At 45.5% G+C, this 72,089-nt stretch overlaps 1 protein-coding gene across 1 annotated transcript; it reads right to left on the bottom strand.

Annotated features, from left to right (window-relative positions):
• Positions 1 to 12,942: 12,942 nt before the first annotated feature.
• On the bottom strand, positions 12,943 to 47,758 carry LOC144148682 (xaa-Arg dipeptidase-like). The gene is made up of 6 exons (XM_077680197.1): positions 47,268 to 47,758; positions 36,731 to 36,876; positions 35,069 to 35,218; positions 25,144 to 25,285; positions 19,050 to 19,292; positions 12,943 to 13,326 (listed from the first exon to the last, which is right to left on the bottom strand). The coding sequence occupies exons 1-6, from the start codon at positions 47,497 to 47,499 to the stop codon at positions 13,034 to 13,036; spliced, it is 1,206 nt and encodes a 401-aa protein (XP_077536323.1). The 5' UTR covers positions 47,500 to 47,758; the 3' UTR covers positions 12,943 to 13,033.
• Between the last annotated feature and the right edge of the window lie 24,331 nt (positions 47,759 to 72,089).

Genomic DNA, 72,089 nt, shown 5'->3' with positions numbered 1-72,089 from the left:
TATAATTTGCTAGGGAGAGTGTTCCAGCCTAACGTCAGTAGCCTAGAATAATCTTCTTTGATATACAGTGCTCTCGATGTAATTCGAAGGCTCAAGAAATACCCGCACAGCTGACACCACGGCATTCGATTTACCGACACTCGCCTGCGCACGTCACTTTATTGACTGCCGCTACGCCGCCTGGCCATTTTTCAGTTGTTAAGGGAGCCCAAGTTCGCTCCAATAAACTTGTTTTTCCTTCAAGCTAACTGCGTGATCTTTGGCTTCGTGACAATATTTCTTAAACAAGTTGTGTAGCTAAATAAAAATACAGCAGGCACGGTGTTACTTAAACTTTGCTGTTAGGATTATTTCTTTGCGAATAGACTTTTCCCGCTCAGTGGACCTGAATAAAAACGGGACGGATGTTTATCGAATATCATGAGCGTGCGGTGGTCGAAAGAATTATGAACCAATCCGACACCGGGACGATTCGTACCTGTTTTTAATAAATATTACCGACTTATAAACACGGAACGGGGCAGTAGGGTGCACAGTGGGCGACTTACGCGATTGTGTGTTCGCAGAGAAGGCCTAAAGCTAAAGCGCCAAAGCTCATGTGTATATGTATGGAGAACTTCGGAGGCGCTGTAGCAACATTTTTACGACGCTTTGTTACGTATCTTCCGAAAAATATTTTCTACGTATAGAATATTTCACATCCAATTTCAACTGTTACACCATTTGAAGTACATTAAACTGCAGTATTCTTTACGCATTCGTAATAATATTAAAATCTGGTCCCCGTGTATTAGAAAATTAGTATGTATACGGACATGGTCCTCAATTTTAATAGGTTCATTTACATACGCTGCTTAAACAGCTCCACATGTCATGCACGTTTGCTGGCAAAAAAAATTTGAAGCAATCAATCCCGCACCTAAAGCTATAGGAGCCTTGGCCATTGAAATGTATGCTACCATCAGTGGCACGCCTACGTTCCTCCCACGACTGGGCTGCACCAACCCCATGGATGACACCCACGATATGAAAGATTTACAGTTTTTAAAGTACAGCGCATTTCCAAAGAAGATTTCTCATTTTACCAGCTGTTTCAATAAAAGCAAGCACGTGTGGCGTTAGCATATTAGGGACTAGGATGACTTTCGACCGCCTTTTCCAAAATCTGGGTTATAGCGATATTGGTGTGTATATGCCGAAATGACCATAAATGGTCCACGAGGATACTCCGAATACCCGACTGGCCAAAGGAATAATATGATAAAGTAAAGCTGGATAGCCACACGCACCACCCGAAGTTGGTTGCAGAGTGTAATTGAATATCGGCACTGATTCAAAATATATTTCAGTGATGCGCGTGAGATAGTTTAAACGGCGGCTGTATCGTGAGGTACCACTTCTAACGGCGGAATTGGATTAGCTTAAAACGGTGGCTTCATCGTAATAGCTGCAGTAACATAGGAATGTGGTCAGGATGACGAAGGAAACTAAAAACAGCACTTCGGTTCCAAGTTGCGGTTAGTGTTCGGTGCTTGGTGCAATCACTGATTTCAGGATGGTCTGTGAGGCTCCAGCTACGCAGACAAGCCCCGTGAAACACAGCTCCTCTGTAGAAAAACGTTTTTAAGGGCGAAGCCCTTTAGGACCTCGCAATGTCGGTGCCGTTGTCTGGATTTGTTCGCGCGCAGAGCACTCTAAGCCACCTATTGAGACTACCGCACACTCTAGTACCATCCGCGTGCCATCTGGAGAGAGTGCCGCAAACTGCAGTAGCAAAGAGGCGCGAATTTCAAAGGGTGCCAAACGCAAAACCAAAAGCAAAAACCATAAACTGCCAACGATAATTCGCCGAAAAAGAGCAGTTGGAATTACAGTTGAAACTACACTGACTACAGTGAGCTACACGAGGGGGCATTGCGCTGCCATGCGTATATAGGCGCATTCCCGAATAAAGCGATGACCATCAGGGGAACGTGCATGGACCTCGTCTTTGCCAACTGCAATCTAGACCCTCTCGAAGAACCACTGTCTCTGCACTTCACCGACCACAAGACGGTGATCGTGAAGGGGAAGCGCCACACGGAACGCATCACAACGTGCCAGCAATACCGTCAATAAAACACCGCATATATACACTGCACAAGTTCGCCCATTCATTAATTCTTTTATTGCGCGATAATTCTTGTGAATTCAGAACAAACTCGGCCAATAAAATCACTTATCTCTACGAACTGAACGATGCTTAGGGTGCGAAGTACTGGGACGCGAAATGCCTTTCGCGTGGTGCTGGTCATTTACAGTGCATTTACGGCACCTCAAAATAATTTAAAACTCAGAGTGTATCAGCACGCACGGACACCGACAATACACAACTTGCGTCCCAGTGCTTCGCACCCTCGACATCGTTCACGGCGTGGAGATGTGTGATATTTTTCTCCTCTGCATAGTACCAGAATATAGCAAACAGCGTTTTCAAAGAATAACGAGGGTCCGCTGAAGCGCAAAATGAGTGGTTTAAGGCTGCATATAATGTTACAACTTTGTACTCTTTTCGTCCTTGTACACGTGTTTACAGCAGACGCTTCACCCGCACAGGATTCCAAAATAGGCAATACCACTGGTGCAACTATCGCAGCGTTGTGATGACTGAAGTAACCACTAGCAGTCTCACGACAAAGAGGATGAGCAAAGCTTTTAGGTATGGAGCACTTTGCAGACCTGGTTTCTTCACGTAGCTTGTCCAGAGTCACTCCATCTAGCCTCCGCAGTCACCCTGCGCCTTTCAACCAAGCAGAGACTTCAAAAAGGCACTCGGTTGGCCCACGATGGAACCTACCGGACGAACGTGTCGTGTATACTTAACCAAGAGGTTTATCTAGGTAGAACCTTTGGGAACTCTCGGAAGCGCTTGAACAGGATTGAACGGAAAGAAAACTGCCGGTAAATTACGGGAAAATAAATTCACTCAACCAGCCATCCCTGCGTTCATTTAGCTAGGAATGTTCCTGTTGCTGGTTTTCACGACAGTAAGAGAAAAACGTGGTTGCCGCAAAAAAGAGGGAAAGCAACTTCACTCAACGTTAAAGCTGTCACACGCGGAGCAGTAATACACCAGAGGATCTGTAGCTCTGTCCCCTGTTCTTGCTACCACCTTTCAGGCTCTTCAGCTACCTGTCTCACTCCTCTCGTGATGAACTGTAGAGAGGTTCTTCAATGCAAATCAATTTTTCTGCCTTTGCTTTGATGGCACACTTTCTCCTAGGTCAGCTCGCGTCATTTCTTGTTCTGCCGGAAACTGCACGAGCAAGAATTCTGTTCTTTTTGTGCTCGCTCTCATCTCGCACGTGCTTGAGCCTTTCTGTGCCCTTTTGAACACGTCGTTAGTTCACCGGCCACTAACTAACAGCAGAGCTGTTGCAGTTTTGAGTTCCGCCGTAGAGCGTTAAGAGAAAAAAAAACACCCAGAAATTACCGGTAGCACACCAGCGTGTGCCTCATGAGGAGGGCCCGGTATTGTCAAGGCTTGGACGAGGGCTCCCTGTTGAAAATTTTATCAACCAACCATCAAGATTTATTTCTGGCAAGGTTGATGGTTGCCTCGGAAAGATTGATGTACGTAAGAAACTGTAATGGAAGCTGCTGGAAGGGGACGCTGGAAGGTGCTGGCAAAGTTGCGGCGCAATGGCGGCACATGTTGGCGTGGCGACATGCTTGACTGCTGAATTGATGATGGAAAGGCATTTTCTAAATTAATGATGGCAGAACGCCAAAATTCATACGAGAGCGAAGCGCTTGTAATAACAGAAACATAGCGGTGGCATTGACCGTTTCGAGAAAATTACAAAAGCTACCTTTTCGAAAAGGTGTTGCCGAAAACTCGGCAGGCACGCTGCGCAATGACGGCAGATGTTGGAGTGACGGCAAGCTTGACTGCTGTATTGATGATGGAAAGGCATTTTCCGAACGAATGCTGGCAGTCAGCCAAAATTCATTCGATAGCCAAGGGCTGATATAATAATAGAAACATAGCGGTGGCATTGGGCATGTCGAGAAAAAGAAAACAATAACTGCCTTTGTGATAAGGTGTACTAAAAACTTGTCATATTAGTGAAAAGCTACTTTGATTAGCGCTTCTTGTTTTTAATCCAGAACTTGGAGGGCTGGTATCAAATTGTACGCCCTTTATTCGCCCTTTTTGGTGTGAAGGGGGCAGTGCCGACCCTTACGTTGAAAACATGGGCAGCTTTTTTCACTGCGACAGGGTCAAACAGTGTTCATTTTCTCTGTGCTTCCATATAAGCGGGCTGATCCCTCAGACAGAACCATCCGTGGCATGGCTTAAACTGAACGCGGCAGAGTACGGGTCTAGCGCTTCGCCGATCCTCTTACTTGTAATCAGTTGCCTTGTAATGAGTATTATTACACAACATAATTTTCATTCCGGGTGCGCATGCCATTTCATTCATAGCTACGTTGGCTTTCGTCGGTGAGGACGCGGATGTGCGATATCTCTTTTAGGTTGAGATAGCTGGATACACGGCTCATGATGAGCCTCGTTTTGGACACCGGTGCGTGCCAAAGAAGCGGTATGACGGTAGGAATAGGTTATATTCGAGAAGCAGCAAACATATCTCACAATATCTGTGTAATAATTGACGGTTCAGGTTGAGAAGGCAAGTAAATGCCGCTTCTTCTTGCATCGCCTCCGTTTGTGGTGGTGGTGCAGTGGTAACACACTCGCTTTTGTTGCAAAGGTTGGTGGTTCGATCCTCACTGGGTTAATTTTTTTTGCGCCGTCCGCACGATTTGATTTTCCTTTAAACGAAAATGTGCCAATTGTCGGTAGTTTTTACCCAAAAGTGATTTCCCTAAGTGATATTGGAGGTTTATTCCACAACTTGCTCATAGACAGGATAGCCCAACAAACTCAACTTTTTGCTGGGTGTGGCAACCTGATCTTTCTATTTCCATTGCTTTAGGTGTTTACGTTCAAGCCAAAATTTGTACCTAGTGACTTCTTGTATGAACTGCGTTACGAAAAAATAAACACACCGCCGAAACCGAAACCCCGGCACAAGTACTCCACTGCTCCATCCAGTACCATCGCCACGCCATGACGCCATGGCCTTCCCTTCCTCCTGGCCGCCGAGTCGGGGAGTTAGCCTAGTGGAGTTGTACACGCTTGTCGCGTCGCTTTGTTGTGGTTGTTATGAAGACATTGTATTATTGTTTCGACGAAGATATGCCGCCTGTGATTTAAGATAAGTGACAAGTCAGCTTTTCGCACTTTACTTGTGTATTGAACAGGGCAGGGCTGTACCGTTCCGTGTTAGACGTTTGCGTCGCCGGTTAGCCCTAATGTTTTTGACAGCGATTAATTTTGAGGGTAACGTAGATCTGCCCTTCTACCGCGGATATTGCGTGCGGGAGTAGCAACGGAAGGGCTGTTCGATTTACAGTCCCGGACTCACCGCAGATTCCCTGAAAGCAGTCAGGCATTCGATTTTTTTGTGTATCCGTATGGCTTCGGGGAATCCTCGGACTCCCGCGGAATATCCGCGGTGAATTCGAGTCTGTACATTGAAGAGCCCTAGGGTGTGTGCCGTTTGTAGGCTTGCTATTGAGCGAAGTAGGATCATACTGCTACGTTGGCTAAACGGTTTGTTGCTCGCAACCGATCGTCACTACGCGTGGTCGACCGCTCCAGGTTTAGTTCGCAACAGTTATGTTTTCTTTTTTTCTAGGTAAATCGTTCGAAGGAATTGCGATATTGTACTTCTTCGCATCATTTGTCGTACCTTGACTGGAGTGGTACGCTTTAGGTAACTTTTAGCAGAGGCACATAGCAGTCTACACTACACTGCAGGTATTGTCATTTTTCAAAGCGATCACTCAGTAAAGTGCACTGGTACAAACACGGCTTTCTGCGTTTAGCTTGACGGTACGATGGCTGAAATCGGCGTCCCACTCGCAAGCACCGCACGTGCAGTGAATGTTTGAGTGTTCCAGTCGTTCGATAATCGCATAAATGTTTGTGAATGTGTATCAGTAGCACCAAAACCAAACATTCAACCCGAATTCGCTACCACCTCGAACCTACATGCGTATCGTGCGTCAGGTGCAGAGGTATAAGCAAAGCTTTCCATGCATGGGGAGCGTTTAAGCACCACAACATTCACTACCGTCTCCGAATAATCCACGGCCACGCGTGTAGCTCAGTTAAATTTTGTATTGGGCTTTAATTCTGTGGATGAGTGCACCCCGCACAAGAGCAAATGCTTCAAAAAAAAAAGGTGGGTCTCCTCTGGACTGGTTAACACCCGAACGTTTTTTATAGTAGCTTGTGTACATCATTGCACAGCAAAGAGTACACTCTTTGTCAAAACAAATTAATTGATGTAAATAAATATACCTCGAGAAAATATACCGTTAGAGAATATATGCGAGAACAGCCAAAAAAAAGTTTTTTTTTATTTTTCAGAAGAGGATTACCTCTTCCTTATCGCAATAATTTTTTTAAGCACTGGCTATGGTCATTATTGTCTTGCAATATTGCAATAAGGTATTATTGTCATGTTTCAATTTTGGCGGCCTATACCAAAGTGTGTCCTTTTTGAAGATCGTTTGAATGGGTTTAATGTGAATGTGAGCACAACCTTAAATCTGGTGCCCTGTGCTTCCCTAACACATCAAGGCCCTTATTGAGGCCTGATTAGATGCATCTTTTGAAGAAAAAATTGTTGCTTTGATATTGACGGTACGCGTTGAAAACATGCACCGACACATCATTTGGGCTTCAAGCACTGCGTGGGAAGAAGAATTGAACCTGGTTTAAGCTACAATCACCTAGAAGAGACTTCAGGAACAAAAAAAGTGTTTCACGTATATTTTTCAGAAGTTCATCATCTGGCCTTTCCAGTCCTTTTCAGCAAAATTGTTAAGGCAACGTTATCACCATTTAGGTCTGCGCTTTGTCACAGAATCGTGGAGGCAATAATTTGCCGTAGTAGCAATGAGAGAGCTCATCTCGGCACCTTTTTACGCATACATGAACTGGTCATAATGAACGGCATCTACTTCCAAAGAGAGAATTGAGATGGAAACTTGATCGTTGACATTGTCACTAGGTTGGGATAGTCACTTCGGCCATCCTTACATCCAGGTTAATGGGGTATTTTTACGTTCTCATATTCTCGCTTGGAGTGTGAAGAACACGTTGTTCGACACCCTAACATCGCATTTAGAACTTCAAAGAGTTAAGGCTAATGCAACTCGCTTGTTGTTTGCCACTCACTTCCGTCTTGCAGGCTACTGACTGTTACACCCTGCAGTGGAGATCAGCTGGCATGCCCTACTTTGATGATCTGGATGGACCTCTCATCAGATGTCACTGGCTGTTTTTCAGTTTGGTTACAATTGTGCAATAGGGGAGCACCTAGTTCTATACAATTATAGTGCAATGCTATGACGTTCACTGCGAAACTCAGTTACCAGATCGTGCCTAATTTGACCGCGAGTGGGGTGCTTTGGTCTTCTAATAGCACAGTATATATATGCATGTCGGCCTCTTCATTTCAGCAATTCACTTCTCTCCGAGTTTATAATCAGAGAATTTGGATTTATTGTATTTAACGTATTTATGTAATGTTAAACCTGAAACCTGCCTGCCATTGTACATTGGACTGCTGAAGCAAAAAGCACGAAGGTTATTAATAAAAAGGAAAGAACTAGTATGCACAAGATGCGATATTTAGAAGTGACACGGCCGATTGATGTCCCCCTTTGGTGCAGCCCGCGGAATGCTCCTCTCCACCAGTGAGAACGATAGTTCTCTTCCCCTCCGCCGCGTCGCCGGTGGCGCACGCTACCGGTGATGCGGCGGCGTCCGTTCGGAAAGCGGCCGCACAATCAGCCATCCGCGCTAGCAGTTCTTGGTTCGGCTGTAGTGTTACCGCGCTTTGTCCCGCTTCACTTCAGGCACCTTGCTGAACAGGCTGCAGTCACATATTTACGTGCAGTAGCTGCATGGTCCTTAACATGGGATTGCACTATTCAGCTTATTGTACTGGAATTTTTTATTTTGATGCCTGTTTGTGAGCATTGGGCTTTTCCTGAAGGAACTTCGGGCTGCTGATGACGACAGGTGGAAATATCAAGATCGCGCGGGACAGCTTCATTTTTTCCATGTTCGGCTCAATGTGCGATCAGCTTAGGAGTCGAATTGGGTTCGCAATTGACAACTATTGTTGGATCTTAAAGGGTGCCTTGAGAACAAAACATTCCCTGACTTTCTGCATTCCATGAAACATCCCCCTCTCTCTCTAGAAGATTTGTTGTGATGTTATTAATGAGCGGGTTTGGTCAAATAACAGGAACGATGGGTCGTTCCCCCCCCTGAATGTAGCACATGCTGTGGTGTGTTGTCAACCGACATGCCTAGAAACATGGCGTTGTTTTTCTTGGGGCTGTCTGTGGCAATACGGATAACGAGGAACCCCACCTCTTTCACAGAGTTCAGCACACTAAAATTTAGGTTACGGAGCGGGTCATGCTTCTGGTTCCCGGTAAAAAAATGCCCTAATGGGATAACGTCAGCCTTGGAAAGCCCCCGCAGGACAAACCAAAGGAGCCTGCAGGCTATTTCAGTGGAACCGCAGGTTCTAGCTTAACAGGCGATATCAAGGCCGCGAAAATTGTCGACTTGACAGCCATCAATAACTTTTTGCTATATTGACATTTCGCCAGTTATCAGGCTGCAGTATGGCTCTTTTAGGGACCGCAAGCTTTGTCCCTCTACTTGAAGCCGTTCCTTTAATAGGTTTCTTAATCGAGTCTCTCCTGCAGAAGGTCCGGCGAGATTTTTAGTGTGTTTTGACACGGCAGCTTCAGCAGTTTTCTGCCCCTCACATGTTCGTAACCTCTACAAGAAGTCGCCTTCCACAACACTTCCCGCAACGTGGGTTCCTGCCTAGTCAGCGCGCCTTACCACTATTGATAATCAGTTCCATGACAAATTCGGCACACCTGTCTCCTCCTTGTGCGTGCGGCTAACGAAAGGGCCTTTAGTGTTTCCACAGCTCAGTTGCCCTCATAGTGTTGAACTATCTCTAAATTATTCTCAGGTTTTCTGAAGTTTTTGCAAGCGTATGTTCAGTCTGCACTTTCACCTCAAGACAGTGAGCGTTTTTTTCGTCGCTTCAAAGCATCCAATCAGTTTAAGTGTCATCTGGCATTCTTCACCTTTCGATTTACTGTGTTCCTAACCTTCAACACCTTCAACACACTCTCCTGAAGCTGCATTTTCTTGCGTCTGGTATTCACAGGCTCCGCTTTGAGCGTAGAATTGTTCTAGGCGAGGGTGTTTTGCTTTTTTCCCACCTGCTGCAAACGCATGTTCTTTTCAAATGCTCGGTTGCATGCATGCACGCTTTCCTCTTACTAAAATCCTTTCCGTGGAAAGGCATTGCCACCATTCGATGCCTTTTAGAGTAGTGCAGGTCAAGAGCACTGTTCCATGACCTGAAGGGAGTCCTAGCAGGATGGTTTCCACATAATTTGTTGAAATTGTTCTTCTGCAGATTTTCGATTTTTATGGCGAAGAGGATTGCCAGAAGCAAGGTAAAACATCGGAGTGACCATCTCAGAATGTTTAAGAAGTCATGTGAAATGTGAGTATACATTTGTTTTGTGTTTATCTGGATTGTATAAGCTTTAGTGTGTTACTCAGTTTTTTTTTTCTTTTTAGCTGCCCACCTGTTCGAAGATAGTCACCATATTTGATATTTAATGATAATATATTCAACGTTAAAACCAAATTTGTTTTCTGTATATTTTTAAGCACCCCAGCACACACCTTTAAGCTCTCATCAATTGCTTCATAAGTTTTCAGAGCATTGTACCAGGATAGCAGAAAAATGCTCACGACATGAATGCACAGAGCAAAACACAAGTCACGCAAGCTTACTTTTCTTTTTTTATAAATTTGTTGGCAAGAAATGACATCAGTTTTTAATTAGCATGGCGTGGCACTTTTCCATTTCATGTCGTCATCATTTTTGTGTAATTTCGCATATCTGCAGTCACACCGTCACCCAACCTGTCACCATCGACGTCTAGCTGTATGTCGACATCCATCACCCTGCCATCATGCAGTCATCTGCCGTCTTGCCATCATTAATGCCATTACCGTAACACACCATATTGGTGTTGATGGATTCCATCAACTCCACATTTTCAATTGGGCTTGAGCCCCATGAGGAGCTCATCAATACGCCAAGAAAAAATACCGAGGGCTCGTGAGCTTGCACCTCATGACGCCGAGTTCTTGGAGTCTACACGGTTGCCGCGGGTTGTAGCGCGTGCTAGTGCAGTCTAATCGGGAGCAATGTCAATGGCTGCGGACAACATGATCCCGGCCTTCCAGTATAGGAGAACTTCCAGGGGCACGTTCGGAAATGCATGTGAGGGAGAACAGCGGGTTCTCCCACAAAGTGAGAGGGGATGCCAGCCCTGCGGTGGACATTATATATGCGTGGACATTTACGCTTATATAAATACATTTTGCTTCAACTCTACCAGCAGTTTGTTTGCACTAGATATGTGGGACATATATGGCCAGTTGCAGCGGTTCCACGCGTTTCGAATGATTGTGACTCTCTAAATGCCTTGTGGAAGTATATTCTTACCTCTTCGCCTGATTGCCAAATCGAAGGAAAAGCGAGTATCTTTCGGAAGATTCTGTGGGGGTGTGTGACGCCGTGTGACTCTGGGTGCATGATGCCACGTGACTGCCGTGGCTAGATACCGTGACCATGGATGAGCTACCACAATAAGCAGGGCTCCTCAAGGGCTCCGCACCCGCAAAAAATAACGCGTCCAAAATGGCGCAGAAAGGCTGCGGCATGTCTAAGATGAAAGCAACCACAGAAGGAACACACCTCCCTCTCCCGCTGTCGCAGGCAGAACATAACACAAGCGATAAAGAAAAGGATGCAAGTTGCCGCAGGATAAGGCACACCAGCACTGCGAAGGCGGGAAAACTGAAATGCATTGAACAAACTTTGGTTCCGTCCATCAAGAGATGAGTGAAACGTAGTGAAAGGCCCACTCGCGTGGCAGCAAATACCTCAGAACGGCACCACAGCCCTTCTGGGGAATACCTGCGCCGCACTTGCCAGGTTTCACGTTGAGTGAAACTGCTTTAACTTTTTGTTCTACTCTTTATTGCCGCAGGACCGCTATTCCAGGCTACTGTCTCTTGTGAGCACGCGAATTGTGGATATTTCTCTATAGTGTTCCTCCTGAGCCACACGCGCACCCTGAGTATGACAATAATCATTTATCGTGACCCACCTCTGCATTCATGCTTATTAGCGCGGGCGAGTAATAAGCCGCAGCTGTTCCCTGTATGGGTCGGCGGTTAGGTCCTACAGCGGAAATGGTTGCTATGTTGGCGACAAGGAAAGCCCATTTTTCCGCTTGAGAGAAAACGTTATCCTTGTAGAGGCCATTATACTCTACAGGCGCGCTTCTTTATTTAACGTGGATCATACAGAAACCAGGAAGGGACTCGTGCGAAGTTTCGGCCGTGCAGCAAGTGGGGTCACAGATTTGGTAATTGGCGCAAGAAAGGCCATTGTGTTAATTAGTAGAGATCACATAATCCTCCGAAGGTAGAAGAAATGAAATACAATTGAACACCGCGAGTTCTTGTTATGCAAGGGCTAAAGAAATCCGCCTTTTTATGAACCCGTACACTGTCTCAATAAGTGTGATTCGATAGAGAGAGGATGAAACGAGAAACCCCGCTGAGTTCAGTGATTCCCCGTTTTAGATTTAACTAAGCCGGTTAATGGGGGGATGGAAGAACTTCATGATGTGCGTAAAGCCTGATGCATTTCATAGCCACCAGCCGTGCATACAAATTCACAGTAAAAGATCATTCAGAAGTGCTGTTATCCTTCATGGCAGCTTGCTTTGCAGGAAGCGCCTAAAACTTTAACAAGGTGTCGCTCTGGCAACCTTCGACTGGTGCCTGAGAAACCTACTGGCCTGACCTGCGTGAATATTTGCTGTAATCGAGGCGTCCATATGGTCATTCCGTCAAAAGAACTGGGCCATGTGCACTAAAGTGAAACATTTAGAGGAGCGCAGCACGCTTGGGCATAAGTATATAATTGGCGCCTTGGCATTTTTGCCCACGGAGGAGGTACCCGTCGGGGTGTAGAGGTACACAGCGTTGAGGGGAAAGTCTCGTGTCTTTGCAGCCCGAACCACTGTAGCGCGAGACGTTGGAAAACGAGTGCCCCTGTGTATTCTTTTAGCACGCCGTGCATTCTAGCAAGAGGCGTTGGAAGACAAGTGTTCCAGTGTTTTTGTACAGTGACTACATGAAAAAAGAAACGGTAACGACGACGAAAACGCCGACAGCCCCAGAGCCTAAGGAGCTTCGCCCCTAAAAACGAATTGAACACCTGTGTATGTCCAGGAGGAGGAGAAAAGGAGCTGCGGCTGGAAATACCAAGTTTTTTGGTATAGAAAGTCATTTCTGTAAGTATTTTACGCAATAGTCTTGTATAACCATGACGCAGGATTAGAAATTTTAGTCCCTTGGTGCACGTGAATGAATAGCCAAGAGAGAGGACGAGGCAAGATTAAAGTGATACCTGTGGCTGCAAGCCACCGAGTTTAATGCTCACTTTTGGTGAATTATACAGCTCGGAGAGCCTTTACTGCTTAGTCTTAGGTACTTTTTGCAGTCGTAGTCCACACTTCCGAAAAATTTATAAACGGCCACATTTTTGAACAGATCTTTACCACGCAATTATATCTTTCAGGCCATGCTATCTTCTTTACCAGGCAATTCCAGGCATGAACGTATTTTTAACAGGCATTGCGTGATTGAGGTGCATTTCGAAAAAAAAATGACCAAAGTGCCATTAGTCCAGGGAATAACAACATTTATTGATTTAATTCTAATAACGTTATAAGGTGAGTACAGCTGTCAAACCTATACTTATTTGCTCCAGTATGTTTAACCAGAAAGTGCAAGTTGCTCGGCAAACTCTTTACGCGCTTCGCTTAAGAGCTCTGAATCAGTGAACAGGTCGAGCGCCGTCAGTGCCAGGACCTTTGATGTCCTGAGAGTGGGTGCCTGGGCACTTGTAGAGTTTGCTTCCTCCGCGAACTCCCGCGTGTGGTTCCGGGCTCCGGTGCCCAGTGAGTAGACGGCGTGCAGCGTGGGCACGCAGACAGAAAAGTTCCCGCAGTCCGTCGAGGCTCCCGTGGTGGATACCTCCTTCATGTCGCCGTCTTGGAAGGCAATGCCTGCGCGCAAGATCGACAAAAGGAAGGAAATGGTCTTATAAGCGACCATATCGACCATTTACCAAGTATGGAAGGAAGGGACGAAGGAAGGAAAGAAGAATGGAAGGAAGGAAGGAAGGAAGGAAGGAAGGAAGGAAGGAAGGAAGGAAGGAAGGAAGGGAGGAAGGGAACGTGGGAGGAAAAGCTCACAAGAAAAACAATGGAGTAAGTCGAATGAATTCGTCAACGAAAAACAATGTGCGCTCACAATGTCCATCAAGTCACTGGCCTTAAAAGTTGCAGTTTTCCAAAGACTGGTAAAAGTGCTTTGGAATGTTACGAATCACTGAATAGTACATTATTGCGTGCTCGAAAGAGATTTATTCTGAGACAACTCGATACAACATCGTTCCAACTTTCCTCTGGAACAAGCGCTAATCACGGGCGCGGGATACAGAAACAGACACACGCGACTGTTTGATGCGCCTTTTGAAGACTACCTAGATTATATCTACGAGGTTTCAAAGTTACAGCTTTCGGTGACGTTGTAACAGAGGCTTAAAGTCTTGTTTACAGTCGAAGTTGGTTACGTAATACAAAAAGCAGCCATATGTGCACGCCGCAGTGATGAGGTTTAAGAGTGTTGACATTATACGAGTAGAAGTCGTTTATTTTTTTGGGGTGTGGGCATATCTATTTTTGACAACATCGCCACTAAGAAACACAGCTAAGCAATTGTATTGTACCTCTATTCTTGTTTGTTTGACTTGAAAGCTATTGTGGAGCTAACTCGCTGATAAATATATTTGTTAGGTTTCATCTACTGCGTCAGGGATGACGTCTTGCTGTGTGAAACCGGAAACGTGTGCAAGATGCCTTAGCTTTTTTAGGCCCGAAAAACGCATTTCTGTGGTTGTAGGGAGCGGATTGTTTACGAAAGGCTAGTGATTTGAAATGGCGCAAGGATGATTTTTCCCGTGATGAAGCCTGTAAAAAACGTTAAAAATAGGTACGTTGTCCGACATGACAAAAACCCCTTCGAAACACCTTTCGAAATAACCATTAGAAACACGAAGGTTGACGTAATGAGGATATTCACCAGATGTGTTGTCTTTTTGCGTCTGCGTAAGCTTCAGAAGCAGCCGATCAAAAGCTTGAATGCTTGATTTTTCAAAAGTAAGGAAAGAAATAATATTTTTGTGAACCACATGGAATTGAAGAATCATTATTAAACGGAACTTTCGTTTTGACGTGTTTTCTTCCGTCAGTTTCATTCACTGTGTAGCGCGTATATTAATTAAGCCAATAAGGGTGGAAGATTGTGAGACACGGAATGGAGGAACTTAAAGCATAGGAAAAACACATTTGGCGATGTGAAGGCGAATGGTGATTTGAAGAGATTTATGGCCCTTAAGTGAAAAGATTACGATCGCAGCATTGTGGACACTGCTTGTGTTTTTGTGAATGATCTTCTGAGTTAGTGAACAAGAAAAAAAAATCTTGGTCTGACGTCAACTTTGCGGATCTGGGTTATAAAGCCTGTAGTACTTTACTGACATTACCCCACCGTTTGCCTTTTCTTTGTGATAAAATAATTAAAAGTGGTCTCTAAAGTGACACCTGTCTCGCGATTCGCTGAACTGCAGTGCATTCACGGCTATTTTTCAATATCCCGCAGCAGAAACGAAAATCTCCCCAAATGTCTTGCATAATAGTAGGGTCCCCTGTGAGGAGAGCAAGTACAATCCCAGGCCTCTTGGGGAATGAGGAGGTTATGGCGGGTAGACCGTGCATTTGCACAAGTTCATAACTGGGGAACGCCGCCCTCGATTAGTCATGGCATGAAGAGACTCTCGCACGTCCAGAAAGAAGCTAAGTATGCGAACGGCCTACTGTGGCTTGCGTCGTGACACGAATTATCGGAATACACAGCAGCATGCCGCAAGGGCGGTTGACCTGAGCCCGTCCAAAGCGGCCTGGTGCAGATAATTGAGCAGCAACTCCCGGGCCAACCATTATCGTTGGCGGCATTGTCAGAAGGAAGATATTCCCTTTCGCCAATGCCGGCAGTGTCGGGAACCATCATGTCCCAAAAATGTCTCCAAAAGTAATAAAATCAGTTATTGCATCTAGTTTGTTATTGTTTTGTGTTAGAGTTTCTTCCTTTCTACTTCATTGTGTTCCCAATTTTGATATTTGAAAGCTGTTTACGATAGTGGTCTCTGCGCAGCGCAGGTTGCTACAGACGCTGCCGCCTCGCCTTTGCCGGTGAAACGTCGCCCGCTTGCATATCGGTGAAATAAATATGTAACGCCAGCGGGGAATGTGGCCTGATATGCCTAACCAAAAAATTCACAACGTCTAATCCGTTACGGCAAATAACACACATCCACAAGAAAATGAACAACCTGATACGTAAAATATTATAATTAAGCCACATCTCTGCTCTAAGTAACGCAGGCTGGGACCTTCCTGTTTCCCCTGGCGCAGTCTACTTAACCTTTAACACTGCCGCAATATCGTTCATGAGCTCCTAAAACCTGCTTTCTTTTCGGCCTCCGTATCCTAGCGGGAGCAGGATGAGGAAAAAAAAGGCTTTTTAAAGCGCAACATTAAGCGCCGAAAATGTCCCGGCTAGGTTCATTAAAGCCAACTATAGCCCGTAAACTCGTCCGAGGCTCGCCAAATTCTCCTTTTTGAAGGAGGGTGTGGAGAATGTGGGGACTGAATTTAAATGGAGAAAGAGAAAATAGATCAAATCTTTTAACGCTAACGTCCTCAGGTAGAGGCTGAGCAGTACTATCTCTCATATTCCGGAATTTTAGTTACTGAAAAAATGCACCCTTGGATCAGTCGTACATATTTTTGTCGTAATTAAGGGTTGTACATCACACTATGTATGCTTACATTTATATGCTTTAGAGTGGACGGAAGCGAGTTCCTCCTTTAATGCCAATCGCTGTTCCAAGACGAGTTTCAAACGCAGAATGGAACTCGCTGCCTGCTCACATCCAAGAACTGTCCGATTCAGCATCCTTTTAACATGCCTCAAAACATTTCTGGAAGTCTTTGGTGACATATAAATCCTTCTTTTGGTACTGTTCCGTAAATGTATATTTTTTGCTCCAGTTAAGTGTACTGATAGCGCTTTTTTTTGTTTCTTAAGTGTGTTTTGCGTGAAATCTTGTTCCCTTCACTGTAATGTAATGTTGTTTGGCCTTTTTCTGAATTACACTTTCAGTTTCTCGATGCTATAGTCATGTAGAACATCCCGGCCTTCATTATGTTCTGCTGAAAAAATGTACTCTAATTTCGATCAGAACCCCACACTATACCCCATATGTAATGCCCATTGGGGCTTTAAGGAATGCAAATAAATAAATAAATAAATAAATAAATAAATAAATAAATAAATAAATAAATAAATAAATAAATAAATAAATAAATAAATAAATAAAGAAATAAATAAATAAATAAAGAAATAAATAAATAAATAAATAAATAAAATAAATAAATAAATAAATAAATAAAAAATAAATAAATAAATAAATAAATTTTGCCGCACCGAAGGTGGGAGGTTTGGATTGACGTGGAAAGGCAATGTAGTCTGCGCCTAGGCACACGCACTTGTACGCACAAGTGGTACATGCCCACCCTCAAATGACATCTCGAAAAGACATTCCGTTTCCAAGTCAGTACAGGCTTGACAGTTCCGGTGGGGTGCAGAGCATGAAATAAACATAGTGAAAGGCTCCTCTTTGCACCTGAAATGAGCTAAAGGTACTGAAGTAAAATTGTTTAAGAAAACTACAGGCAGAACTGATCGATGGGGGCATTTTCCAAATTAAAAACCAGGAAACGTAAACAGAGTATACATTTTTAGGATCGAAGCCAGTATGCAAGCGTCACAAGCATAGGCGCTAGACCAAAAGCCACAGAAGCCGAACATCTAGATTGTTTTAGCAGTGGATCAAGGAGGGTGCCAGCGTTCAAAACTAGCCAGTATTCTGCGACACGTTCGAAACTAAATGCCCGGCCTGCACGGACTTTTAAGCGGGAGGACTCAATTGCGTCTGCAACCTAATACTTATCAAGCTTTCAAACAGCCGCCTTGCAAAGTTTAACTTGGTAGCAAAAAACAGCTACTTTACCAAAAAAAAATCTTCTCACGGGGGATATGCCATGCGTGAGGCAGCCAAGCCGTCAACCATTTTTCAAACTTAGATTAGCGCAGGCAAGGTCAGGAAAGCAAATACGTAGGGGTGCAGTTAACGGCACCATATACTTCTCCTGTGACCCAAGGGGAGACCCCGTGGAGTGTAATGCTGCTGCTTCTCGTAACTTTAAAATGAGCGTGCGTATTTCTCGCTCGCAAATCACGCGAAAATTGGAATACGTAGGGTGCAGTTCCGCACAGTGTTGTGCATTTATGCATGTACGCGTAGAACCAGCGCTAAAGGTACTTTCTTTTCGAGGAACGGGGTTTCTCGCTGTTTGGACAATGTAGCACAGCACTCGTACAAAACGGGGGCCACCAAGTGACAGTAGTCTCGTATGAGGCGAATAGCAAAAAAGCCCGTGTGTACGAGATTTTGGCGCATGTTAAAGATCCCAAGTTGGTAAAAATTAATCAGGAGCCCTCCACTACGGCGCGCCTCAGCGTATGCGTTGCGTCGGCGCGTTAAACCTCACAATTAATCAATCAATAAGCAGTCACGTATCACGTGGAGCTTGTCTATAACAGTTTCACTATACCGGTGTCACAGGCATGTGGGGGCACGACTCCATTCACCCTATAGTATCCCTCGTTAAATTCAACAGCGGCTTCTCGTGAAGCGTTCCAAAGTGTTCAAAGCAACTTTGTGCGGAGTTGGCCTCTTTGGTAGAACATTTATGTCGTACGCCAAACATTTTCCCATAAATAACCGTCACTCAATTGAGCGTGTTACCAGAAAAACTTACGGCAGTGGCGCCGAAAAACTCGGCTACGCTACCAACGAAAACGTGGCACTTTACTGAGTCGCAGTGAAACAGCATAGGCCGAGCAAATAAAGTAGTCAGAAGCTTCTCCGCGGGCAGATGCTTGAGTGGGTGTCGAGGCTGAATCTGGTATCAATTTCTTAGCGTCGGTGGTGAGGGGGTAGCCATAGTAGAGGAAGCAGGAAGGTCCGATTGCGCTGCTGACAGCGAGAGCAAATCGAATTCCGCACAGGCGGCGGTAGCTTAGTACGAGTGGTCCGCCCTGCTGCGCGTCCCCGTATGGCGATTGCTTTTACCCTGATTTCCTTTTTAAAGAAATTGACAAATTGAACCGTTTAACCTAGTTTTAACGCATATATGTGACAAGTTTAGCGTTGTCTTGATACATTTACTGTCCGCTTAGCTCTACCGTTAGCGAACGAAGGAAATTAGCAGCTTGGTGAGATTTATGTAGCGTTTATACGATGTCACCTGTTCGTTGAATTTTCCCGAGCAATTTTCACGAACTTTCCTTCCTTGCGGGCACTTATTTAGCTTTCTTTTAGCCGCATGTGTGTGTAGGGGTGTGTGTACACACATATATATATATATATATATATATATATATATATATATAGTATAAGTAAAGAGTCGGATATATATATATAGAAAGGCCTTTTGCTGCCTCCTATAAGTGAGTTCTCGGTTATACTGTCGGCGGCGAACTTGCAATGTTCTGGAGGAAAACAGCTGTTTAATGACGACAAGGAACCGAAGTCACTTACCCAGATCCTGGCCATGCTTTCGGTAGGACCTGGCTATTGCCGAGTTCTGGATGACGTGCTTGTACAGCGTTCCCCGTTCAATCTCCACTGAGCAACCGGTTGATTGAGCGGCACCGTGGAAACAGTTTTCAACCCTCGTAACGAGCTCGGTCAGCTCACCGGTGGTTGGGGCGCGAACGTGGTACTTCATCTCACTCTCCTCTGGAATGATGTTGGGGTAGGTGCCAGCGTGTACGATGATGCCTGTAGCAAAATAATAAAAATATATTTAGTTATTATACTATTATCATTTTTATTGTATTGCTCATCGTCATTGTCCCAATCAATGTGCTGGTGTACTGAAAACGTGAAGACATGTACTGTGCCATGTTTCACCTCTCTACTGTGTTCTTTGTCAGAACCTCTCCTTCAGACCGGCGGTTACGTTCCTTGTTCTGGGATACATTAGCGTTGCTGCAACTCCGTACTTATTCCGAGGACTGAAGAATTTTCTCTCTCTGACAGCTCTTGCATGTTTTAGGGTTTATACGAAGGGGCAGATAACCGAAAACCCATCGGCTTGCTATAGACGCCGACAAGCGACACTCTTTCAGGTGGCTGGCGGTATTGTTTTTATATAACTCGAAGGGTCCTTTTTTTCTGTCGTAGTTCTTCTCTCGGTTCATTAACACTCCGGACAGTTGGTTCTAGCAATATTTCTACGAGGTACATTGTTATGAATAATTTAATTAGGCAAATTGTACAAGCAATTTGCCCTAATAAAACAAAACATTTCCGCGTATTTTAACGAATTCATAGGTAGAGAGCAAAACACTAGCACAATAATGAGCTATGTGATGCACATCATGAAATCAAACACCACTACGCCGAGCAGTTCACTCCTATTCACAGCTGAAGGAAGTAAAACAGGGCGCTGCGCAACACAAGCACTGCTGGGCTAAAAAGCGCAGGATGTTGGAAGAAGACATGGGTATCTCACATACTGGACACTAGTGTTACCTTGAACTTATTATTTTTCCTGACTCTACAAAGCAGCCAATAGCACAGAGGAATAGAAGTCAGTCAATCCCCATGAGTGACAAGCTTACAAACAAAATGCGGTGTTTGCAATATATTGTTATTGAGGCCATGTTGAAAACCGCAATCATTATAGAGGATTTTATTGTTCATGGCCACTACGCTTGCTAATCATATAACCATTATTTTAGATAGTGGCAGTTCCCTCCACTACGAGAATTGCGGAGCAGGTTTTGGGACTATCAGTTAACAAATGCGCATGAAAACAGTGGGAAAATTTTTCTAGACTGGCCTAAATTAACATTTACTGTCATAAACTGAGCGATATTTGCTTCAAGCCGCGGATAATTGTTGATTTCAGGTATTCGATTGCTATTCGCATTATAGCAACTTAATCCCAGAAGCATGAGGTTTCAGTTCCAAGTTAGTTTATATCAGCATTCTTGGCATACTGAAATGCAAGGAAAAAGGACGAAAAGTTTGTCACAGGACACTTGTAGGGGTTCTGCACTGATTGCTCAGAAATAATGGCACATATTTTGATGAGTAAATAAAAATATTGGCGTATTCAACGCATAGGTGCGAATCGACGCAAGGCGCAACATTCATGAAGGCATACCCGGGTTGTAACGAACAGGTGTGGGAAATTTTTTTCAGAGCGCCATTTTTGTCAGAGTTCCGTCGTTGCAGATTTGTTAGAACTATGCATCGAGGAAACACCGCGGAGGAAACATAGGCGAAGCCTCATTCACCCCGGCGAAGACGTCACCAGCGCCATGTGCGGAGACGTGATACACGGTGAAACTGGGCCTTACCTAAATGCCCCCACCTTATCATCCCACAAGTCCTGCCGGCCGAACCCTCGAACGAGCTCCTAGGAGGCCACCGTTATCTCGCGTAACTTCGTCAGGTATCGTAAGGCATCCGCCTCTGAAGCACGTGGGTGGATTTCAGTGCGCCATGTTTCTTGCTTGTTTGCGTAATTACAAGGTATGATTAGTGCTAGTTTCCTGCATGTGTACTCAGCACATTATTATGAAGCTATGACGTGTAACGTGCAAACGCCCTTACTGCGAAATTCGCGTGAGCGACAGGCTGGGTGTTAATAAAATAATAAATACATAAATGAAAATAAAACAAATAAATAAATAAATAAATAAATACATAAATAAATAAATAAATAAATAAATAAATAAATAAATAGAAAAGGAACGTCTGACGATTAGAATTCCCCTAATCCGAAATGTTAGCGCTGCGCTAACTGCAGTCTTCCCCGTCAGAGCGCCTAGCCGCTCTAGCTCATGAAGTAATCAGGTGATCAGCGAAAGCACCACAGCGCTCTACTAATCCCTTATCTAGCAGCGCGTCTCCGGCGCTAATGTCACGTGGGTCGTGTGAGCCACGCAAACAAGAGGACGACGACGATCAGATGTGCTTCAGGTATCGCGTGCTGGGCAACTGTGCTTTTTGTGAACTTGAAGGAAAAAAAAAGAAGACGCATGCTTTCACGGATGCATGGTTTAGCGTCTCCTTTCTCAGACGCCATTAAAAGCGACGGCGCCATTTTCCCACACGTATTGCATGGCCTCGGCTACTGCCCTCCGCCTGACGCTTTCGCCATGCTTACCTCCTCGGTTTTCCTGCCCCTCATTCACGTCTGCTTTCGCTGTCTTCTTCGTTCGCTCCATTACACTGAGAGGCGCCCCCAACACGAAGTCACAGGAGCTAGCGCTTAATAGTTGCGCTCTAAAACATGTCTTCTCTTCGTATATAGATGGCTAAGATTGTCTTACAGAGCGATGCCTTCCGGCAATCATCAGTGGACTCCGCGCCTGTTCCGCCCGTCACATGCTAGATTATTACTCGCGTCCACTGGTTGTATTTTGAATCGTGGACCGTTGTAGCATCAACGACGTCCCTCTACTCTTGCCGCATAGCTCATCAGGAAAGCCGAGCACCGGCATATACCCAAACACACGCGCAGCGAAGTACGCGCAGCAACTACACCGACTCTCCCCTGCACAGACGCGAAACTGCTAACATCACTTCTCCGCTTTGTTCTCGTTTCAATATATTTTTCACTCGCCTTTGTTCGATTTTTCTTCACATCAATCCTCGAATATTTATTATTCGGATTTCTTGGATATGCACTCCAATTTCCTACGCTCTCCTGGATTGTGCGCAGTAGAATTTCAGCGACGACCACAACGCTAGCCTGCCGTGAGCTGTAATTTCTCGCTGAAACTGATCTTGAACAAAATTATTCTGTTAAACATTGGACTCTCCCTCTCTCTCTTACAAAAATGCATAGTTTATTTGTATCTTTTGGAACAGGTCGTAGGATAGCCCTTGGAAGGATTGGACACCGTGTTACTACGAAAGACTTCGCCCGTACATTTTTTTTTTCACTTATGCTCCCGCTGCGCGCGCACTAATGAGAAATAAATGAATTAAGAAATAGTAACAAAACAATGTGTGTGAATAGAGCCGATTATTGTGGCACCTATTTGTGCTCTTATGGTTTGAATCAAAAGGCGTGATGGCAATGAGAATCGGTGGATACGTCGCGCGCCTCTGTGAGATGCAGTCGTTTTCGCTTGAGATTTCCCATAAGCTGATATGTGACCACTCCGAGGACCAAGCAGAACTTCATGGAACTTCAAAGAACTTCATGGAACCATAGCACAAGTAAGATGCAGCAAACACGTCTTCGACCTTAAGTGCACCTGGAAAGCCATGTTTCGGGTGCCGTACACGTGGAGTAAAAGTTCCGCCATGTGTCACTGCACGTAGGTGGATTCGGTACCCGTTCCTTCCAAAGAAGGTAGCTCTCATCTTCGTACCCAATATCCTTGACTGGGTGTGATACAAGTTCGTAAACCATTCTTAATCGCGTACTGAAATGCTAGGAGGTACTTTTATGGTTTCTTTAAGAAACCAATATGCACACACGCGATGTAGCGGCAACCTATTCTCATAATAAACTATAACCATTGTGCAAATCAAGCGCGCAGGCAGGCTGAAGTGTACATCGAAAGTTGTGGTTCGTGTGGCACTGGTATGAACACGTGTTTGAGACAGTTCCCTTCCTCTACGTGCGTGCGCTTCGTCTTGTTTTTGTGCTTTTATTCGTCCTGAATTCGATTCCCTTTCCTGTCATGTTTTCATATATCGTTTGTTTAGGAACGTGAAATTTCGGGCCATCCGCTGCTCACAACACTGGTGTTTCATCATCATTGGGCCCATCTAGTCATCGCAAAATAACTAACAAACTAACTAACTGACTGACTGACTGAGTGAGTGACAGACAGAGTGACTGAATAACTGACTGACTAATTGTCTAACTAACTTACTGACTGACTGACTGTCTACATGTCTAACAAACGAACTAACCAACTAGCAAGCTAGCTAGCTAGCTAACTAACTGACTAAGTAACTAGCTGGCTAGCTAACTAACTGACTGACTTAGTGACTATCTGACCGACTGACTGACTGACTGACCAACCGATTTACTGACTAACTAACCACGCAAATAAATAAATAAATAAATAAATAAATAAATAAATAAATAAATAAATAAATAAATAAATAAATAAATAAATAAATAAATAAATACGTATATCAATAAAAATAAAAATAAATATATAAAAAATAAATACAGGCGTGCATATAAAGATAAACACATTGGCAAACGCAGTGGGGCTGAGGTAGCGAAGGAATACGGTGGACGCCTTATAAAATAGTAAACTCAAGCCGAGAAAGCACAATAGTCGGTTTAGTGAACGGATGGTCGTTTATTTGGAAGAAGATTTCGCAATATTTTCGACCTTCAGCTGTAAAGCAGTGGCAGAAGCATAATAGGGTATGTGCTCACTAGCGCCGTGCAGGGCGGAGACGCCACAGACAGGGCTCTTTATGTTGTAGATGAGGTACCGACTTGCTTCGTTAAACCCATCCTTGGATAGGGGGACGCAGAAAAAAAATGGGCCTGAGCAAGGAAAACGATGTGATGTTTACAAGTGGAGAATTGGTGGAAGACATGGTGAGTGTTTTAGCCATCTACGAAAGAAACACGTAACCTTAACCAGTTACATACTTGAGCGCTCATTTTACTGATGGATGCAACGACCAGGCCGCCCACAATCGGTAGAGCACCACTTAAAAAGCGATGGGTATATATGTAACCAGCTGTCGTAGGGTTTCCTTCGTGTTAAATTATTACTAGAGCGCCTGTTGAACTGATGGTGCCTCTTCGCTTATACGGCGCTGAAATCTTAGAAGGAGATGACAACGAGATCATCGCTCTGCTACCAACGTTAGCGCGTACCAGGGTGACTCGCTGCCGTCTGTCATCAACCAAAATGAAAATCGTTTGTCTCAAACATTGTCCCCGCATCGCCTTACTTCACCGCAGATGTTGTCAAAAAACGACAGTCTTCTGCCGTCTCTCCCCTCCTACCGCTCGTGCTCATCCCATCGCTTTGGATCCTTCCAGAATAAACACCAAAGAGGTTTGCTAAGTCAATTCAATTTTCCCGCATTCCACTGCTGACGCCATTTCCTGGGACTTCTTGTAACTGTTGAACTTGCAACACTACTACAAAATCTAAACTTGCTTGAGATCTTTTTGTAGTTTTAGGTCAAGGTATTCTTAATGCGTTGTTTTATTTTTTCCGGTAGCAATCAAGCTAACACATTTATGTACAATTCTAGGAGCACGGCGAAAACCAGTTCCTAATTTATGTTCTGCTTCAAACACGCCCAATGCTTCCTGTTTGCTAAAACAATTGACAAGTATGAAGTATGTTTGTATGTTAATGGTTTGTAGAGGTTTTGCCCATATGATCTCCTGGTTCACGAATCCTCCTAACTTTTGGCAGTGAATCTTAACCATGGGACAGTCAGACAAACATACCTGCATGAAGACCAAAATTTTCACCTGGAATTATCCCAAGTAATATCGTCGTTAGAAGTAGATAAAATGATGTTCCCGACACATTTATTTGTTTTTAATTGCCAACCTAATCTTCACACGATGCATCGTTTTCACAGCTGATGACAACAGTTCCTCGCTTACCTTGAATCTTACAAGTAGGCCGGACCTGCTGCCGAAGAAGGCCAATGTTCAGGTAAGCGGAGACAGCTGCGTCCAGGGCGTTGACTCCTTCCCAGGGTGAGGCGGCAGCGTGCGCTGCCTTGCCGCGGAAGCGAATGATCAACTGAGAAAGAACACAAGTTCAGATGACTGTTACGTACAGTTGCATCAAGAGGAGTGACAACCTTTTTTTTTGAAGCAACCAGAACAAAGCCAAGGACACGCCGACATGAACAAAATGGCTTTTCCTAAGCTCAGCTAACCTCGGACATTCAAGAAAAAAGTTGGACTTAGTCTAGTTAAGCCATGGTTCTGCTTGGTTAAGCTTTCATGTAGCTGTATTTCCGACCACGGCTCAAAGTCATTTTGTGCAGCACAACGCACACAGGAGGAGGCGCGCCTCGTTTTCATAGACTGCGAACGCTGCGTTCCTTCTCGCCGGGCGCAATACGAGTCATGTACCCCGAGATGACCTAGCGGAGCATGCATAGGAGTATGCGAGGTTTGTCGGCTGCCGAGCACCTGAGCGGCCGCAACAGTGGAGGCCACCGCCGCTAGCTGACCAGAACGACTGAAACGACTTGTGCTCAACGCCCAAAGCGGGCCCATCGGATAACGTGATGCGTTTTGAGTGGTGTCTACGGTGAAAAGCTGAACTTCCGCATCCGAACCGCAACCCCTGGACGAAAGTAGTAAAGCTTTGCATTAATAATGTTATAGTTTAGGTGATAACGAACAAAGAGAATATTTCTTACGGGCCAGTAAAAGGTAGAGCCCGTTTTGCAACATAAAGTGTAATGAGGCCCAGACATGAAAAGCAGCGCGTCGGTGTAATGGTAGTCATAAAATGGACGTCCTCGCGCATGTAAATAACATTTTAAAAAGTTTACTACAGCAAGTATTATCGTTTATCTCTTCCTTCTATTTCTCGACCTCCTGCATCTGCTGCAGTTCCTCTTGTTATTTTAAAGTATAAAATTATTTCAATGTAGTGTATTTTTATTCTCTGCGTGCGCAGGTTTAGGTTCTCCTTTTATTTTCTCTAGCTTCTTTTGTTCTTTTGGGAGCCAGCACGATTTCATTAGCCTGAGAATTCTTTCGGGCAGGTCAGGCACGTTACAATAGGTTGCAGATTTATTGGAACGGCTAACTTGTTTTGGTTGTTCTTGCGGCGCCTTAAGTTGATAGTGTCAAATATATTACCTAATAATGCTTCAGAATATATGTTTCGCAGTGGTAGCAGGTTTTATTATTCTGTTCACCGCAATTTCTTATAATGGCTCTCATGGTGATAAATTAAATGGTACGTCCTCCTAAACATTATACACATTATAAGAGTATTTTTTTATTTCTGGCATGTGCTGCCATTTGTCGGAGAGAAATACGAGAAATACTAGTCACATGTTGGTTACGACGTCCATGAAATATGCAGAAAAAACATTATCCCAGTCTTTACAATCAGAAAATAATTTCAACAACAGAAGAAGTCAGGTATCGTGGTTTCTCTGTGGCAAAGGCGTTGTATGCTGACCCGATGGACGCCGGTCAACTTCTGGCCGCGGCAGCCATTTTTGCGACGGAAGCCACAACCGAAAACATCCGTGTGTTCGAGATCTGGGAGCACTTTAAAGATCCCCAGGAGGCCAAAGTGAATTCGAAGCCATCCCCTACGGTCCACCTCATCACGTGTGTAGCGTCGGCGCGTTAAAAGTCATGATCGATCAGTGGATATTGCGGTTTACCTAGGCTCAACGCGGGGCCTTCAAATAAAACAATTTGGGTACGTTTTTGGAAACCAAGTGTTCGGTAATTGTCTGCGCCGGAACACTCTTCCTATCTTCGTTCTCGTTTCCATAGTACATGGTACGCACTCTGCTAACTACAGGTTAGAGCCACTGGAACCCTGAAAAGCAACCAGTATATTTCGATGCAGCTTCAACGGTTGCACTTCAGAAATCAACGCATTTCAAGCTTATTCGCCCGAGCGGCTTCCACCCATTGAAATGCGCGAGGACGATAGCCACCACTGCTAGAGGGTGGCGTAATAATCGCCACTGCAAGGTTAGGTCTACCCTGCGGAACTGCATCGCGAACCATAGCATATAAAAAACATGAATAGCGAAGAACAAAAACTACATGACAGCGTTCTCTAATGAACTGTTCCTTATTGAAAAACGGGTAAACACGCACACATGCCATGAATACGAAGAGCAAAGAAGCGGTCAATGGCAGAATGACAAAGATTTGATAACCACAACACATGTCAAGTGCTCGTTCCCTTGACAGGGCGGCAATCAACTGTCCATGTAGATAGTGAAAGCGAAGGGCAGCTGATGCACTTGTAACTCATTTGGTGATAAGGGACACTTGAGAGATTTCACGAGTCTTCCTATCTCTGAGCGAAAGAAAAATGAAAGTTCATTACTAACACTGACGACGTGCTGGTGGATCGAATGCTCGGCAGTGCTCAATTCCCTTTTACGATTGCGCAGGCGTATATTTACACATTCCCCAGTTTGACCGATGCGCACATGCTGTCTTGTTTTCCATATCGCAAAAAATACTGCAAGTTTGAAGTGGTAAGATATATTACCTTTTTATTTGACCCGTCTTTTTATCAGCACGTTCTGGTTGTATACGAGATATTTATAGCACAGCAGTTTGTGCAAAGAGATATCCGTGCGGGGTAGAGAAAGTGTAGGAATGCCAAGCAAAAAAACGTTGTTAAGGAGGCCCTGGGATACCAACTTGCGAACTTTCCGCCATGAAACCGGGAACCGAACCACTGAACCACCACAAACACCCAAGGGGTACGGGTTAGTAGGGGTGAGGAACAATAACATTGGCTGCGAACGGGCAAGCAAAACAACCTTGCCGTGGTCGGAGTAGAACCTAAATCCCCCGCTTTCTGAAACCGATGTCTATCCGATTGAGCTGTCATAGCATTCGGGACGCACGCATTTACTTTGCGGTCGTTGCGCGGGCGGTGGCTTTCAACTTGGCAGGGGGCCTATGTGCGTGCTGACGCGCTCCACTTTTGGAGAGATTTGAACTCGTGCTGACTCAACGATCCGGGCATGCCAGTCATAAAGAACTTTCAGCAGCGAGTTGAGAAATAAATGGTAGGAGATGAGATATTGAGCGGAAGTTTGGTACCCTACTAAACAACTTCAAAGCAAACTTAGCTAGTCTCAATGGGCAGTAAAGTAAATAATGATCGGGGAAACGCTTAAAGGCAAGTAACGAGGTTTCTGTATAAGAGAACAAACTAGAGTAGCAGACAACATAGTTCAAATAAATGGAAAGAAATGTTGTTGGGTTGATTGATTGATGGTAGGGTTTAACGCGCCAACGCAACGCAGGCGATGAGGCATGCCGTTGTGGAGGGCTCCGGATTAATTTTGACCACCTGGGGATCTTTAACGTGCGCTGAATGCTCGTACACACGGGCGTTTTTGCGTTTCGCCTCCATCAGAAAAGCGGCTGCCGCGGCCGGAAATCGAACCCGCGACCTCGTGCTCACAAGCGCAAAATGTGCTTGGGTTGCCCACGTAGTTAAGTCCCTGGACTGCAAATGGGACATAGTGTACTCCGAGAGACGTGTCTAGAAACAGAGCACAAGCATCACTCGATGGAGGGACAAATTACGGTAATTCGGGGGCAAAGGATTGACTCGAGCGGGGAGGGACAGGAGCAGTTGGAGGTCGATGGGAGAGGCATTCTTCCTGCAGTGGACCTAGTGGGCTGCTGCGGCTGATGATGATGCAACAGCCGGGTTTACAACAAGGGGGAGGGGGGCGGTGAAGTCAGCTCAACAGTTTCTCCTGCCTTGCTTTACTAGTGCGAGTTGCCACAATTTTCGCCTGAATATTTTCCAGGGCAGGGTAGTAAACAAATATATGAGAAAAAGTAGGTGAAATGGCATCGACCTATCGTTTTATTTTTCGTGTATTCGTCTACTACGTTTCCCTCCTAGATGTTCAGCTATTAAAAACTTGCCGAATTTTCGACCTTTTTGAAGTAAGATATTAACAACTTGGAAACGTGTCCATCGGCCAAACCTTGGGATACGTCAATACGCGTCCGCGGAACCCTGAAGAGTATCGAGCAGTGAAAAAGCTTTCGGTCAGTCTGCAGACTGCCTGTAGTAAGGGGGCCAGTCATTGTTTAAGCAACCTGGTATGTTGTTTTCGAGAAGTCCCAACACTTGTCGCGTCATTGAGGCTGCCGTTGTCCTAATAATGGCTGACAAGTGGATCAGCTCCTTTCGGCATCGCTATCACACAAGAACGCTGATAACCTCGGTGTTATGTACACATTGTCTTCACACGTGTGTTGGTTTTCAGTAATGTTATCTCAGTTTGGAGTGCGTGGCGTTTTGTTCGTTATTTTTTCAGAGTGCATGTGCGGATAATACTGTTGTTTTCTATCAATATTATTTACTGGCAGCACGTACTCACGTCTTTTTTGTTCCAACTCATTTTCACTTTCTAGCGCTTTTTGTTGGGGTATGTATGACTGGCTGCTGGCGTGAGCGTTTTTTTCTTAATAACTCCATTCATTCTAATTTGCCCGCCTTTCCTTTAAGCTCTGTTAACCGGCCAGTGCGAAGCAGACAACTGCGGCCGCATGGCTGGTTTAATGTTGACAAAGCGCTGAGCCTGTAACCACCTAGGCGATGCAAACTTGCCTTCAACATTCAGTGTTTTATCTTTTGTAGACATGTTTTACAACATTTCCAATGCTCCTTGAAAAGTTCGACATTTTGAATGCTTATGCTGTGGAGGGATCTAACCTGCACTTTTCTCTCTGTTCTTGTGTATCTGCACCAAAAGCACCGCCATGCTAATGCTTGTAACGATCATACTCTACACACGACCTCCGAGATATTGTTGTTCAGAAAATTTCGTTGCCTTCTTTGATCAGACTACTTATTTGTAGATATATGTGCTTTTATTGTTACTCATATTTATTGAGTTCTCTCCCTGTATCTTTTTTTTCTGTAGGCCATATATTCACGTAGAAAGTGCATCCCTCCTAGAAGGCCCTCCGCAGTTGGGGGTGGTAAAAATTAATCAGGAGCCGTTCACTACGGTGCCCCTCATCGCCTCTGCAGCGTCGGTGGATTGAGCCACACAAACAATCACATGCAATACTCGTGAGCACCTTTAAATAAATAAATAAATAAATAAATAAATAAATAAATAAATAAATAAATAAATAAACGCTAACAAACTTTCCTTGTAGCTTTCAGAAGTTCTAACTTTCAGCACTCTTCTTCATAGCCGAATTTTCTCCGCCCACTGGCATGCTTGTGAGTGCTGACGGAAAGTAGGCAAAAGTTCTTTAGCCTCTCACCAGAAGTACCAGAAGCGGAGTTTTTATTCCTGTGTAAGATACTACCGCCATTGCTGGTCTTAGTGCGAAGTGTATCTATTCAGAAGAGCATCAATAACTTCGCTGGACATGCCAGGTAGGCCGAAAAAACAATGCTTGGAACAAGTAATTGCAAAACGATGTAAGCAGCTTAGAACTTGCGCTATTTCGGAGAGTAAGTTTAGATAAGATGTTGATGTCGCGTGTATCGCAGAAGCTCGCTGCGCATGCCTTCGCCTCAACGGGTTAGATTGTGCCATGCAACAACCTGGATTATAAAAACTTCTCGTCAGCGTCATAACATCTGTGATTGACGCTTTCTGGTGAGAGCAACAAAAAGCCGTCATGAGCCTTGCAAAGAAGAGTCACGGCACTGTTACTGCTGCATTTCTCGCCCTGAAGGAAGAATACAAGCGCTCGGTGGCGGCGACGGTAAAAAAAGCAATCGCGATGGTTTGGGGTGTCTGGAGGCGTCTGCTCCTTGACGTCTTTAACTGATCATCCTGCGTCGGCATAGGGAAACCAATTTTAATGCTTTGCTCGCTCAGGTTTTTTCTCCAATATCCGCTACCATGGTAGACCGACCGCGTCCCGGATCGGAGGTAAACAGGAGGCGTCCTCTGTGGAATATCCCGCTAAGACGATAGTCGTATGCCTCCACTTACACGCAAACGCCTCTCTTGCCGCCTTAATGCACGTCTGACGCTCTTCCCCTGCCGTATATCTTCTCCAACGATAAACACGGTGGAGTTTGGTTAAATTCAATAAAATTACCTCCTTTCCCAACGCTCGCGCGCAATCTTGGAGCCTTAATGTATTGTTCAACGTAGAAGGCGGTCATGGGGTCTAACCTAGAGGTGTGCACGGGCTTGGGCTTCCCAGAAAGACTGGGCCCGGCGTGGCCCACGGGCCGGGCTGGGGCCACTCTACTTACATTTCACAGGGGCCCGGGCCAGACTCGGGCTGAAATGTATATGCTTCGTACGGGCCGGGCCATTCTGACGGCCCGGTCTGGCCCGGCACAGTGAAGCAATACTTAGTTTTTCTATGATATCACAGAAACTGCATGTTGCTGACGCGGTAAAAGCACGGGTCAGGTTTCTTTTTTATATTCCACGGGACTTATCGCTAAGCCCTGAGGCACATGTGGGCGTATGGCCAGCCGGTAAGTGTGAGAGATCTGCAATTGCATGCCTTAGGATGAACTGAGCAACACACGTGCCTCAGCGACACACCGCCTAGGAAAGTACAACGAAGGACAATTCAGCGTGGCTAGTGTCCACCTCGAAGTTTGCCCGAAAAAAATTTTCCAGATGGAACACTTTTAACTGCAAACACTGCTAGAGAAACCTGCGTCTCCATCTTTTTCCTGTAGGAGTTCCCTATTCAGAGTTGCGTTTCCTTCCCTGAGCCAACAAAAGTGAAGCTGTCAAAGACTGAGGTGACAACTCAACTTTAGTTTCGCTCTTTGTTTAGGCGGGAAAATATCGTGGCGAGCGTAGCTGGTGGTAGGAGGTGGCCTGTGCCCTCGGGCGTCGTGGCCGGCAGACAGGATAGTAGGGTGGTGTAAATGCGCCAACAGCCGCCTAAACAGTAACACTTAATATGATTGAAACTTTATAGATGAGCGTTATGAGTTGGTATAGAACGTAGTGAAGCGGCAATGATAAAATGTGCTTAAATGCACGCGTGTACTCTGCATCTCGATAAAAGGAAGGGACCGAGTCCGACAGCCCTATATACTCTTGAGAAAAGGAAACGTATACTGACGAAGCAACAAAGCAAGTACAAAGTACGAAACAACAAAGCACCCTGTTTAAACAAACGTGAACGGGCTGGACCCTGGCATACAGGTTCCATTGCTGGATAGCAATCGCAAGAATCAGGTTCAAATGCCCAAGGGGCCATTCTATTTTAATTGCTTCTTTTCATTTGTGCAACATTATGAAATTCTACAGAAAATGTCGGCTGGTTTTGTTCCCGTTAGGTGAACTCCAGCTCTTTTTTTTTTACTTTTTCGTTGTTTGTGTAGTTTGGTTTCGGCCACTTTTCTGGAATATTTTTCAATATCACCATGAATTTCTCCGTGGTGGGGGGTTTTTGGTTCATCTTTCTTTTAGGTTGGGCGGTTCGGTCACCTTTATGTCGGTTTCAATTCCTTCGTATGTAGCTGAGCGAAAAAAAAGCAGCGGTAGGGATATGTCCATGATTGTTAAGCCTAATGGGGTTATTTTGGCAGTTTAATGCTAGATTTGCCTGTTATCATTTCCCTTAAGATGCAATTTACGACCTTTAGGTAGTTTTCGCTTCCAAACGTGGCCCAATCAAGCGCGGGCCCCTACGGTATTTGGGTTGGAAAGACGCAGCCGGGCCGGGCCGGGCCCGGGCCATAAGGTTAAGGCCGATGGGCCGGCCCGTGCCGGCCCGTCGGCCTTCTTGACCGTATCGGGCCGGGCTTTCTGCGATAAGGGCTGGCCTGGGCTGGGTTTGTGCCCAAAGTTTTGTCCAATGCAGAGCTCTAGTGTAGCCTGGAAAGGGAGCAAAATTTGTATTTGTACCAAAACACTGATTTGGTATCATTTTTTATAATTTGTAAGGCCGATAAATTACTCTCATTATTTCAAATAAAAGAACGGTGTTAGTAGCAATTCTGCATTGTATTATCGCCTCAAATATGCGCATCACTAGCTTCCTGCTCCACAATAGACACAAGTATGAGGTACTGTGCCGGATTTGGTACTTTGCAAAGGTTGTGCCGGAACAAACAATTTAATCAAGCGTTTTTTCATCCTTTATCTGTGGTGGATGAAGACACGTTCAGACAGATATACCGACAGACAGAGAAAGAGACCATAATTATCAGGATTAACAAGAGGAAGGACAGTCGTGCTAAACCAATTAGCGCCATCAAACTCTCTGAATATGACCAGCGAAACTGGGAGTAGTCTCACGAATGAACGAACAAATAAAATCACTTCGTAAGTTGCGTCGTAACATATTTCTAGCAAATTATGTGAATAAATGTAGGAATGGACCATAAATTATTCTAGCGGATAAGCACTCGGTTGCCCGGTTCCCTTCAGCGCCTTAGGCATCTTGCACTGCGTTCAACCCAACAGGACAGCAGTCATGTTGCGTCTCTCAGTGAGACTTCGACACCAGACTCTCCCAATGGCACAGTAGGGCACGTCATCGGCGTTGTTGTAAATAGCTTTAAAAAGAATCGTCGAAGTAACGATGTGGTGCGAATCACATTGTACCCACCACGGTAACGGCGCAAATAGTGTTGCAGCATGGCGGCCGTGGTAGCAGTAAAACATGCTTTTACCCAACAGGCCACACTCTTTTACTAGCGGGGGTCACTGTTAATTTTTGATAGTGACTTTGGCTAACCAATTTAGCGGAAGCGATTGCGCGGGTAGGGTAAAATTAGTACAGAATGATCACGTCCAGATGCGGAACGGCACCAGCAGGATTTCCGTACGGGATGAGAACAGTATATCTTGACTTTTACCCAACCGGCCAACACGCTTCCGCGCTAACTGACCAGCCGGGGTCACTATCAACAATTAACAGTATCTCTGGCTGGTCAGTGAACGAAAGGGATTCTTCCTTTTGGAAAAATGTACTATGACTGCCCCCATGGATCCCTTGATGCAACACCATTTACACCGTTGCCGTTATTCACATGTTACACTTGCATACAACCCAGTGCGAGGGAGGGAAATCTTGGGGGATACGATCATGCCGGCGGGAAGGCTTGAGCAAGGCCGTCGCGGCGACATCACTTTCAGGCTAGAGAGCACAACTCACAAGACGAAGCCCATAACACCTTAGATGCACAGAACACAACGACGGCCCGCACGTGCACCGCCCCCTCCCCCCACACAATTCTGTGCTCGCATGATCGGGCAACCAGGGATCCGCCCGCGCTCTAATGTGAAAGATACCGGCGAAAATGTCGCTCAGAATTTTCTTCGTGTTGCACCTGGAGGGAACGTGCTAAAACGCTACGGCAGAAGCCATTCAAACAGCATTCGCAAAACGCTCGCTATTGCGTACACTTACGCTAATTAGGTTCGCGCATATTCGGGTATATATTGCAAGACGCAAGAAGGATTTTTCCCGGAGCACAGCCGCGTTAAGCCTCAGTGTGAAAAGGCAATAGCGTCATCACTCCTCTGACTTACGGCATTTGTGATGCCCGGGACGAAAATAACCACAACTGTCATCTTCAAGAGAAGGAATGTCATATTAACCGCACTCTAATAACAATAGGAGCGAGGGGAGACAGTTTCGCTATCATCATGCGCTCGGCGGTTCTACTCTCAAGCAAAGCAGTACTTCCTCTCTAACAAACCCAAACGACACCTGTGACCGTTTTCTCCCCGACGCCAGGAGCCGATTGGATTGCAGGGTTATTGGGTTTGTTTCCTGCGTACATGAACTGAGGGAGCGACGATACAGTAATGAAAGATTCCAACGCGCGTACCACAGCCACCTCATTCTTTGTACAAAAAAGAAACGTTACCTGCTGAGTAGCGGTGAAGCCCATTCTGAGGACATCTCTTCGCCCTGGGTGTGACATGATTGCTGCGTCGACGCCGGCCAGGGCGCCTTTTTGTACTAGCAGCTCTTTTCCGCCACAGTTCTCTTCTGCTGGCGTCCCCAAGACGACAACCTGTTTCAATAAAGCGTTGATATCGTTATCGTGAATACAACTGGAGGCAATCGTGATGTACTGGAAGCTCAGAATGTCACTATCGCTCTATATTAATTGCGGAGAGCCTTCTCGTCAAAAATGGGGATCCTGTGGGGCATGTCCCGTTTGGAGGCAAGGTGGCGGTTGCGGCGTATGACAATACGAGAAATTTACAAAGTTTAACTAGTACGTTTTTACGAATTTTCGGCCCGGTTTCGCTAGAACATGCGGCAAATCCTGAGTCACGAAAAAGGAAGGACGAGAGCATGCCTTGTTGGGTTACCAGACACGGAAAAATCGATATACATATACCTTTAGCCATCTAACTGTCTCTAACATTCCAACGTTCGACAGTTCCTGTGACGTACTAGTGCAGTCGCTCAAAATAACAGCCTTTCCGAAGGCGCGTGCGCATTCCGATGTCGGTAACCTGTACCAATTTTTTCCGTATTTCTTGCTACGTGACAAGTTGACTTTGAGGCGTGACATTTACTGGACGTGCATTCACGGAAAGCAATAAAGCAAAATTGTTTGCAGGCTATGCCTTTTTATATATCAAAAACTTAGAATATATTTTGTGACCATTCATTATCCCGCGCCCGTTATTTAGCACAGATAGTTAGCGTCCACTTAAATATACACTGTTTAGTAAAAAAACAAGGTGACCTTCTCTGATATCTTCTTTAAGGTTCTTCCTTTGTTTCTTTTCCTGTCATGCGTGCGTGCAAGCTTTCGTTGATGTCAAAAGCTTAGTTACGTCATTCGGATAGAAGGTGGGAGGATTAAGCAAATAATGGTTTCTATGTGGCGTAGGATAACATGCTATTCAAAATAAAACTGCAACTCAGACCGGCCGCATTACCTCAGAGGCTAAGGCGTTATGCTGCTGACACTAAGGACGGGCATTCGATTGCCCACTACAGTGGCCGCTTTTCATATGGAGGCCAAAAGCGAAAACACCCCTGTGCTCTACATTACGGCGGACATAAAGATCCATATGTAATCAAACAATACAATCCCTCGGCCTCAACTACGACACGCCTCATCGCCTGTGTAGCATCGGCCCATAAAACATCATAATTCATCTTTCAAACTGCAAGAAATTTGGGAGCATTGGTTAGGAAAACCGAGGCCCATGACCATAAATATGAAGCAGCCCGTATATTGGGAGAGAGATCTATTCCTGTAAACTCTGAACGGGTATGAAAAGTTGGTGTTATCAACTTTTTCACGATGTTTTTGTGGTATTTTCGGCTTTTACAAGGATAGCCCCTCGTGCTTTGAAATGACTCTCAGAAGACAATTGGATCGCTGTTTGTGAAGCAGCCTCATTTTTCAGGCGTTCTTCATGGTATGTATGGAAATGTTGCGAAGATAACGCGGGCGAGGGACAGTGCATTGGCGCCAATAAACGGATAACAGGAAGCTGTGTCAGTAGAGCCGTGCGAGCTTGAGCAGCGTTCTTCATACGGCAATATAAAGAAATATTACCTTGCCGCGTATGCTGCGAAACTTTTTCATAGCCTCCTGCACTGCTATCGCTGCACCTAGAGCGTTTTCGGCGATAAGGTTGTGGCCGCAGGCGTGTCCAATCTCCGGGAGGGCATCGTACTCAGCAATAAAAGCCACCGTTGGGCCTGCGATGGAAGAAACAAAAGCGGCTCCTTCAGTTTTGATAGCACACTAGGCGACGAGATAAGAATACTCTCATGAAAAACCTGTTTGAGAGTCTCAGCATAATTCTTGTTTGAATGGCGTTTGTCAAGTGGTGTATAGCTCAAACAAGTAAAAAAAGGTTAATTGAATCAATGCAAATAGGAAAGAACGCTTCAAACTAGGTTTTTTTTATTAAGTATGTCAAACGCGAAGAATTCGAGGAGTTGAGACAAGGAAACGTAACTACAAAGAACACAGGTAAACTCTTGTTCTACCTGTTGACTGTATTAGCTACTTTTCATGCGCCTCCTAATGTACAATTAATGTAAATTACGTGGCAATTGCACATTTGTACCTTTAATGCACATTAAGTGGCAAGTGGACATTACACTTTTAAGTATACATTGTCCACTTGCCAGCATTATAACGTTTTAACTATGCAATTGTGGGTTGCGGCGCTCACATCTATTAACCTTCAAAATAGGGGAACCATTCTTCCAGCATTCTAGCAATACAACTGAAGAAATTCAAGGTCCTGTGAAATCTGTGTATGTTTTTTTTTGTAATTTTTATTACGTTCAATCAACCGCAGCCCAGAAAGCGAACCACCAAATCCTACTTTTCTTCTTTTTCTGTCGCACTACTTATTACTTAAACTTTTTTGTCGGCAGCTACGGTATGCGAAAATGTTAAACATTATTCAAATAGCGAGCGATAAACAGCCACGTGATTTTGTGGGAGCAAAATTCGCCAAAAGCATTCTTCTGAGGCCTTCAAGAAGCGCGGTGTGGTAGCCATAAAATGCATGCCATCCAGTTACTGAAGCAACTGTGCCTAAACTAGTGCTGGTGTCTTCTTTTATTCACCTTCTGTACATACACCATTACGTAATTTCAATTGATACGAGCTACCGTGAGCTTTTTACGTGCTACTACGTCTTTGCAAACGGCATATCAATACTTTACCGCGCAGTACCGCCTGCAACTATTAGAAAACCACCATTCCCTCGTCTCTCCCTCTATCCCTGGCGAGATTTGACGGAACTTCCCGCCCCACAAGACGCATCCTCCACCACATCTATCCCGCATTATATCCACACCCACACTGCCAGGCATGGGGCGATTGAGATTCGGTGCAACACACCATTTTTGAATACCACTTTTTTTCCCGCTGTGTTAACATAACTCCCCAACTACGTGGCTGGAGGTGACCGAGAGTTCCTCACCCGGGCTACAGCTGCTAAACCCCACAAGGGTTCGAGGTTAGCTAACAGGCGTCCCCCACGTAAGGGGCAGTCGCTAGGAATTGGCCTCGCATGAAATGAAGTTTCTCTTTCTCTCCCTTCTCATCACAATGTGAGGCGTCCCTTGTCGCGGAAGATTTCTGTTCCAGAGTAAGAAAATACCCCTCAGGAGTACGGCATGCCGTAAGTTTTCATTTTGGTTGTTTCCGATCGTTGACGGCACACAAATAATTTCAATTGTGCCGGTAGCGGGAGGGCTGCATAATTACATAAGTTATTTTCTGTATCATGCCGTGTGGCAGTGCTTTCTCTGCAGCGCCGTGATGAGCTATAAAGGTGCCTCAAAAGGCCTTTCTTAATCCAGAAAAAAGCAGTAGTCGTGACAGTAAAAGACGCGCCTTATGAAGTGCTCACCGCGATCATTGAACATAGAAAAAGTCGAAATGTCGCAAACGCCCAATAATTATTCTTGGACAACATTTAACACGCATTATGGCAGGCCCGAGTATCCCTCCAGTGTGAGTGCAGAGGAAAGAGTTCTGCAAAGAAGGTAGTCTTCTGGACATTGAGTAAAAAGGAGCCTATAAGTTGCATTGCGCGTACCCAAAGAAGATGCACGAAAGATGCACCAGCAAGCGCTCCTTATTTATATTAGTAAAAAAAACTACCAAAATAAGACCTAAAGAATTGAGATATATTCAGAGAGTTGCGTGAATTTCCAAAACGTGGCCCAAGGAGCTATCAGCTGTAATAAACTTCGTGCTTTATACCCCGCTCACGCTTGTAAACGATACGATTACGAGCAGGTGCTAACGTAATAAATAGGTAATGGTAAAACTAAGTTGTTCTCATCTCCACTGCCGTTCCTTCTGTTTCCTGTTGCCGCGACTTAATTCGCACTTTCATCACAGGAATAATCCCTAAAATGTTCTCGGCGGAAGGCAAGCCATTGTCCGTGTGGCTTGCGAGCAAGAATGGCATGCCGCCCTACACTATTTTTAACTCATCCGAAACCATGGTTTGCACAGAAGAGACAGGATGTGGAGCACTTTTAGGGGGGTTATGCTGTGTCCTCACTCCAAAGGCGTGTTAGAAACCATACTGCAGCACTCCGGAAATCGTTAAACGCAGTTATCGGGGCAGCGCGACATACAGGTGAACAAGGAGTACGCCAGAAAGGCAGCAAAAGTGGGGATGCCATGAACGAATATTTGAAGGTAATCGGAACCAGTTGTTTGCGAGGGCACGTGCGCTCAAATGGCGGTGAGAAAAAAAAGGATTGAATGTCTTTTGAGGTTTCCAACAGAAAATAGTGGAATAAAAAAGTTCTGCGGTTGGAAATCTAAATAAGCATTTATGTGTGGGTTGCAACAAAACAATGCCACAGCCTAAGGTTGCCTGCCAGTCTTCATGAACGTGAACGAAATCCTGCGTTAGTAGTGTGGGTCTCGTCTGTTGAAATGCTGGAACGCAAGGCCGCGTTCGGCATGCATTTGGGCTACGCGGTAAGTGATCGCCATCAAGGCACGTGCCATGATAGCGCCGTGAAGGCAGGAGACTCAATCCAGGCTAAAAGCACTGCAAAAAAGGGGTGCCTCATCTCCTCACTTCACTTGAAATTACGCCACCCTTGTCCCGTAAATGATTCTCTTCTCTCCCTCCCCTCATGTTATTGTTTTCCTTTCTTTTCGGTACTCCCACTATAAACACGGACAAAGTTTGCTCAACGCTGCCTGTATAAACATTGCCTAACGCGTCTCGCGCTTGTCAATGGGAATGGTAGGGACGCTTAGTTGAGGCACTCATCTGCTATGTGGCGCGTGCCGGCGGACATCTCGCCTTACGTCACTGCTCGCGAGTCGCGAACGCTGCACGCACTTCTACGACGAGTGTCTGTCCGCTTGCCTGTTGGGCTTCAAGGGCCGTTTCGCTCACATCTTAGCCTCGACGGGGCGCTAGTTCTGTGGCGCAATGGGGATCTCATTCCACGTGTCGCTCGCTTCATACTTGCTGCATTTTTCCAAAAATAACTGACGCTGGCGGGCTGAAACAGTGTAAAAGCATATTGATTGTCTGGTAGTCATATAGCTAACAAAAAGAACGATATTTTCGGATCTGCCAGCTCTTATTTTACTGATATTTTCCTCTGGAGTATTTAGAGAAGAAAAAATTGCGTGCACGTTTCTTGTTCAGGCACTCACTTCTACAGTTACTTTCCAATATTAATACATGCTTGTAGATTTAAGAAAATTAGAGAAAACAAAAGGATAAGCAGCTTAGGGTCCCGCCGGGCGCTTCTACAGTACAGTCTTCAATTTTAAAAGTGCGAACTGATGCGGAGTGCGAACAGCGGGGTCAAAACAAGACCGAGATGCGGAGGGGACAGAGGGGAGATGCACCACAGAGAAAAGTTTGGGGCCTGTGATACGAGTACATAAGCGCGCAAAGCCTGAGTAAGCCTGTGGCAGCACAAGGGATTTTCCTTCGTGCAACAGCGGTTTTATCGGCGACAGACCAAGACAGACAAGCATGTTGAAAAACAAGAAGGCGTAGGAGGGCCGCCTCGGGAACGCTAAACAAAGTTTACACTAGTTTGCATGGTTTCCGCGAAGCAGCACTGGCCGGCGCACACGACAGAACGCTGGAAAGCTACGGAGCGGGGAAGGGTAGGAGAGAGCAACAGGAGAGAGGCTGTTTGGCCATTTTCCGCTCACGTGTTAGGCAATGTTTATATAGTGGGCGTTGGTTTGGTAAAGTGACCCTGATTATAGGGATTGAAGCCAGACGCAACGCAGCTGATGGGCGCCTCGATGTGGAGGGCTCGGGAATAATTTTGACCAACTGGGGATTTCTAACGTGCGCCCAAATGTCATACACACGGACGTTTTTGCTTTTCGCCTCCGTCAGAAAAGTGGAGTTTGCTGAAGTGAATTCAGTTGTCCCGTTTTGCACTGCTGGCACCTATTATGGGAACCCTTTGTTACCGTTGAACATTGAACATAGCCACAAAGTTCAAGCTTGGAGGGAGCTCGTAATATATTTCGGGGTCCAAATCCTTTTTAACCCAAATTTATCATTTCCTATGATAACTATCGAGCAGACATTTATTTCCTGTTATGAGAACAATGTTCTTAAAATATGCCTAAAGCTTCATTTGGCTCAGCAATGTTTATAAGCAGAGAGTATTTTTTTCAGATTTAATCATCATCATCATCACCATCATCATCATCACCAGCCTATCTACGCCCACTGCAGGGCAAAGACCTCTCCCATTATTCTCCAATTACCCCGGTCCTGTGCAGGGAAAGATTTTGGCTATGTAAACTGTTCCTTCAAACACTCTGTTGACCCTTTGATGGCCAAAATTAAATTATTTAGCTTAGGCGTGTGAGAATTTTTTTGTAATCTAAAAGGGGTTCCGACATCACAAATGGGAAGAGAATAAAACATTTGGCTCATTAGGAGGGACACTAGGATACACTGGGCACCGCGAAACACTGGGCATTGGCTGCCCATATGTAACTTGAACAAGAGAGTTATGGTTAAAGTGAAGACAATAACCCATAGTTTGTATTACTATAATTTGTAATAACAAGGAAATTGCACAAGTTCGGTTACCTGCCACTAGCCCATTGAGCCACTTGGGCTCGATGCGAGTAACACGCGTAAACAGTATTTTTTTTTCGCACATGGAAGTATGCGCTGCCCTCTCTTTAATTTTTGACGGTCCGGGATCCTTTGTCTGTCGATAGATGGTGTCAAATGTCGAAGAAACCACAGTGCGCAAGAGAAAAAAAAATTCTTTGAGTTGTTGCTCAAGCAACACTGGGCCTCAAAGGGTTAACTTTCAGCTGGATGCCTGATTCGAGGGAAAGAGACAGGTATACATACACTCAGATAGGCAGAAAGACAGCGGAAGAGACCAAAAGCATCAGGTGGAGCAGGTAGAGCAGTAAATATAGTCGTCTTTAACATGCACATTTTAAAGTCGAAACTATATCGCCGGATTTTAATCTACGGTTACTTTACCTGCCGGTTTTTTGGCGCTTTTAAAGAGGATACGATTTCTTGGGTTACTAAGACGCCAAAGTTTAGTGTATACGTCTGCATATCTCTGTGCCTGTCCGGCGATTCAGCCACCCGGCCCAAATAAAACTATGCCATGAACGAAAATTTTACTTAGGCAAAAGATTTGCTGTTTACTAAATCTTGTGGAATTGTTAATACTTTTCAATATCACTGAGCAAAAAGAATATATGAGGCACATTTGAGGCAAAATGTCACAACATGAGTGATGCTTGTCGCGTCGTATGAATAAAAAACATAGCTGCAGCATGTTTGGCATCTCAAATAAAAATACACGCCTTAAAAAATATTTGACACCTAAATACAAAAAGCGTTCGGGCGCTACACAAGTCCTTCTGTCGGCATTTGAAGAATTAAGCAGTAACGAAAGGTACCCATAGATGGCGCGAACCGGGTAATTCGATTGACAGCACTGAATTGCGATTGACCGGACTGAACTGTTTGGAAGGAACCAGAGGTGAGCATAAAATAGAACAGGTAAAATAGAATAGAAAAGAAATAGTACAGAATAGAAATAGATTGGAACAGAAAATACATACATATAAGGGCAAGGGGCAACCTGGCGGATAGAGTCTTTCGGTGATATATATATATTTTATTTATTCATACTGTAAACTTACTCAAAGGCTCATACAGGAGTGGTACAATAAAAAATACGACACTTTAACACATCTCTAAAAAGGTGTTTACCATAGAAGGGGTATTAATGGCGATGCATATTTTTTATTTCTCAGGTTAACGCACTTTCATTGATAATCAGAGTTATACAATTTTTCAAATTTAGCAACAAGCATGACCATAGAACGCGCTTCAACAACTTCACTAGGCAATCTATTTCACGTGTCTTAGGTTAGTGGAAAAAAGGACAATTTGAAACTCTTACAATAACGAACCAAAGGCTTGATATAACGCTGAGGCTGGTTCCACGAGAATCATAAAAAGAAGGCCCAGGTATGTATTTTTGTCTGTGTGTATGGCACCGTGATAAAGAAGATAAAGGAAGTTTAAGGATGACACGTGCCTGCGGCATGTTAATTTTGGTAGTCTAGATTGGTTGCGGAGTGCGATTATGCTATCGTACCGTGAATATTTTGAGTAAATGAAGGAGAGAACCATATTTTGTACGTTTTCTAACTGATAAATGAGGTATGCCTGGTGAGGATTCCATACTACGCTCGCGTATTCAAGAATGGGTCGTAGTAGAGTTAAATATGCTGCCTGTTTTGCTTCAGGGGGCTCCACTGTTGGTTTTCACCGCTATAATCCCATTTGTCTCAATGCTTTGGTGCGTATATTGTTTATATATATATATTCCACTTTGAATTTTTGGCAACTGTTACACCTAGGTATTTCAAACTGTCCGTCTGAGTTGGAATATGACCTGCTAGATTGTAATCAAAACATGGGGCTGTTTTTTTTTCTGGGTTATAGTGATACTTTTTGTTTGGGTAGCGATAATTTGCATCCCGCATTCGGCGCACCAGGCAGAAAAGTTAGCTAAGGAAGTGTGCAGGTTCATTTGATCATGAATGGTCCGCACAGCCGTATAGACTATGCCGTCGTCGGCAAAATATTTTCAATTAAGTAAACATATACGCGGCCAATTTTTGTTGGAAGCTATTAAGTCCGCATACGCCCCCCCCCCCCCCCCCCCCCCTTCCCTTCCAGAGGCATCGCCTCTGGTCCGAGGACTCATTTGTGCCTGTCTGGCGTGCAAACATGGGCAGGTATTTGTTCGCTCTCAAAAGGAACACGGAACCATACCAGGCCTTCTTCGGGCTCTGCTGCTTAGGCATGTCTTTCTACATTCCTATTCAGTGTGCATCTCGATTTGAAAGAGGCCTGGGAGACTAGGCTTTGGAATTGAATTTGGCAAGAACGGCTACTTCTTCCCCTCCACTTGCTATTGGCCAACGTGTGAGCTGTGCTCCAATAGCAGTCGATATGTGACGGCCGTGTACGAGTAGCCAAGAAAACTCACGCGAGAGGAGTATTGTAAACCTGAATCATTAAACTATATGAGGAGCATTTTAGAGCTGTCTGTGCCCGTATCACGACTTTCTTAATTTACCTGATTGCCGAAAAATGGCCGAATATCTCAGCTGTGTATGGCCTAGCGTAGATCGTACGCCCCCTAAAAAAAGGGTGGACGCTAAATGATTTATTCTCGGCCAACAAAATAATATTTGACTAGAAATATTACAGTAATTTATTTAAAACCTCATGTTCTTGTTTAAATTTACATTCACATTCACATAGGATGACCGTTTCAAGACAGAATCATGGACGACGTTGAATGTATTTTTGTAATGCCTCCTTTTTTATGCTGAAAGATAGAACATTTTGTGTTGTGGGGTAGTCTAGGAGGAACGTAATAGAAGCCATTATGGCATTGTTTTGCAAAGCCGACATTCACACACAAACGTATTGGAGAGAGGAAGCACTTATCTAGTTCTTATGAAATTTAAATAAAAGAAGCAGCTTTCTTGTACCTCAGTGGATTTCAACAAAAACGCATGTAACGGGGTCAGTCCTCTGCTAATTCCCTAGTATGGATACTAGGTATTCTCTTACAAACTCCAACAACGAGACTACGTCTCCTAACAAACGCTTTCGAGTATAAAACTTCATGTAGAAAATACAATAGTGAGGTCTACTTTGTTCTGGTGTACAAATGTTTCGCGCCATGATGGTATCGGTCCTTTTAGCGAAACTTCGGGAGACCAGTAGTGCCAAAGCTCGTCAAAGGTGGGGTTCTATTGACTAGGCGTGACTCATTCATGTATAACCAGCGCGCAAGCAGCACGCCATTGGCACTATCTACAGGGTGTAGCTATGCCTCAAGCGATGTGACGTCAGGATGCTTGCGTCTGCCTCGAAAGGCACCGGGGACCCTAGACGACCAAATTAAGTGTGAGATTTTAGGGGTATATCGGAGTAGTAGAAGCCGGAAAGGGTAATAGAAATTTAATACTGCTGCGTTCCCCAGCCCCACTCTGATTGACTCCATGGGTATCGCAGGCTGCAAAATGCTGCCGTTACCGAAAGTGTACAATGCCTGCATCGATATTAGTGAATATAGCGATGCTGTAATCATGAATGCAGGTGGGTTCACTCCTGCCCGCGGTGACAGCGATTATGATAATGTCGAAAAGCGAAACGCCTTGTGTTAAAATTAAGGCTCACTATAAGTGTACCCAGGGGGTGGTAAGCATTCAGCGCCTTCCACCATGGCGCGCCTTATACCCCAGATGTATCTTCGGCGCGTTAAACCCTAGAATGAGTTAATCAGTGCCTGGACGTTTATGCAGCGGTTTGTGGGCTCATTTCTTTGCCACCAGTTGGGTCTTCTCCTGCTAGAATCGCATTAACAAAGCACGTGTCGCATATCAGTGAGCGCGCCTGACTGTCTTTTGTATTGCTGAAGCTTGTTTGCAAGGCCGTTGCTGTCATGCAGATTAGCTACACAAAGCAAATACGTTATCAGTCACGCGTGCTATTATCTTTATCGTTTCGCCTTGCATAACGTTTCCTGCCTTGTCTACCCACAGAGTGTATTTGAACGCTGGGTGTCACAAGCCCAAGTTCCTTGAAAGGAGCATTAGGTGCACTTTTGTCTAGGCGGCAAATGTTCGCCTGGAAAATGCGAAGTATTCTGTTTTAAGTTCCTGCTGGACATGACATGTGCGAAACATGAAAAGGTGATTAGGATTTAAAAGAGCAAGATTTATATGTATTACCAATAAGTATAAAAGTTGTCTTGGTTCTACATGGCAAAGGTTCTCTTGAAGGGAGTCCACTGTAAGAAGCAAGTTATCAGTTTGATATGCTTCTTTGGAATTGCTACCTTTGGTGATTAAGCGGTAGTGGCTTTATTTATTTTAAATAAATCAATTGACAGCGTTTCTATATTCCTTAAACTGGCGTATACAGCACATCCACCGGCTTTTTAAAGTGCCTAACAGTGTACTAGATAAGTGAAAAAAAATATTTGCGCTGAACTTGCGAAATTTCGGAAGCGAAGTTGAGAGATAAGTAGGTCGAGCGCTCCCTCACCCCTGACACGTGTTACATTGGTGTGCAAATGTTTTGCAACGCGGTGAAACAGAAACGTTTCAGGAACTAAGGTGTTATTCAAAACATCCACACAGTCAGGGCCATTCATTAAAAGAATGGGTATGCGAGTGCAGTGCAATTCAAATACGAAACCAGAAGTATCGCCAAACATAAGGCAAGGACAACCGCATCCTAGGTATGTTAATCGTAAACGACTTGTAATCTGGCAGCATATCAGTATGAGGTCACAACATGAAATGGGGCTAGGTTAGCCGTCCGCAACACCGAATTATAGCTCATTAAAAATGATTCTGGCCTGGCAAAGAAACAAAGCATGTTTCACGTTCCTGGACGTTTACATGTGTACAACTAAATAGAACCAGCGCACACAAGCCCTGAAAATTTATCGGTGTGCCCAGCAAAATATTTCAAGCTGTTTTTGACATGTGGAATGAATATTTATAGATTATATAACAGCAGTTACGATATTAAAATGCGTTTAACGCTTTGGTATTTACAATTTAACTATTTAGCGAGAAAGTTACGCAATCAGCGTTTCACAAACAGAAAGTAATTGATTGCTTGATTGATTGTAGGGTTTAACGCGCCGACGCAACGGAGACGATGAGGCGCGCCGTAGTGGAGGGCTCCGGATTGATTTCGACCACCTGGTGATCTTTAACGTGCGCCGAAATCTCGTACACACGGGCGTTTTTGGTTTTCGCCTCCATCAGAAAAGCGGCCGCCGCGGCCGGGAATCGAACCCGCGACCTCGTGCTCAGCAGCGCAACGCCTTAGCCACTGAGCCACCGCGGCGGGTACAAACAAAAAGTAGTTGAAGGCTGATACTCTACGCTATAAACCGAGGTGACATGACCACATGAAGCATATGCTTTTGTGCTGAACGGGAGCAGCATTAGCAAGAACACACTGAAATGGGCGAGCTTCTTCGAAGTAACGGGATGACACGAAAACATTTTGACTTACCATCAGATCCACCAGGAGCCGGAAACTCAGCCTTAAAAGCGGTATCCAAGAGAAACTTGCGGGTCACTTCAAAGCCCTTCCCTTCGAGAAATTGCGTGAGCCACTCGTGAGATTTTACTTCTTTCAAGGCCAACTCCGGGTTGTCCCACAAAAACCGACTGACACTCCACAGGTCGGCAGAATTGTCCTCAATCACATGTTCGACCAGCTTTTTCAGGTCGGCTGCCGACATTGCTCGCTGCTTAAGTAGGTACTGAGGTGTAAACGCCTTAGTTTCACGCAGATTTAGCGGAGTTTCTTGGGTTGTGCGGGATGGAAGGCGGTTCTTTTCCGGCGACACAATGCTCGTCTAAGTTCTTCCCTCAACTGGCGAACTACTAACGCTCTGGCGCTTGAGGGCTTGTTGACCCTCACTTCTTACCACCATGGGCGGTGTAATCGTTCCAGATACTGCCAAGCCAGCGCAATCGCTCAGTCGACACAGAGACCCTCGACACGAAGCTTTCCGAAACGCGACGATGCTCGCTATCGCGCTTTCGCGTGCTATCGCTTGGAGCAGGACGCAAGCTGCTCGAAAAGCCGCAAGAAAAAAAGAAAGGAACAAAACGCGGAGGGAGAAGCTAGCGGGAAAACTGGCTTGCACGCCACCGAGGTAAGAAGGCTTTCTAAAAGTCATGATTCAAAAGGATTACATTGCAAATTGAACAGCGATGCCTCCTCGCACGGCCGGTGAGTTATTCTAGAGCAAGGGTAACAAAAATCTTTCGGCAGCGGATGACACGGGAGTGCGATGAGAGCACGACCTGTGATTTGTAGGAGAAGTGTTCCTGGATTTATTATTTTGCAACACCGTTGTTGGTGGCAGCAACTGTTTGAGCAGATGCTCTAAACGAGGAAAGCAGGCGAACTCAAAAACGAGGAAGTCATGACGCGGGACTAGGGTAATAACTTTGCAGACTCTGCCAACCGGCAATGTTCGTTCCTACCTTCTTCGTATTGACGAGGTCACGTAGCGCATGCCAAGGAAACCTAAGTGTACCTTGTTCTACTAACAGCTCAACACCTCTTGAAAAATACCCGCAGGTCTATTGCGAAGCTTGGGTTTGAGAAGGCAGCTGTACGCAACCTTCGCATGGTTCTACAAGCACATGCGTTCGTCCTTGCTAACGCCATGTAAACCGTATATTGTATGAAAGCGTTTTTTTTATTATGAGATGACTGAAGCTGGTATTGCTTGTGGTGTTAATGTCCACACTTCAAACTATCTGTAAATTTTGTTGTTAGAGGATTCACGGAAACACATGCTGCTTGCAGAAAGGTGTAAATTGTAGGTGTGCATATTTGTCGTGCGGTTAGCAATGAGACGTGTTCATTCTCGTAAACAGTAAGTAAATATGTAGGTGTGATTTGGTTGAAGCAGCGAAAGCATTTCCCATAATGTCCCGCAATGCGTCCAAAAGGAATAACCTTTTCGCTTTTCTTACTCAATGGACAATAAACTCACGTGAACTGCTGGGCTCAAAGGAAACATGGGATTGCCAATAAGTTTAGGAAAATAAAAAAACAGGACGTCTAACACGTTAACCGGTCAAAATACACAAATTATGCATTATTGTTGCGGCACTTGAACGAATTTCCAGACTGGTAAACACGAGCGAGAAATTACTAGCCTTAGACAACACCTCCTGCCCAGTATGTTATTGAGTACACTGACAGCAACCTGTGTTGCTCGGGGGTGTACTGCCGGTAATTGTGAAAGTTGCGAAAAAGTTGTTTTCCAGTGTGTTTTTTGCTGTAACGTCCCTTACACAGATGTCGCAACCTGGCGGAATAAGTATCAAAGGTTTTCGTATTAAATGGTACGAATGTGTACTGTGTCGTTTCAAATTTTGCTGTGTGGCTTCGTAAAAACTTCATATTTTTTCTGACGTTGATCTTTCTATTTTTAGTAGGGCTTTCTGTATTTCCGAAACGTGGGAAAAATCATCCTTCACGCTTGGGACAAACCGCCATTACTAGCAGTGTTTAGACAGCGTGTAATTTGTACTGGTGACCCTAAAATGTAAACGGAGCAGAGTTTGGAGATTTTGGGGGGATTCATCCTCCATGTGCTTAGACAGCAATCTCTTACTTGCTTTTCAAAAGAAGGCAATCTGTTTAGTTCAGCTCCCTCACTTATTAATTAAAACCGCCCGGCAACTAGATATCTTTCGGTGGGGATAGGTTGTTTACGTCGTATTGTGTTTGTTGTCACGCCAACCGAACTGCCGTTGGCGTGAGAGGCGTAAGGAGAAACCGTGGAGGCTTCTTTGTTATTCGCCGCGCTTTTGGGTCCATCCGCCGAGCGGGCCCCGAAACGACGCATACAAACGCGTCGGTCACTGCATAATAGCTGAAAGCGATGTAAGCTTTCGAAGAAGCATTTCTTTGCGAGGAGCCGGCACAGGGGGACCGTTGACATTTTAACCACAGCGATTACCACCAAGAGAATTCCAGAAGCGGACGGGAGCTCAAGGTCGGTCAAGGGGTCAAACATTGGGTCATACTGAGGAAGATGTCACCAGACGTTCTGTCTGTGATATTTGCACTGCTAAAAGGTACTGGGCGAAGTTGAGTTCGTCACGATTCTGGGCCTGTGGACTTGGCAGCTGGGATGCGTCGTTGGGTAGACGGCCAGGCTTTGGTAGGCGCTCCACTTGTCGCCCCAGAGCCGATTCCCAACGTTAGGTCTGCTCTTAGGGGTTTGTTTTCATAACGGTTATATTTCTATTTCGCGGAATACCTTTCGGTTTCTGCACGAGAGTGAGAGAGGTTGGTCACATGACTGTTTTGAACCCACCTAGCTTTGTTTGTTACGGTGTCCAATATGTGGCCTAGTGCGGGCTAATGAACGAGCCATCCTCACTCTCAAGTTGTGACGTCCCGTTTGTGGGCATGGTTTTAGTGGTAAAACCGAGGAGTTCGATGGATTGAGAGGACAGACAGAGACAGGAGGTGGAGAGCGGTGAGCCCCGCTCGATGCGGGCCTTGCCCGAGCTATTGTATGCGATCATGAGCCGTTAAAGTTGTCAATACGTAATGTGAATAAAGTGTAAATATTGTACATTTTGAGTTCATATCCAGAAATCTGGGACAGGAAGCTTCTAGTTCAGCTGGATGGCACCACGTGGCGTATCAACCTTCAAGATTTCAAACTTCCCGCGGTGACGTATTCGGTGAAGCGGGAAATGAAAATTATAAGAAATAGAATTCACGTTTCCAGTAGCAGGCTTTATCGCCGATCGCCTTTCCGTGTGTGCTTCTTTACCTACACCTCCCCTTAAGCACACCGTCATGTCAGCACTGCTTGTGCTTTTGATAGCGACCGAGGCGACGTCGCTATCAATGTAAAGTTGCTTTTCGCACCATCGGACGTCGTTTGTTGAGCTCTGCGGAATATAAATGCGACGGTAAAAAAGGAGGAAGGAGAGCAGGAGGAGCGTTATCCTTTTTTTTAGTGCTAATGCACTTTATAAGCGACCCCAAACCATCCACCGCCGGCGGCGGCGGCGTCCGCAGTGCTCCTCTATATTTAAAAAAGAAACAGCATCCGGCGCCATGTTTCGATCCGAGGACTTTGCGGCCGCAGCGCGGCGCTCTACCGACCAAGCCACGGACGCGACGGTGATATCAGTGTAAGTGACGCGCCTTATATCTTTAACGCATTCAAACTACGTCGTCAGCGGCGTGCGTTGGCGACTCAGCGGCGTTATAGCGGCTTGATAACTGCGTGGTGTACACGTGATACTACAAACCCGATGGAAGAGATGGAAGAGAAGGCGGCGAGGCGGTGGGCTGCGGGGGCCGAGCGCAAGCGCCGCAAGCGGGCCGACAACCGTGCATTCGCACTTTCACATTCTCCCCCTCGGGGAAATGCGGGGGAATTTTTTTCTCTTGGGGCTAGGATAGCTGGAATAGCTCGTCTTGCTCATATGAACGGCCAGCGTGGGTTTCGGTGCAGTAGGATTACTATTTAGAGAATTACGTACCGACGGCCGACCGAATTTTATCGCCGGCCCGTTCAGATATCTAACTCGGGTTTGCTGATATCGGCAATCTATACAAATGTCTTAAAGCTGTTTTACAGTGTTTTCACCTAACCACCAATATGAGGGTTTGGGGTAGATTACGTGTTTTCACGAATTACTCAATACGTGTTCACCCAGTTACCCAACTGGCTTTTGATTACAAAGGACTACTTGAGGATTTTGTTCTAATAAACCCTCAAACGAGCCAGCGGGATCTTGGAATTTACAGTCCTACGAAAGTGAACACGTGTGGGATGAGATATCATTGCCCAGCTCAAAAGCACTGGACTTCCAGTTTTTAAATTTTCTGAGTACATTCCAATAATTGCGCAGGATCTCAATAAAGGTCCATCTTTAATTATACTCCACACACACAAAACAAGTCCGGGTTCACCCAAAGTGATCCGGAAACGCGTTTCAAAGGTGGCAATCAAATGCATTCAGCTGGTAGAACGGATTATGACGAGCACTTGAGCCAAACATGAGCCCCAGGCGTTGTACGTATAATTTGTAAGCAATTTTTAAACATAGCCTTTCTCAGCCGATGAGGCTGACTCCAGATTCCGCGCTGGCTACGTCAGTTCAAAGCCTTTCGCTGTTCGTTTTCTAACGACGTCACGCCGCACGCGACGTCACGATGGTGCGTTTCCGGTCTCCATTCGTGTGCGGGCTTTCCTACCGACCGCCGCGCCGTCTCGGATTTAGCAGCGATGTTCCGAAACGAGCTTTCCGCGTTTGTGGACAGACATGAATTACCCGTGCTGCGTCGTTGGTTGCAAAGCCAGCCACTGGCGTAATGTGAAAACGAGGCACGCTATGCCGAAATATCGTCTGGTTCCCACTCATCGGGCTCTCGGAGTCGACGGTGCCAAGATTTTTAGATGCGACGCTCAGAGCATCTCTTGTCGGCGGCCCTGTCCTTCCTGCGTGCGTCCGTTGTTGTCCGCTTGCGTCCGTTGTTGTCCGCAGCCACTATCCCCCTCTCCTCTCCGATAGCGAACACTCTCTCGCGAGGGGCATTGGATTGGATTGGATTGTCTTGTCTTGACTTGGCTTGGAGTGGATTGGATTGGATTGGATTTCTATTGGATTGGATTAAAGTGGATTGTGTTGGATTGTGTTGCGTCATAGCCGAGGCAGACGCACTGGCGCTGGCGCGTGCCCAGGTGAGCGCGTGTGCGGCCCAGCGCGCTCTCACTCCGCCGGTGGGCGGCGGTGCGCGCGGTGCTGCGCATGTGCAGTACTCTCTCTCTCCGCGGTCTCCTCTCCTTCGGGCGCGCTGCGTATGTAACCGGTGTGCCGCTCTCCGGCGGCCTTTCGGTCGATGGTTGCGCTCGCTTGCGCTTGAACCCCCCTCAGCGTCGCATCACACCAGGGTTCCCGCGAGGGGAGATGGGCGTAATTTTTTTTTCGTGCTTGTGGCGGGCACTTCTATCTTTTAGAATGTCTGCGATATAATGGCCTCTTAAAGGTTATAAACACTTTATCGTGAGGTTGCTCCGATAGTTTGGACACCTAAATCAATTCGGTAAACGCATTTTTCGCAAAGTTATACGCGCATTTGCAACGTAAACAAACCGTCCTTGTTGCAAGCCTAGCCGGAAAAGCCGGCGGAGCAAAAGTCGAAAAAAAAAGCAATCAATAAATAGTTGAAAAAGGTTCCAAGACCCTTCCTCCGGCCCCGAAAGTAAGTTAGGAAGGAGAAAAGCCTCAAATATCCAAATTGTAGCGTCCGCGCCATCCTGACAAAAACCGGCTACGAGTAGGGCGCGACCAAGGGTGGGGTATGCGAGCAGAAGAAAAGATGAAAAACTCGGCAACCCGAGGGCCTACAGAAAACTGTAACCACTCGGTGCGGCCGGCAGAGCAAGGGCTACCGATCTTTGAGGTTCGGATTCATAGTGCCATCGAAAAGGAGGATCAACGCACAGGCGGCGTTGGCAGGATTCACAGACGGGAAGCCGAGCGTCCTGACGCCACGTGACTATTTACAGTGGGGCCCTTCGATTTACCGTCTCGGACTCACCGCGCACTCCCCGAGAAGCAATCCGGCATTCGTTTTCCATATGTATTCCTATCGCATGGAGAATCTTCGTACTACCTGCGGACTATCCTCGGAAAGTCCGATATGGTAAATCGAAGAGTCTCAGTGTTTCCAGCTTTTTCAAAAGAAGCAAAGAGGGAGGAGGAAGCGATCGGCTTAGGAGGGGTGTACTTTTATCGCTCCTGACATGCCTATAGCCCAACGTAGGGCAATAATTGCAACTTCAACGCGTTTCTGCATTGATTCCTTGAGGCATCATAGGGATATGGTAATTTCCTAGAAAAGTGTTTCTCGGTGTCTGCTTGCGTGCTTTGAAGAGAGAAAGAGAGAGAGAGAGAGAGAGAGAGAGAGAGAGAGAGAGAGAGAGAGAGAGAGAGAACCACTTCATTGAATGGCCTGCAGTCGGTTAATTCAGATGTCTCCCCACTGGACGACGGGTCTTCACCGCGACGCGGCCATCACGTCTATCTCGGGCGTCGTGCTCCTCGAGGCCTTGCCCACTCGCTACTCCTTCGGGTCAAGAGGGCCGCCGCCCCCTTCGCGGGGGTGCTTCCCCCTTCCCTTCAATTTCGCTCAGTCGCTGCCTTTCCAGTCCTGCCGAGACCTGCTGCACGGCCTGGAGCTTTGCTTCTCGATCGTAGGTCTTCATCGCCGCCTCAATTTGCGGAGGAAGCGTCGTCATCTTGCTTGCCTCTCTTTACTTCACTCTGCAGTGCACCATGATTTGAGCCGCGGTGGCTCTCTCCTTCGCACACAGTTCGCACACATCACTTTCATAAACACTGGGGCACACGTACGGGGGTAAGCAAGGACCCCATGGAGCTGTCTACTTATCAAAAACTTCGTTACTCCAATACCGTGTTTGCGTCTCTTCCTTGACTTTCATTCCTTCGTCTTTTGGCGCGAATAACTACAACATACAACTGCAACACTTCCAGTCCAACCTTCCGCAGAATCTTAGCTCTCCGTGGCTGGTGTGCACATTCTCTACTCACGTGTCACGCAAGTTGACGTCAGCAAGCACGTACCACGCTAACCCTTGTTCCACGCCTTGCAGCGTGTTGTGGTACCGCGGTGGTAGCGCGGTGGCAACGCACTCGGCTCATATTCCGGAGACCCAGGTTCCATTCCCAATCGCTGTGAAATATGTTTTTTATTTACCCTTTATGCTGCGTCCGTTTTTTGCGCAGGATGATAACAACAAATTCACCAACAACAACGCCGGTTGTTCGCACAGTGGGGCACTTCAGGCTTTCGCCTTTAAAAATCGCTAGTTAGACTGAGAGCTACAGAGCATTCGTGGGGAAGTTGGCTTTGCCGTAAAACTTATTCTGTGTGCTTTCGTCTGTGGACGCCGTACAAGATTCAGTTATTTGTGCTGGAGAGGGGTGTTGGTATAAAATATCACTCAAACACTAAAACGATTCTTCCGGAAATTCTTCGAGGAAATTTCATGTCTTCGAGGTAATGTCTTCGAGGTAATTTCAGACTTTGTTCTTAACTATACCTACTGAGGCGAATATAGATTTGGGGGAAAATAACGCCCTTAACGGTGTACTCAGTATGTGTTATCCCCCTTGTTACGTGTAATGACACACCCGGGCATGGCCGGGAACAACGGCTAGTTTATCAGAAACTGCTGTGAGCACACAGCAGTATCTGAGAATCTTGTGCTCGTACCTTTTCTTGTTACTGCCTGTTTGTTTCTTTAAAGGGATAATGAAAATCCCTACCGGCTACCTGCTATATTAGAACATTTTAGAATTAGAACTATATTAGAAATATATTAAACATTTATGTTTCAAATTCATTGCTTTGTGCATTTTGTTTACTGAAAGAATATACCTCGAAACTGTCCGATTTCTTCTCACTCGCTGAAGCGGCTATGTGCCTCTTAGAAAGGGACAAGACGAGAACTTTTCTTTCAGAGCCGGTAACTTGCGTTTATCGCGCAATTAGAGGAGCGCCAGCCTGACACCGGGGATAACTGAGTTCAAGTGCCATCAGTTCCGACCTCTGTTCTTTAGCATATTTCTTCATTTCCATGACCAGACAACTACAACCATTACAGCAACGACAATTTCTCTCAGAATGGGGTACTTAGGGCTTTAGAGTTAGAAACCACGTAAGTGGACTTGCTATGGCGTAGCCTAGCGATTAAACTTCTGCTTATAGGACTTGGCTCACATCTCGGTGGGAAGGCTATATTTATCGTCTAGAATGCGGTTGAGGTAAGGTTACTTTTAAGGTCATTGGTGCTCCATGCAGCCATTACTAGAGGGGTGCTCCCGCTGAAAGCGGATGCAGCTGCTCACTTTGCCAATTTTTTGGTACCATAGCAGTTTTGAAGAAAACCACTAATTTACTCTCGCGATGCCCAGCGTCAAGCAGGCGATGGTGACTTGGGGTCTGGCCCGGGTTCCTGCCATTGATGAACGTTCCTCCGAGCTCCCAGATTGAATTGGGGCAAGCCGCGTCACGTCACATTTAAATTACTCTTGCCACTCGTCTCGGTGGCTCGGTGGCTATAGTTCCGCACAGTATTGTCTTGGGCGAGTTGGTACATAGCCAATTATCGAAGCGAAGCACAAGACGAGGCACAGAAACACAGAAGACGACACACAGAGCGCTAACTTCCAACATTATTGACACAAAAAACCCAACCACCACATATACAGGGCTTTTATCAGCCAACATACCCCTTTTGAACCAACTAGGTGTAGTTAATATCATAACACCACAAATAAAAAGGCGTATAAATTTAACATTGCCAAAAAAACGACAAAAGTGTCAGAAGTACACCAATAAAAACGATAAAAAAGCACAAACATTACAAATAGGAGGTTGCCAAACAAACGCAACGGCAAGCAGAAAACGCATGCGCGAAAGACACACGCTCCGGACCACAATCCGTAGGTGTGGCCTCAAAAATAAGTCTTTGGCCTCTACGGCGACTGACGCTTTCAAAACCCAACGATCCCACAAATCAGCGAATGGTTCTCGCTTCCGAAATTTCGCGTGTAAGGGGTTTCGGTGCTTGGACACAGCAACACACTTCTCAAAAAGGGTAAGAGAGCAGCCACACGTTTTTCACTTCAAATCAAGAAAGCACCCGTTCTGATAGTAAAAATTCTAGCTAAGCTCCTCTAAGCGGTCGTCAAGGCATCTGCCCAATTTCCCCAAGTAAACCTCGCCGCAACGTAGCGGAATCTGGTACATGACACGCTCAGTGCCCTTAACTAATTTATTCCTGTGCTTCCTTTGCCTTGTATGAGGGCCTTCTGAACTATTAGGCTTTGACAACCGGCTGACCTTTCATAGCTTTTTGGGAGAAGAAAAAACTACTTTTCTGTTGGAGTGAGAAGCTATTTTCTCGAGATTATGGGACAATCGATGCAGGTACGGGATCCCTGCGTCTTTACTTCGCTCCGTTGGCAGCTGGGCATCATCACTTTCTTTCATGCGTGACTTCCTGAGTGTGCACTCAGCCACCGAGTTGGGTAACGTGCTTCTGCCACGCTGACCATCTGCTTTGCAAGGCTTTAGCGCATTTCGTGCCCGCAATACTTCTTCAAGGCGTTGGTAACGCACAGGCTCACGATGCCTCTTTTAACAAGTTTCGAATGGGAAGAGTGATGGAAAGGCAATGGTTTCTTGGCTCTAGTTTATAAGCTCCAGCAAATTGGTTAGTCGTGAAAAGAAAAACATATGTCAAGGAAGCGGATTCTATTCCAGACAGGTAGCTCAAACGTACTTTCGAGGGGCGCTACTTTTGTCTTCACCATGAGTGGAATTTCGTTAGCATATAGTTGGATATCACATGCGGAGCACTCTAGGAGGAAGAGGTAATCATCGACGTACCTTATTACCTTTATGAGTTTTGTGCCTGGGAGTGAGTTTGCTATGCTGGTATCCACTTTAGCTAAGTACAAATCAGTGAGAATGGGTGCTATGCACGAGCCGATAAAGATCTCGTTTCTTTTTAAGTATGGCCTGCCTTCTCAAACAATGCAGGTGGTCCTAAGGTAAAAACTCCAAAGTTCCAAGAAGCTTCTCGATGAGATACCGGTATCATTTGGGAAGGACAAAGCACGAGAACTGTCAATAGCGTCCTCGACACAGGTCAGCAGTACAGCTTGAGGTAGCGAATAAAGTAAGTCATTAATGCATACAGAGAATACCTTTAGCCACTGGTCAGACTAAGAGCTGATGAAGTCCCGAACGTTCGCCGAACTTACAAGCAGGCGTGATTTATGACCAATAGGTTATATCTTTGATAGTAAGTACAAAGGAAGCGCCTTTTGCTTCATGCCATTCTCGGTAACACTCTCGGAGACAATAAGACAGAAGTGCATTATCTTCGCCGAATTTCCGCAAGTCGGCAATATGAGCTTCCCAATACATATTGGTTTATTTTGGTAAGTTAGTTTGATGGAGATAATGGCATGATCACTGCCTAAGTGATTGGCTTGACACGTCCACTTTAGTAGCGGGCAGTTCTTCATAAAGGTGAGGTCCGCTATAGTGTCACGCGTTACGCTATTTCCGATGCGGATATGTTCAGTAAGCTTGTTTCGTAGACAAAATCTATGATCTAGGATGCCTTTCTGTAGGCGCGTGCCTTTCCTGGAATTTGGTGGTATGCCCATCGCATATGTGGTGCGTTGAAGTCTCCAAGTGCTACGAAGCGGGCGTCTCTTGCTATTGTAAGAGCTTTTTGGATGAGAGTATTGACATCGTTTGGTTGGTGGATAGGTAAGCTACACACGGTGAGAAAGAAGAGCGATTTGAATTTGTTTTCGCCGTCAGAATTTCTACAAACGTGTTGGGGGTATCGGAGGCAAGGACATGAGCTAAGACCGGGAGATGCGCTTGTACAAAAGTAGCCGTCCGGTAGTAAGGGTTAGTTGGTAAAGTGCTGTAGCCAATCAATTTAGATTGCGGGACCTTTGTTTCTTGAAGGTCGAATACATCTCTAAGATCAGATGCGATGAATGCTTCTAATTGATGTTGCTTGCTTGTGAAAGATCGGCAATTCCATTGAAGTATGTGCAGCGGAAGGTGGATTGAGTCTTCATGGGCGTCCAGGTGTTGTACTGGTATCCTTGGAAGTGTGTGTTTGTTGGGATGTGTGTGCGGGTAGAAATACGAGCTTGGCTTTTATTATAATCGGTGCGGCAGGAGACGATTCGGGTTTTTGGTGTGGATCATGCTGTGCATCCATGGATTCGTGCTCTTCGTTGGGTACAGAGAATGTGGCGTGTACAGTAGCTACTGCTTGGTGTATGATGTTGGTAAGTGGTGTTACCGCAGCCTTTAACTTCAGGTCAATCTCAGTCACGATGTGTGTTTTGAGGGCAGGAACCTGTTCGGGGAGGCGGTTGTGCAGGTGCAAGAGTTCCATGTGCTGTGCATAGACATATTCGAGTGTCAGTTGTGTTGACTCTGGTTGGCTGTTGGTGGGAGGGGGTAACGGATGGAGCCGTGGAAGAGGTGGCAACAACAGCTAACCAGCTCACAGGGTGGTGGGGCGCTTGCAGGCTGGTATTGGGTAGAGCCGAGAAGTGTGTCCTTGTTAAGCGGCGGAATCGAAGTGGGTGAGTTTTTCGTGGAAGTCTTATCAGTAGTGCGTGTCGGGGCTGTGATGGTGGGACTTGAACGTTGTGGAAATCCTTGTTGGCAGTTGAATGGGGACCGTAGCGTAGTTTGCATTAAACAAATTGTGCGTAGCAGAGTGGTTCACAGTTGCACAGTATCCACAGATGTTCTGAGGTGGTGTAGGGCACACATCTCTTCTGTGTCCAGTCTCTCTCCACAGTTCGTACAGACTTGCGTCATCCGTCTATAAGAAAAGCACCTCAGGAGCTCACATCAAAGTTTGACGTATTATGGGACACGATAGACATCGGTGTAAGTAGAAGCGATCTCGTCTGGCCGATAAAGCGGGCGCGGATCAGGTATGGTTTATTTGGGGCGACCAGTTCTTTGAGAGTCAGCAGGTCAATTTCCTCCGAGACACCGAGGATAACACCTGGCGAGGTGTCCGGGGGCGGCTTCATGTTGGCACGAACTTGGTATGTGGGGGACAGGATGATCAAGGCGGTGATTGGGGATATGCAGTCGATAAGATCGATGTTCTTGGATCCGATGACTACTATGTTCGTCGTTCCTTGATGTATAATGGTTACCTGCGTTTGAAGTCGGCGCGACCAAAGCCGGTGGTTGCGACGAGGCTGTTCGAGATTTGAGATGTGCCCCAGTTTTTGACGACCATGTTTATTACCCCAGGTTTATACCAGGTAGTATTACCCCGATAGACTGGTCGGGAGGTATACGCGGTGTAGGATGTCTTGGCGCTTGCATAGAGGGTGCTTTCTGGTCCGTCTTCGCTTATTTGGAGGCATTGCGTTGCGATCGCTTGCTAATAACATAAATCCGAGGGTTTCTCGGTAGAAAAGAACTCTCACTGTGTGCTGCGAGCACTGTAAGTTCCTCGTCGCTGCAATCCATGGTGGACATATCACCAGTGGCGCTCGCGATATTGCAGGCTGCTGCGGTGCAAGGCGAAGCCGATGTTGTGCCTCGCTGTGGCATCAGGGTTGGCCCTCCGTTGGCGGTGGTGAATTTTTGAATAGATTGGGTGACTGGCTTGTTGAGTGGATCACGATGAAAGTGGTATTACGGAAATACTTGCGTCGTAATGGTTACATTGGTGGCAAAATCAGGTGGCGAGGATGAGATCGTCCGCGGCTGGCAAAGCCAGAAGCGGGAGCTGAAACGAAGAGCGTTTGGATTTGACGGCCCCGTAGCACCGGATCTATAGCACATGCGTGTTTTTGGGGCGATATTATAAAGAACTTTCTATCAGCCGTTGCATACGGTATAGCAGCATTCACATCCTGCCCGTCTCCTCGGAGAAGCTCTGTTGGTTTTGTTTACAGTTATCGTGGTTAAAAAAAGAAACTTGGGTTTTTTTTAAGTTTTACATGTTTCTTCGATCGCTACATCTGTAGACGTAATATAGCAGCGCTCCAACTAAAGCAAACGAGTGAGCAAGGCACAGAGAGAGAGAAATGGAGAGAAAAAGAGAGAAAGAATGATGTATCGGAGTGGTTAGCGCCAACTAAAAAGGACGTGGCTACTCCAAACATTCAAGCTATAAAAACGTAAAGCCGTTCCACTCAATGTGAAAGCTGTCGGAAGTGCAGAGCAGTGATTCGCCATAATGGCCTGCACCACCATCAACCGCTTACTGCTACGTACCCATGCAATTCAAATTTCCCGTGTTCCCACTGCTTGCACGCCACCTTGCCTGATGCAGCGCAGCGGGAGTTCTGTTCTCTTTTTGCGTTTCTCTCCGCACGTGTCGGCGTTGCATTGCCACATTTTGCGTTTACTATCGTAAAAACCAACCCAACGGGCGTCCTTAACTAAAGGAATGTGGGCACTGCCGGTTAATTCCGTGTATTTTTTCTCAAATGTACCTATAGTTTTGTTTGCGCTAAACGAGAAGATGTAGGACCCCCGCCGGCGTTTCACGAGTTTGGAACGCTTTGGAATATATAAACCGCTTGGCTTTCGGAGCCTCTGGGGTACGCCGCGAACAACAGTGTTGCCCCGGGACGCCGCCTTAGTGCTCTATATAATTGGCTTGAGGGAGCGAGCTAGGACGACAAAGCGATCGCCTAAAATGCTATGAACTTAAATGTAGTGACTGGCTTAATAAGCCAAAGTTTCGTATGGGCGAAACCCCAATCAAAGCAAGGAATAGTATGAATCACAAACAGTGCCTATGGCTCGCCAGTGAGCGGGTGCGGTTTTTGCTGTTTGTTAAAAATCGTGACAGACGGCTCCCACAACGATTTGTAATATGGGCGTGACAAGAGGTTGCTGAAGAGGGGGCAGGGGTGACTTGGGGACTTTTACTACACCCTTGCCGCCTTTTCCTTCACTGCGTGAGCGGGACAAATTGAAGGCAATGGTGTAGTCAATCACAGTCCTCTAATCACAGTTACGCACAGAGGAAAACTTCAGGCACTATGGTCTTAATTGCCACTATTGATGGTTAAAAAGTTAAACTTACGTTACTTATTTAAAACCACCTTAGTTTTAACCAGGACAACAGAAATGTATATTCTAGTTCCGTCTACCCACAACTGTGGCCGTTGCATTGCATTGCATTGCATGGTTGCAAGCTTCAAGCAAACCCCATACAAGAAAACAAAAACAAGTAAACTTTTTTAACGAGATCGTAAGTTTGTCAAAACCATTGCTAATTATTTTTTAGCATGAACACATCAATTTCAAGATAACAATTATTAGTTATTTTGAATACAGAAAGCATTATCAATATTACCTTTAAATTAATCGTACGTTCGCACAACATAGAGGTACAGACCTTGTAGCCAGTCAACTGCGGCCCACTTTGTCTAGTTAGTGTGTGCAGTCGTGTTGACGTGTTTTCTTAACTTTTATAGGTATTATTACTCAATCTCTAACTTAAATCACGTCTATAGAAGTTTTATAGGGTGATGTCTTCCCTCCCGAACCACACGTGTATTTGTCCGCCTTATAAAAGACCGCGTCAAAGGTTTTCGGTGACAATGCGGCCGAACAAAGTGTATTCGTGTTGGGAAGCTGAAGAGTGGAGTAAAGGGGATTTTACGTTGCGAACGTCGTTTCTACTAAGTTGAGTACAAATGTTATATCAATATGTACGTGTTTCGAGCGATGTGTTGTGTTTATCGGTCAGTAGGTTACAAGACCCCCAGATCATTTGCTCTCAAAGCATACGTGGCATGGCATACGTGCTGGACGTTCTCTTCGATTTATCAGTCCACTGCTTCCGCAAACAGCTAGCATCAAACGACGCTTAACCTACACCTTGGGTACGATACTCGTGCTGTAATATAGGGCTACTCATTATGTCACATCACGGGTTGTCCTTTACCACGGTAGCCGGTGTGTGTTTCCCACATGTGAAAAACTGCATTTGCTGCTGTGGATACAAGTCAATAATTCGCGTGTACGTCACAATGCTGTGACCGGTCCGACCCGGTGGATATCCGCTGTATACCAAGAAATAACTTGTACAAGTGGTTCCACAGAAAAACATGCGAAAAAGCATACACTTGATTCGCCGGGAGTAGGTCACGACGGGCTTCTATCGCAGAAAGTTAGGCGAGTTTTAAGGTCCCATCGGCCAAAACCCGCAGGCCGCACTGCGACTAACACGGAATGGCCGGTAGGCGCTGACTCAACTCAAGATTTGCATCACAGAATGGAACTTGCGAAGGCAAGCCAGGCAACGCAATGGAGGAGACCGATATAGCAGCAGACGCCAGGCACTAATGAAAGCTATTAATACGGGTGGGCGGTTAGTAGCCGGTCGTGCAGATTAGTTTTGCAGTGCCATTGGGGTATATCATGCATGCCCTAATCCCAGCACCTGTGCACAGAAGTACAGTAGAATCTCGATAAACAGAAATCCCTCAAACGGAATCGCCGCTTAAATGCAACAATAGCCTCTACGTTGGTTGGTTTTGTATTGAAATAACGCAAAAAGCTCTCGGAAATTGGAACTAAAATTTTCGCGTCACCACGGAAATGGAACCAAAAATGGAACGAATTGTGAAACCCATTGGCATGAGAATCAGCTTTTTACAGTTCTGGCTGTTTTGTTTTTGTTTTTTCCAATGTCCTTTTAGCCTCGTTGTCATCGTAACCTTCGTTTCATTAGTTAGTGGTCAGCAGTGTTAGCGCAACAAATGCTACAGTGCAGTTCTTGTTCCAGTCATTCGGGCTCGATGCAAGAGGCCGAGGTGAAAGGGCTCAGCTTCGGCTGCGTGGTCGTGCCATCGTCATGCTACTCCTGCTTCATTATCTCGTTGCCCTCTTCTATATTCGGTGGCTCGTAACCAAAAGTGAAGTGGAGGTCTCTAGCCACCGTGAAAATGCACTCGGTAGAACTCAAACAATAAATTATCAGTGGCTTAGCTAGGATATACGTAGCTTGAGCTAAAGTTCAGCTCGCTAATCTTAGCTTTACTGGTTGTCTAGGATTAGCTCAATTAGCATGCTTACTTCTGCTTCGATGACACACACATGGCATACACATTATGTGACACATGAATATTTATCAAGCGGCCCCGGCGCAGCGTTCACCAATCGCCCCACAGCTGGCTGGTTCCACAGGTGCACGCCGGTGATGCTGCAAAGTACGAGCCATCGGTTCCAAACACGGCTACTCCTCGCATGATCATCAAGTAGATTGGGCCCCCACGTACGGAACGGAGGTCGGCGAAGACGCTGGGCGCGTGGGGTGTGTGAGAGACGACGGGCAACGAGCAACGATCTGTTCGCCGTGGGACGTCACTGCTCCTCGCGCATGCGTAGCACGACTCGCCAGGAGCCACCCGAAACAGCTCAACCTCGGCCTTTGTAGTTCACGCTATAAAAATATTGACGCATTTTGTACTGCACAGCGAGCCATTGTTGTCAAATCAACTTTGTGATTTCTGTACCTAAACCTCTTGTAATTTCCTTGCTCTCTGAAGTCTATCAGCTACATTCATTTTCTAGTGCTTAAAGTTCCGTGACATGGTATTAAGGGTGTGTACGCAAAAACATATGAACTTTCACATCTATCTCAGTCAATGAAACTCCTGTTAAACGGAACTAATTTGATCGCTCACTTGAAGTTCCAGTTATCGAGGGTCTGCTATACTAACTTCGTGTAGTAAACAACATCTCTGCAGTGCCTCACAACCGCCCACCTGCCGTAGAGACTGATGCAGGCGTAACCCTTTTTAACTTACCTATATGTCTAGTTATTCTCTTGTTACAGGTGATTCCAGTTAATCTGGCCCTCCTGAAAATGCTCATAGGCATGAATGGCTCACGTTTTGGCTGTGGGAAAAAAATGCTGGCCGATGCACAAGCACTTGTTGCTGTAGCATTTTGTGACCTCTCGACAGTGCGCAAGTCCAGCGAAGCCTCTTCTGTCGTAGAACAGTGTGGCTCTAGATGTGGTGCTTCGAAGCGCAACTGAACATGCATCTTTCAAGCCAGTAGTGCTCCTAGCTGAAGCCAACAGTTTGAAAGATATACAGATATGCGAGCACAAAGGTACTGCTTATCTGTTAAGCATCGGTCTCTGCACCATGTGGACGGCCGTCGATGCCGCATCGATGTCCCTCCCCACGCCCTTTCGTGAAATGCACAATTTTGTCTCTCATTGTGAATATTTCAAAACACGCCTAATGTGTCCGTTGTAGTTATTTTCAGCATATTAATACTGATTTTCTTAACTACTTACCCCTTGCCCAAGCTCGATCCGTAATGTACAAAACCTCATTTTTTGGCACGGTTATGAACACCTCGTGTTATCAATAAATTCATGGCTGTGTGGAGTACGTCTTGTTGCCCATGTGTTTACCTTCTGTGCACTATGTTCAAATATTACTTCAAAAGAAAACCCCAGCACCTGGATTAGACTGCAATTTTTTGCAACACGCCAGCGCCGACATGGCTGAAAAGGTGCGTAAGCTGAGGTGGTGCACTCCCGTTGTAGATCTGATGCAGTTCACATTTCTGTACTTTCGCACCTCTGTGCATGTCTTTCACTGATCAAGATGGGCATAATCTGAACTGCTGCAACGTGTCATGCGAAAAGTCACCGTGCATGGCTTTTAACCAGGTGCCTACAACAGGGGACCATGGCATACATGTTAAAAGTGGGCGTCGGCTTTGCGATGTCGTGATGACAGATCGGGGAAGTCTTCTTTAGGCACCCGAGGTTTTCGAACATTCTTAATTAAGCAGTAATTGTAATTGAAACCGAAAAAAAGTAGCACTGCAGGTGTGAAGAAGCCTGCTTCTTCCCTTGCAATCAGATTCAGAATTAGTGGGCCGTGTGAACTGACCTCATGTAAAACATTTTCTCTGCCCCATGTTGGATAACCAGCCGAGTTTGATAACAGAATAAGTGGTATGGGGATCCTTGCATGGCAGATTAAGACAGATGTCCTTCCTAACACCAGCCAAACAAGTTGCAATTTGTTTTAAGCAGGCAGAATAACTTTATAGTGTCGGATGCAGTATGGTAATCGGTCTTATTTTCAGGTTAACTCGAGCAATGGGGTGTGCGCATTGGCTGCTCGACTGCATCGGTGGTACCTGTGCGATGGCACCAACTCCATTTGTATTGTTGGATAGGTGCGACAGCGGCGCATATAACACTGTTCACTTCATGCTATCAAACGGCCGTTGTTCGAGTTAGGAAAATTTCTCCCCCCAAGGCGGCGGTGATATTTTATTTTGTGGGGGTCTCTGAGACGAGAAGCTGATATCACCGTGCCACTCCGGCCTGTTGCGCGCCTCTTGGCGTATAAGAGACGGTGAGGTGCTCTGGTGAGTGTTCTGATGCAATTAACACTTCACGGTTGTCCACCTGGGGTCCCAGTGAAGCTGAGCAATTTTCCCAAGGGCCTAGGTGGAAATGAACGCGAGGTTTGTACGTGATAAAATTTGGTGCGGTGGCGACGCGAAACATCCAACCTGCGGCGCGAAAGGCCCTAACTGTGATTTTCGGGTGTTTTTTTTTCAGTTTATATGAAGTGGTACTTATAGCCGAACTAAGATCATGGACACACTATGTCTACTTCAAAAGCAGTGCAGCGACAAGAGAAAAAAAGAGCGCTAAAGTTTCTCACTCCATACATCTTCGTCCCTGCACTGTTTTCGAGTTGCCAATTTGTGGTAAGCAATGTCAAGCTTCAGTATGTTATCACGGTACGCACATGATAATTAGAAAACAGTCGCAGGCAACGAAGCAGTAGGATTCCCACAGTTGCCTGACAAGTGGCATTGCATGTACGCGCGTTCACATCAAAACACTGAAAGTAGCCGAGGTTGAGTCTGGGCACTCAGTCTGGTCCGTCGCATCCATCAAGCATGCCGGCAAGCTTAATTAAAGAAAATTTCAAGCACTATATAATGTGTCGAGTGTGTGACGAGGTGGAAGGTGAAAGCCTCGACGCCGCATCGTCAAGACCTGAAATGAAACGGGCACCACAGATTCGGTACTTATTAGCCGCATCATTGATAACTGGTTTGCAAAGTCATCACATGCAGTCGCAACCATATTCCAGCACTACCCAAGGCCTCGCCTCAAAACCGAATAAAAAAGAAGGGAGAGAAAAAAACCACGCAGTTGGATTAGTCGTGTGGCTTGCTTCAGGTACGCGGTTGCAGAAAGCGCAAACAGCGCATTACGGAATTTTGAAGCAAAAACAATGCTTGCTACTTCATACGGCAAGAAATTTGCGAACCCTTGAATCATGCAGAAAAAAACACCGCCAACACGAACGCTTTTGCAAACGCCATGTCACAAACTTTGTTTTGCGTCGGGAAACGCACCACCCGCCCACCAGAATACAAATGTACAAAGTGCGATGGCACCACCGAGCAGGTAGCCCCACCATACGGTTGAAAGCAAGGGGAATTCACCGTATACGAAAAAAGCGTTTGGGGCATGAGCTAAGAAAATTATTCATTCACATTCAAACCAGTAATTTTTTAAATCTTTTTAACGCACCTTTGTCTTTTCATGTAAGACGCTGCTGAATAATTTCTTGTGTAATAACCATAAAGAAGCACAGGCATTTTTACCAATTTAGTTGAGCAAGTCGCCCTTAATAAATACATTTGAATGCCAGGTATTGTTTTCTTCGCATTCCGCGAGAAGTTTCTTCTTACTTCTATGGATGGCACTGTCCTTAAAAGATTACAAATCTACGATATTTGGAGAATTTGGTGTATGTGTGGCCTTTTCTTGGATTTCAACAATTTCTGTGCGGGAGTGAATTCTTGAATGTGTTCATTGCAGAAATGTCTCTTTGGCATACATTTTAATTTGTTACAATATTCCAGTTGCAATGATTTTGACGTGCAGATACCAATGTAGCGTGCTTTTATTGCGCCGCATCCGTGTTGTCCGCCCCCAGCCAGTCGGAGCTCACTCAAAGGTGGTGCTCAAATGGACAATGTTGAGATTTCTACCTCAAGTGGGGTTAACGCAGGCTCAGCAAATGCGAAGTTTCTTTGGGTGCATGTTATCTTAAAAAATTTTACTGTCCCATATAGGGTTGGAAGCAATGACACCAGAAGGCTTTTATGCCGGGGGTAGAAAAGGTTTAAACAGATAGATTGTAAAAATAAGACGTGTGTAAATATTAGATGCAAAGCATCTCATGGTGGAGGCTATGTCCCTCCCTTGTCGCGGTCGTTGTTGTTGCGCCGTCCCAACCCCCACTCCGCTTGCTCGGCTTGCTGAACGCCCAGTCCGTTCTATGGCTCCTGGAGTGACAGTTTTGCCGGTGTCTTCCTGGGCCGGCACGAGATGAGCACGCTTCACGCGCCTTCGAGGTTTCATCGTCGTCTGCAGTGGCGTGCGTCGGCGAGTCTCGCGGGCCGTGATTACAAGCAGCCCACAACCACCCGGGGAACGTGCATCGACCTCACTTTCAGCGACTTTAGGGTTCATCCACTACAACAGCCCTTGACTTTACATTTCAGAGACAATAAGACGGTCATAAACAAAGCGGAACACCAACTACAGCTCCACGGGACCTACGTTGAACATGATGATGATAATGCATAAATAAAGACAAGTTCATACCTCGTACAACGTCTCTCTCCCTCTCTCCCTATAATGCCTCTCAACTCGAGCAGTCCCCACCCCCTCCAATAAAATTGCACCATCTTCCCATAGGGGAACCATGAGTAGTATGCGAAACAACCATGGGGCCAACGCAATTTCCCATTTCGTAATTACGGTAAGTGAAAAGTGTTGTAGTTACCATGAAAACCAAACGGTAATTATAACGGTAGCTACGTACCTCACCTCACAGATATGCAATTTCCCATTTCGTGGTTACGGTAAATGCAAAGTGCGGTTGTTGCAACGGAAACCAAACGGTAATATAACGTTAGCTACGTACCTCAACCTTACGGAAACGACGAACTGAAAACTAATGGGCACTTGAATCGACCCCATGCCGGCTTCGCATAGTATTCAGGGTTCTCCTGCGGGAAGATGGTGCAAATTGTTTTGAATTCCTACCCCAAAACTAGATTCTGTAACATGAAACAAGATAAAGTGAGCGCGCTTGTTTGCACATTACAATTGCGATCAATACCGTTGGGTGATTGCATACTAATGATTTAAAATATTCATCATGTGGAGATCTTGGGTGTAGATTTTTCCTCTATACAGGGATTACACATAATGGCGGTGGTTCTGACTGCAGTGCTCGTGGCAAGAAGAACGACAAATTTTATCTCGACATTCTGTGCATATAATGTATTTATTCCATTTCTGGAAGCTGTTCCTCAAATAAGAGTAAATCTATTTTTCCTTCACGGACTTACGTTTTTACGAGCGCCTGTCCGTGTCCATAAAAATACCGCTTTTTAAATGCACAATCCAGCTGTTTATTAAACGGAAGGGGCTGCTTTTCAGATTTTCGCATAAAATTATTTTCAGGTTGTTAATCACATTTAAAATTCTCTTTTTCCCATACCCTGAACAATACTGCATTATAGAGCGTATGTCCAATAAGAAAGTACGTATAATTTATTCTGTGTTTTAGCACACATTAGCACGCCATAAAAAAGGGGATTTAAAAAACCCTAAACATTTTAAACTGTTTTTTCAGTAGTGTAAAGTCAATGTAAACACCTCTTCAGTTCTGCAAAAAAAACACACACGTTTGCAAATATCGGTAAAAAGACTTAGGACTGGAAATGCAGTGTTTTTGAGAATTTTAATAAATAAATGAAACAACAGCACTGCTTTACGGGAATTAGTGTCTATTTATTTCAGATTTGCTTTTTTGAAACGCGCTGAAGAACAATGTCCTTTGTGTTCTTGCGTGCGGCAATGAAAACAGACTTCCGTCACCGCGCTAATACACATGCCACCGCAACGAAGTCTTACGGAACGCAAGTACGCAGAAAAAGGTGGTCATTTCTCAATGAGCTTTGATCTTGAATTGATTCGTCAGACCTGCGCGGCTGAACACACTGAAAAGTCTGCCTGCATTGTCTAGAGTGGCGTAAGGAGAAAGGTAATATCAACGCACGGCAGGTCAGTTCCCCATTGGCAGTGAGGTGTGGGAGGGAAAGGGTCATTCACCGAGTGGGCCTGAGTAGACCCGTGTCGCCTAAGATTATTTGTTAAATCCAGGTTGCGTCACCGGTTGTACTTGTTCGAGAGTCAGCGTACGATTTCAATTGGCTTTCTATTATCTAAGCTATAAAGCAATAAGACTGCCTTTCTCTTAGTCTTAAGATTACTCATTATATAATGTCCGCAGGTGTTGGGAAGGGTGTGTTTGGAGTTTGTGAGACATGTGTTTTTAGGTAGTAAACAGATTCTTGGTATTGAAAAAGGTTTTTCCATTCATCTAGTCGCGGCTTCAGCCACGGCTAAAGATTTAATTATAGTTGAAGGACTTTGTAAAAAAACACGAAGAAAAAAAGCCGCACGGGGACGAACTGCATGGCAAATATTCGTTGTGCTACCACAGTAAGCTGAACGATACCCCGAATTTGGAAAAACACTATGAGGAATCAAGAATTTGGATGTTTGCGGATCGTCTGCGAATGCCGCTCAAAGTCAACTTGGGAATATGAAGTCCGCCTTAAATGCTTACGAAATCGAGATTTCTCTTTCAAAAAAAAAAAACTCTATACTTTAAAAAAGATATCTTTTTTCCTTTCAACCTAAAAATTTGATTGTGGGCTCAGTCTTCGCAGATAGACACTATTTGAAGGGCATGACTTCAGCGAGGTCAGCTTTGCGTTTTCTTAAAATAATTTTTTAGTACGGTGGTTTCGCGAGCGCATAATGCATACCACCACGGTGAATTGTTGGGTGCATTTCACCGCAATCTGCGAAGCACACGTAGGAAATTCTGTTTTGCAAAGTCTTTCAAGGTTCGATGATTGAGATGCGACAGAAATGATTCCCCGAATAAACAATTCTCCTGAGAGCTGGTGGGGCGTGCTGTTTAACACACCTTTGCCCCTTTTTGTCGTTCGAGACATCTATAAAAAAGCGATACAGGTTGCGTGAAATACCTGTGAAACGATAGTTTCTGGATTTCACGTTTCCATGTATTTTGTTACGGATAAAGCTTTTTTTCGGGGAAGAGGGATGGTGTTGTTACACCCAAAATAGCCGTGGTACCTCTGCTTCCACACTAGTCCCATACTGTCATCTTGGACAACTACACTGAACCAGCTGCGCCCTAAAAGTTTCGTAGAAAAGAAAAAATTTAGAAGGGTTGACACAGAACAACCGTCAATGCTCACCCAGAGTGCACGGTTTGGCTAGTTCGAAATCGAGAGCACCTTCGGCTGCGAGAATACGGCGTGTGGCCTGTGCGACTTCACTTTCGTGCTCGTTTAGAGTGAAATGTTTGACATGTTTCTCGAGGTATATTATAGTGGCCCATCATTTTGAGCCACCCGAGCGCAAGTGTGGCATTTTGTACTTCACGTCACGTGATCTCCTGCGGGGAAGCGTCGCAGCTCCGCGCGGTCGTGGCCTCGTGGCTGGAGTACCACATTACTGGGCTGTGGCTGAATAGGTGCTTTGCCGGCGTTTGGTCCCTCATTCTCGCCTCAGATGGCGTGCCGGCTGGCCATCAGAGCGTGCGTGCCAGCGCGAAGGACCAGCTGAATTCAATCGTGCAGTCAATAAAGCAAAATGGAATGCTAAGCAATCTCAAACACGGGCAAAGTCACGGGCAACGCGTTCTAGGGGAGCTTGCCAAGTAGACAAGCATGCAAAGATTGAAGCGACTGCCGCATCCGCTGTCGTTAAGCCACGCGAACATTAAGGAGAAGCAGACGAATAAATAATAGCAAAGAAAGCCTCTAGGTCTTAGTGGTTACCTGAGCGGCAGTGGCGCAGTGGTTAAGGCGTTGTGCTGCTGAGGCCAAGGACAGAAGTTTGAGGTTGGAGGCAAAAAGAGAAAACAACCGTTTGTCGACGCTTCATCGCAGGTTAAACATCCCGAGGTGGTCAAAAATAATCCTGAGTTCGTCACTACCGCGTGCCTAATAGCACGATTGTAGCGTCGGCCCGTGAAGCCCTAGAATTCAAATTTGACTCTGCAATTATTACACCCTAACCACTTCTTCTCCGAAAGTTGAATGCTGGAAGATAAAATATACCACCACAGCAGAAAGATGTGGGACCAATGGGGATTAGATATATTCTATAAGGACATATTAGTTCGATATATCCAATAGTTCCATATAGCCGAACACGCCTATAACGAGCTTATTGTTACGAGTTTGAGATCCGCGGGAGCTCCCCCACTCCCCCCACCCCAACTCCGCCATCCCCGCATGCAGAAAAGAACACAGTAAAGTAGCCATTACCACACCCAAAATAGTCAATTTGTTGCAAGTAATAAACCTCCTCTCCGCCTTAACTGCCTATTTTGCAAAAAAAAAAACGGTGATTTTTGTTTTCACTTTCGTTTTGGCAGCTTTAACTAGCATAGCATTCTCTACAAAACATTGTTTGCACCAGTTCGAGTCCGCGTCCTACAAAATCGAAGAAGCATTGTGGGAGCACATCGACTGCCGAAAGCGCTTCGTTATAAGCGTCGGACGGCTTTCAGTCGCGACATT

Source organism: Haemaphysalis longicornis, unplaced genomic scaffold, assembly GCF_048455015.1.
Source record: "Haemaphysalis longicornis isolate Haplotype H1 unplaced genomic scaffold, Haemaphysalis longicornis Haplotype H1 scaffold_8, whole genome shotgun sequence".
Taxonomy (NCBI): Eukaryota; Metazoa; Arthropoda; class Arachnida; order Ixodida; family Ixodidae; genus Haemaphysalis; species Haemaphysalis longicornis.
This window is presented reverse-complemented; position numbering and strand designations above follow the sequence as displayed.

Coding starts and splice junctions, on each gene's coding strand:
- LOC144148682 (XM_077680197.1), bottom strand. CDS start 47,499: ATGTCGGCAGCCGACCTGAAAAAGCTGGTCGAACATGTGATTGAGGAC. Junction 19,293..25,143: donor GCCTACTTGTAAGATTCAAG/GTAAGCGAGGAA, acceptor ATTTTGCTACAG/GCATCATCGTACACGCTGGC. Junction 13,327..19,049: donor AAAGCATGGCCAGGATCTGG/GTAAGTGACTTC, acceptor TCTTGCGCGCAG/GCATTGCCTTCCAAGACGGC.